General features: G+C 37.9%; 4 protein-coding genes across 6 annotated transcripts; 2 read left to right on the top strand and 2 right to left on the bottom strand.

Moving 5' to 3' along the window:
• Positions 1–7396: 7396 nt before the first annotated feature.
• Positions 7397–8860, top strand: LOC104590581 (protein LURP-one-related 12-like). Of its 3 annotated transcripts, none has more exons than XM_010249297.3 (3): positions 7397–7649; positions 7735–8008; positions 8273–8860. In XM_010249297.3, the coding sequence occupies exons 2-3, from the start codon at positions 7739–7741 to the stop codon at positions 8687–8689; spliced, it is 687 nt and encodes a 228-aa protein (XP_010247599.1). In that variant the 5' UTR covers positions 7397–7649; positions 7735–7738; the 3' UTR covers positions 8690–8860. The 3 variants fall into 3 exon arrangements, with proteins under 3 accessions (XP_010247599.1, XP_010247598.1, XP_010247597.1); XM_010249296.3 differs by having other exon boundaries at positions 7400–7635; XM_010249295.3 differs by having other exon boundaries at positions 7642–8008.
• Positions 8861–33570: 24710 nt separating this feature from the next.
• LOC104590582 (glycosyltransferase BC10-like) lies at positions 33571–35043 on the bottom strand. Its single transcript, XM_010249298.2, has one exon. It carries the CDS (start codon positions 34980–34982, stop codon positions 33834–33836), a length of 1149 nt encoding a protein of 382 aa, XP_010247600.1. The 5' UTR covers positions 34983–35043; the 3' UTR covers positions 33571–33833.
• A 15449-nt stretch (positions 35044–50492) lies between these two features.
• On the top strand, positions 50493–52875 carry LOC104590583 (uncharacterized). Its single transcript, XM_010249299.3, has 4 exons — positions 50493–51048; positions 51167–51281; positions 51371–51485; positions 51663–52875. The coding sequence occupies exons 1-4, from the start codon at positions 50948–50950 to the stop codon at positions 52649–52651; spliced, it is 1320 nt and encodes a 439-aa protein (XP_010247601.1). The 5' UTR covers positions 50493–50947; the 3' UTR covers positions 52652–52875.
• Positions 52876–54208: 1333 nt separating this feature from the next.
• LOC104590584 (umecyanin-like) lies at positions 54209–55593 on the bottom strand. The gene is made up of 2 exons (XM_010249300.3): positions 55133–55593; positions 54209–54904 (listed from the first exon to the last, which is right to left on the bottom strand). The coding sequence occupies exons 1-2, from the start codon at positions 55308–55310 to the stop codon at positions 54561–54563; spliced, it is 522 nt and encodes a 173-aa protein (XP_010247602.1). The 5' UTR covers positions 55311–55593; the 3' UTR covers positions 54209–54560.
• Between the last annotated feature and the right edge of the window lie 16496 nt (positions 55594–72089).

The following is a 72089-nucleotide window of genomic DNA, read 5'->3' as shown; positions in this document are numbered from 1 at the left end:
GTAATTACATGTTGACTAAAAATCAAAGTATGAATATGAATAGATAAAATGTCCAAGTGCCCAACTTAAGAACTATCTCAATAGCCTATACTATTGAGCCCTAACAGCCAAAATTAATCAGAGAGAGAGTGGTCCTTGAACCACACCAAGGGCAACGGCAGCGCTGCAGCGGCAACGATTGAGAAAAGGCAATTTAGTATCGTAGGTAACTCACGTCTCAATTTGACTTTTCAATCTCAGCCATATCCATATAGAAGAGTCAAAAAGATGCACTCCAGTTGAAATAATGTCTCTCAGGGTCGTGTTTGGTTGCAGTATAATTTTTGTTATATTATTATAATTGTATAGAAGTATAAATATAAAAAATGCAAATTCTTGTTTAATTTTATTTTAGAGTTTAATTTATTATGCTTCATGTCTTAATTTATTTTATTTGTACTACAATTAAACAAATAAGTTAAATTTTGAAACAAAAATAGGTCAATATTTACAATTAAATCATTTGCACTGCTATGGTTTTGCATCAGTGCAACACACCCCAAAGGATTTGATTCATTACATTAGTGCCACCACAAATTTTGTATCAGAATCGGCAGCTGTTTCGTCTTCACAAACAAGGGTCCAAAACTAGCCAGCTATATTAGAGCAATGGCAAATGGCAATGGGTTCAGATTTTGGTCTCACAAAATCTATCCTTACAGCTCAGTTTAAAAAGAGTACAAATACAAATATATACAGTACAAATACATACAAACTGAGCCTATACCATAAAATATTGTCATATTTATAGGGAGATATTTTCAATACACAGCTATAAAAGGTTGTGAGTACGGTGTGAATACAAATTTTATAAAAAATGAATCCAAACTTGAATCGAGTTCAGTTCAAATAACTTTTTTTTAGCGTTAGGAGTGATTGTGGGCTGGGACAATCCGGAAACCATATAATATAACTCACATATCGGAGCATTCCCCACCGGAGGCAATGTATCAACAATAATTCAAAGTTTTCATAATTCATGAATATAACTTGATAGAAAACAGTCCAATGGTGAAACAGGATTCATGTGACTCACCCATATAAATTATAATTTGGATGAAATTTGATGATAATGATGATCAGGAGGGAGATGAGAAACCGTGGAAAAGGGGCAAATAAACTTGGATAGGGCCTAACCGAAATCCGATTTAATCCTTATAAAATTATGTTCGCACCATTCTCACAGCCCCTTGCAGCATTATCTCTTCATGAAAAAGAAATATACAAATTTGAAGATATTCTCAATGTACAGCTATAAAAGTGTACAAAAAGTGTGAACAAGGTCTTATAAGCACTGAAACCGATTTCGACTCAACCATCCATAATATAAGTGGAGATCATGGATTTTAAAAACAAACTGGTGACTGAACCGGTCAGGGGTCTGGTTATTGGTTCGAACAGTTCGACCTGAACGGTCAGTCCGTTTTGACAAAAAATTAAAAATTTGAAAAACGATCAAAACCGTTCGAACAATTAACAAACCAGTTCAACAATTTACTGACCAAAATCAACGATTTTGTGGGAAAAAATGATTTTAGAGGAAAACGGAACCGGTCAGATTTTTCCAGTAACTGGTTCCCTTTTTCCGGTCCAACTGTCCGGTCTGGTCCGGTTTTAAAAACAGTGGTGGAGATGTTGGGGCATGGGGTATCATGGCTCCCCTAGTTCCCATTAAATATTTCATATATGCAAAATAAAACAACACATATACTTGCGTATATAATAATTAATAAATATTTGTGGGCCTGGTCAGAATGGGCTGGAAATTATCACCCCATCCCCTTCGCAGTGAATCCCCACATGTCTTCCATACTTACGTACAACCTACGGTAAGGGAACACTCCAACTTAGTTCTGATCCAGACCTTCTAAATAGGCCCAGAACTGGCCCTGTAATTAATCAGGTTTGACAGGTCAAAATTGATTAAAATGTAAGGCTAAATTTGAAAGGAGTACAAATGTAAATATGTAAAGTGCAAAACTTTATATTTTGTATTATTTTGTCTGTATTTATATTGTATATATTTGCATTTGTGTTCCTTTCAAACTGAGCCTTAAATAATCATAGCTGCCAGGCTTTTGGCTGTTATGAGATTATTACAGGCAAATAATAAAAATTTTATACAAAACATCATGATATAATAGGGTCTAAACAGGGGAGGAGCTCTTTTTTTTTTTTTTTTTTCTTTTAGACTCAGTTTGGTTGCAGTGCAATTTTATTTGTACTAGTGCAAATGAAAAGAATGTAAAATTTGGTTTAATTTTGTTTTGGGTTTTACTTCATTCTGCTTCAGATCTTATTTTACTTCATTTGCACTGCAATTAAACAAAAATATGGTAAATTTTGAAACATAAATAAATCATTAGTAGTCGATTGGAATCAAAATCCTCAGAATCCTTTGGAATCAATTGGAATCGCCCATTCCCAATGCTTGTTTGGTTCATATGGGATTTGAAATCAGATTTCAATCATTGTTGTTTGGTTCATTTGGAGTTGGAATCAGAACCAACAAAAAATTTTCAATTTTATATTAGTCTTGTAATATTTCAATATTTTATTGTTACTTTATTATTATTATCATTATTATTATTATTATTATTATTATTATATTAGTCTTTAATAATTAACATCTTAGTATTTATTATTAATTTAAGAATATTTTATTAATAATATTATGATTTTGTTATTACTTTACTAATATTCTATTACATCCATGGGCAAAGTCAACAGAGCCATTGATTCACTATCAATAAAAGAGCTACAGGAGATTTGTGTACAACACCTCTCTACCACTGTTGTGAAATACCCCACAACTACAAACCCCCTTTTAAAACTTAAACAAAGAATATCCTCAGCTCCACAATGTTACCACAAACCTGGAAAAACACTATGAAAGCCAAACTTGCTAGAATAACCCCTTTGTTAAAGAAAAGGTTGCAGAGATAACCACCACACCCATCATTCCTTCTTTCTACTGCTCTCTCTCTCTCTCTCTCTCTTGTTACAAACAATGACTCAAGAGAAAAAGAGAAAGGACTTGTATTCTCCTGTATCTTTGTTTACATCATTTTCCATGGCTTCCCTGAATTTCTAATTGATATTCAAACTCTTCTTTCTATTATTTAATATTAGAACTAACGTTCAATATCTGATTCACTTATTTGTTTTTTGTTCTTTTTTTTTCTAACATTTGTCATACATATGCAACTACAACGTACATAATGGTTGGTGCCTTGTTCTTGTAAAAACCTTGGATCTTTTGACGAAGATTAGCTCTCTCTTCAAATCCAGACTATTTATTCCTTCACCCTTGGTTGTCATTTTCTTTTCTACTTAATTTGAATGGCCTGAAAAACAATATTCTTTTTTTATTCGGATCATCTTTATTTTTATCGGTTTAACTTTTTATTCCAAATGCATTGCCCCCATTACATCTAGTTGGCAACTTTCCTCCTAAATGATTTTAAACGAAGCAAGTTCCTGATTTTTTGGTAACTTCCCTCTTATATCAGAATTTTTGGCAACTTTTTTGTAAGGGAAATTGTTTAAAACTCCCCATGAGTTTTCAGTACTTCTCTTTAACTCATCACAACTTTTCAAAATGTCTAAAACTCACCATGTCACTAACTTGACGTTAAACATACTAACGGGTGCTAATATATTACCATTTTAACCTTTGTAGAAAAATATAAAATATTTACAAAATAAATTAATGGGTGTTAATATATTACCATTTTAATATTTAGGCATGAAAAAAGGAAAAAGTTTAAAAAATATTTTCAAATATAAAATACATAAAAAACATAGAAATTACAAAAAATATAAAAAAATTTTAGAAATTGCAAACAAAATAAAAATTATTTTCAAATTATAGAAACTATAGAAATTGAAAAACAAAATCATAAAATAAAAATTGTAGAAATAACGCCAAAAGTTATAGAAAAACACAAAAATTACAAATAAATAACAAAAAATACAGGAAAATTTATAGATTGTAGAAAATAGAAAATGTAAAAAAACAGAAATTATAAAAAATATTGGAAATTATAACAAAACACTAAAAATGCAAAAAAGAAAAAAGAAAATTGAAAACTGAAGAAGACCATTTTTCCTCTAACTTGCCATTCAAGGGGAATTTGGTCATGAAAATTGTTATTTATACTGACATAGACACCTCTGTTAAGAAGCATTAACTGTGCACTAATGGAAGGTGAGTTTTGGAAAATAAAAACTTACTGACATGGTGAGTTTTAGACATTCTGAAAAGTTGTGGTGAGTTTAAGGGAAATGTTGAAAACTCATGATGAGTTTTAGACAATTTCCCTTTTTGTAATATTATAATGTGATTTTTTTGGAGGAAGATGATGTGATCCAATGGGAGTGGGAGAGGATGGACGTGCATAAGGTGGCAAGTTGATGGCATTTTGAGGAAATAGAGAGTGAATGAGTGATAAGTTAGGATTGGGGGAAACGATCATTGTTTAGGGGGAGAGATAGAGGGGATGCCTATAAATCTATAATCAAGGGGATTAATATGCTTTAAAAGAGGAAACTTTGTGGAGTGTTGAGAGATAAGGAATAAAGAATGCTTTTGGGAGTCATAATTTTTGGGCAAAAAAATAGGGGAGATTGCCAAAGTTAGGTGGCAACTCTTAATGCTTCTAGAGGGAGTCTTGCACCCCCTCTAGAATTGTTCCCTTGGGGTAATGGAGTACAAAGAGGCCATTTGACATGGCATATATATATATATATATATATATATATATATATATATATATATATATATTCAATTTTAAATATATTTATATATTTATTATTTAAACAAATGAATTCCCGAAAACACCTGTAAAGGGAACAAAAGATATGATATGAGGCATATCATATCAAAATTTTGATCCTTAGCCCCTAGAGCCAGAGTTGTTAATCAGTTCATGGGTCGGTTCAAATCAGTTCTGGTTCTTAGTTTTGTGTTCCAACTATAATTGAATTAGGATTGGTTTTTGCTGTTCTGAACAAATGAGGACCACCATTAATTATATAACTAATAATATATAAAAGTCTGGTTATTTTTAATATTTGTTATATTTTATGTCTAGATGAATAAATTTCATTGATTATATAATTGGTCATACTGCAATTATCCCATTTAACAATTGGCTTGGGATTGGTTCATCTTGTCCCAAATTTGACCAAGGTTTTAAAAATCGATTGAGAACCATAACCGTTTTGACCACCAGTTAATGGTTTGATCACTTGGGCCAGTGGGTCATTGACCAATTCAATGATTTTTTATTAGGGACCGAATTTGGGGTAAAGCAGAACTGATTGCCTAGACGGTTCCTGATCTGTATGGTCTGACCGTCTGGGTCAACAACAATTCAAAAACATTGAACTAGATCCAACCCATTGATAGCTCTACACAGGCTTTAGGCCTACTTAGTCCATCCACACTTTTAGGCTAAGTTTAGGAGTGCTTAAGAATAAATACTTATATGAATAAGTACTTATTTTGGGCTGGGACCACACTGACAAGCACTTATGTGTTCGTAAAATAAGCCGGAGATGAGAATAAGCACTTGTTTGAGATCCACAAATTTTGGGCTATTTTTAATTGCTTATTCAATAAATGTTTATTTCCTTTCTGGCCCATATTGACATGTCACATCATTTTGAAAATACCTTTATTACCCCTGTTTAGAATAACTGTTTTTTCATCAAACTCTCATAATTGCTTATTAGAATAAATACTTGTTTTTAAACACTTATTTTCAAATAAGAACTTTCAAACTTGGCCTTAGCCCTCATTTGGGAGTGCTTTCTGAGAAATAAATACTTATTAATATGTGCTTATCCTAATAAACACATAAGAATGTTTGGTGAAAAAACACTTCTTTAAAATGGAGTAATATAGGTATTTTGAAAATTACAACACTTTTTGGAAAATCACTTGAAAATATAAACAAAGTTCTGAACTTATTTAAAAACGGGCTTATTTCCTGAAAAAACACTTATTCAGTCTTATTTCACAGATGCATATATGTGCTTATTGGTGTGATCCGAGCTTAAAATAAGTTTTTTTTCTTGTGTCATTAAAAATAATCACTCCCAAACAGGGCATTAAAAGTCCGGAGACAGAGGAATCGTTTAACGAGTGCTTGGTCAGTACTTCTTGCCTTTTTTATAATTTTTTGGATTCACAAAGTTTAAGAGTGTAATATTAAATCGATAGAAGTTGGCGCATTGAGTGTAGTGTCAAGACAAATTCTTTTGTAACGATGCAAACAAACAATGTATTCATTCTGATGATGTATTGATGTGATCCAAATAAGGACACTACAAATGTACAGGAACATTAAATTCCTCTTACGCAGAACGGCCGTATTTGGACGTCATGGTGCGGCAACGAAAATGGAAATCCATCCACAGATTACTAGATTCTCTCCAACAGAAGGATTCGAAAATGACTATTCCCATTAAGGATTTCAAATCCATTCACATATGTGGTTAATTACTTAATTAATTTAAAATCCCGATAGATGGAATTTGCCCTTTCCAAAGGCTAAAATCCCCGAATCCCCCCATGGAAGCTCCTGTTAAATCCACTTGTTTTGTCCGTCAACTTGTACAAGGGATTCATGAATTTGGGCTCTTTAAACTTGCCACGTGGCTCACTTTCGGTGAGTCGAGTCCGTCAGAAAGGCAGTAGACGGGTACCATTTTGGATAGTGTCCGTCAAAGCACAAGCAAACCCAGTCTAACTGTACCCGTGCCATTTATCTTTAGTACTTCATAGAACATTTTTCTCCACCGTCCCAATGAAGATATTGGATATCGGATCGGGTGCCCGTAGTTTCAAACATCTATTCCTGCTGGTTTTCCACCAGTACACAGGTGAGCCCTAGGACCTAGGAGTAGGGCTGTTAATAGACTCCGAAGTCCGATATATGATTCGATACTAAATCCGATTACCCGGATTTGGATATTAGAAACTGTATCGGCTTAATAATTCACATCCGATACATCTGTACATAAATATTAAATAATTTAGAAGTAATTGGATCTTTAAAATAATTTTTTAATTGTTTACCATTTTGAGTACAATACGATGGATTGTCTTATCGGATTTTGAATTGGATTCGGATCCAAAGGTTTGATAAAGATGTAAATTGGATCCGATCCGATTACAACCCTGCTTAGGGCTTTAAAAGTGTAACAGATGGCAAATTAAAGGACCCAATACTGCTCAACGAGTCAAACAGCCCCAACCTCAATACATTTCGCAAAATAAAAATAAAAGGTAAGCTTCTAGTTCTAGAGTTGCTGCTGCAACTCGGCACAACTCGCCCAGAAGCTATGCTTAGATTACGAGTTACGACTCGACCCAATCAGGATTGAGTTCCCATTGGAACGAGTTGACCCCCGTTGCAAAGGAAGGGACAAATCGGACAATTCGGTCTATTCGATGGAGAGCCGAGCGAAAAGTAGACTCTCGGATATTTTCGGTGGAACCGTGTAGGAGAGGAGAGTGTGATGGAGAAGGTCTGCCGAAGAAGAAAGTCTAGCGCGGATCTCGAGTATTAATACCAGCCACATGCGGTAATTCCTCAGAGGTCGCACTCTCTAATCTCCATTCTCAGTCGTTCATTTCTTCTTCTTTCCGGTGATCAATATTTCATTTTGCTGGTAAATGGTCAGAGCTATGAAAGAAGCAAGCGTCGCTCCAGAGGGAGAGGTGGGCTTAAAGAAGATGAGAGGAATCGTCGTTCATGAGAGTTTTTGCTACGAAAAGGAAACCCAGCTTACGGTGCGCAAGACCTCTCTTTTCTTTGCCGGCGACGGGTTCTCCGTCTACGACTGCAAAGGTGAGGTTTTCTTCCGTGTCGAATCCTACGGTCCCGATGTCCGAGACAAAGATGAAGTTGTTCTCATGGACGCCTCCGGCAAGTGTCTCCTCACCGTTCGAAGAAAGGTCAGTCGAGTAATCTCTCTCTCTCTGTAAAACGAGTCAACTCGCCGGATTCTTATGAAACATAAACATTAGATGATTAGAATAACAAATACCTTGTCAATGGGTAGAAGAATCTCTTGGCATTATTGGGTAGCTTCTTGTTGATTGAAATCCAAATTTCCAATTTAGCAAATGAAATTCCTGTTATGTGACTCGGTGGTCTTTTGGACGACCCGAGTCCACATGAAAATTTCTATGAACTAAATATGTATTTTCCCTTATCAGAGGCCGAGTTTGCATCAAAGATGGGAGGGATTCTTGGGCGAGAGAAGCGAAGGAGACAAGCCCATCTTCAGCGTACGGAGATCATCGATCATCGGACGGTCGAGTGTAACCGTGGATGTATTCGGAAACCCAGGTGAGGAGTACCTGATCGACGGTTCGTTCCCGCAGCGGTGCTGTACGATCTACGATACATCGTTCAACTCGTCAAAGGAAGCAGTGGCCGAGATCAGAAGAAAAGTTGACGCGTCGACCAACATGGTGCTTGGGAGAGACGTTTTCTCGCTCTGTCTCAAGCCCGGATTCGATGCTGCATTCGCGATGGGCTTGGTCCTCGTTCTTGATCAGATCAACAGTGATCACGTCGTCGTGGATGATGGAGCCGAGGTTGATCAACCGGCGGAGGATGCATCTCCCTGATTATTCCGGATTTTTCAGATGTGTTTTATCCAACGGCTATAATCCGGTTCACGTGTACCCCTTCTCCCCTCCCCCTCTCAGACTCGGAAGATCAGAAAATATCGTTTTCTTTCTTTTTTTTTTAAATAATATTAATCTAATAAAATATTTGAAGGTTACATTTTTTGGTTATTTTCCGGAAAAGAGTAACCACTGGATTGGAACGTTAAAATTTCACCAAAAAAAAAGGAACGTTAAATCTGCAGATGATGAAATCTTGTTTTCTATTTGTCAGTGTGAACGAATTTACCACTGGATACTTGGATTGCCTCTCTCCACTATTCAAATTTCTGAGTGGTTCTATTGTCCTAATGGAGAGTTATGAGGCTGAAATGCTCCATCAAAGTAAAAGGCTGTCCTCAGTTCACGTTATGTTGTCAGTGATAAAGGCCCAAGCAATTCTAACTTATCCTTGTCCTCTTATTATTAGCTATTGTTTGGAAGTAAAGAATCTAGAAAATAGGTTATTATTTGATATTGTTTTGGAAGTAAAGATTCTAGAAATTAGAATATTATTAGCTATTGTTTGGAATTGAAGAATTAAGATGGTTTGATCATGCACATAGAATATTATTTACAGCATTCAAAAGAAAGTTATTGCTGGAAGTTGAAGGGGTTAGAAGAGGTAAGCAAGTCAAAAAATGTAAGTTGGAGGGATTAGAAGAGTTTGGCGTAGATAAAAAATGATGTAGATTTAATGAAAAATGATTAGTATGTATTTGATATAGCTTCTTTTTATTAAATAAATATTTGTACTTGATTTATCTTTAAAATTGAGAAAAGTATTTGATAAATCGTTTATGGACAATTAGGTGCCACTAGGCTTCACATTAATGGACTAGTGAATAAAACTCAACTGTTGGGAAAGGGTTAAAATGAAGATTCCTTTAACGGTTGATGTACATATAAATCAAAATCTACTTTTGTGAATATCGATGCATATGGATGAATGTAATGGAAAAAAATGTTGATTTGATGATGATATTGACCGCATTTTAATAAACACTTATCACAAAACACCCACAAAACAAAATTCACATTTAAGCATTTATAATTTAACAATGGAAATGATACTAATGGTGAACACCACTTTTTTGTTTTTTATGTTGAAAGACAAAATATAACAGCCACATGAACAAAAATGTGGCATGACAGTTGTTTTTGTTTTAAAAAACAAAACCATTCACATCGTTGAACACCCCCTTAAGATTTTTGTGGTACATCTGTTAACTTTATGGATCAGTTATGTGTTTGACTAGACACGTAGCCCTTCTGTGCATGCCTGGTTTTAGGGTTGCAAAATGGTATCCTATTTATTCAAATTTGAATTAGAATTTCAATCCTATTAAGGGTGATCCAGATTCGATCAATTTTAATTAGATTATATATGGATTCACCTCTACCCAATCTGATATAATCCGACTCAATTTGATATAAATACATGCACCCATGTATAATTAAGGCTAAATTAGTTCGAATGTTGTATTTTTACTAAATTGGCATAAGCTCAAGTATCCAAATCCGGTTCGAATTCTATAAATATGATCCAATTCAAATTTGAATATAAGGCTCAATTTCGAAGGAATACAAATATAAATATGAAAAGTGCAAAAGCCTAAACAAATCAAATTTGATTCTATTTATATCCAATTCTCGATCAATTTGCATCCGTACATGATTTTTATCATATTTAAAGTATTCTAACGAGATAACGTGAGCCCCAAGCTATACTAATCTCCACATTTTGGAAGACAAACTTCCCTTTAAGAACCGAGGAAATTGTTTTTTTTTTTAGTTTTCTTATAAGTTTTTTTAGGAAATTAAATTCCTTTTTGAATCAATCAATCAAGTGCGGGATGCGAGGAGAATTATAGAATTTCCTGCAAAACAAATGGAGCAATGGTGTTAAAGAAAACGATGTGTGTGGGCACACAGGACCCAAAAAAATTATTATGGGCCTGTCACTCAACCACTTTTCTCATGTTGAAGGGATCAGGTTCCACAATTGAAAAGGGGCCTTCGATGAGATAAAGAAGAAGCAAAGCTAGCTTCAAACATAACCCTAATCGGTTAATTGTCTCGTTAAAAATTATTATGGGCCTGTCACTCAACCACTTTTCTCATGTTGAAGGGATCAGGTTCCACAATTGAAAAGGGGCCTTCGATGAGATAAAGAAGAAGCAAAGCTAGCTTCAAACATAACCCTAATCGGTTAATTGTCTCGTTTTACTATATGTGTTTGGGTTGTTTTGAAATGAAAGCCCACTGGGTCACGGTTTTATCATTTAACCGGTCTGCTAGATCGTTTACATCAAAATCAGTGTTTTCAAAATTAGACGGTTGGACCAGAAAAATCATGAATCAGTCACTTGACAGGTTTCATTTCACCTCAAAACTATGTTTTAGCTAAAAAACGTTTATTTGGTCAGTGAACCGTTGAATCGCATGGTCAAATCATCAAACCGGGCAATGATGTTTGACCGTTTTTTATTTTTTTATTTTTTGTCAAAGTGGGCCATCCGTTTGATTTGAACGGTCAGACCAATTGACCTGAAAATCGGACCCCAGAATGATTCCTTGTCCGGTCCAGTTTTAAAATCCTTGCATAAAAAACCAGGACAAATGAAGGTTGTGTTTGGTATGATTGGTGTTTTCAACATGCAATGTTTTGAGTTGAAACAATGTTTATGCTTGAAACACAAACACCACTGTTTATACTTAGAATTTCGTTTGGTTAAAGAAGTGCGTTTTTCTTCATTCATGTCAGCACCACATGAGTGCTATGTCAGTGAGGGTGTTGAGACTTTTGAACTGTTTTAACTCAAAATATATAGTCTCCAACCAAACAGAAATTTGACCGTTAAATTCAAAATGCTTAGGTGGCGCTAGCTGATGTAGCTGTACCACCAAATAGCTGGGCAAATACCTGAGAATTGGAGTCTGAATAATTTCGTTTTGATTCTCAAATATTATCATTTCAAACAAAGTTGTTTTCATATTTCAATCAATTAAAAAATAGAAAGTGTTGAATCTCTGAAGTTTTTAAAAGACCCGTTTTCATATTTTAAGCAAACGAAAATGACTCCTACGAACACAAAATGTCGATATGTGGTTGTCATGCAATGGTGGTATTTAAGCACTCAACCAGTCAACATGAAACTCTATCTTTTGCTATAATAAGGTTTGATGATGCTGTTGTAACCAGTGACCACCAGAACAATTGTTCCTTCATGTTTCTGCAAGTTCAAAGGCAAAAGCAACTGAACCAGATTTCTTTAAAAGCAAAAAGCATGTGAACACATTGAGATTTTGCATGGGGAGATGTTCTTAATATGCGGCTAGATATTGTGTTATTAGTGTGTTTACATGCTCTTTGCTTTCAGTAGATTCTGTCTCAAAGCAACTTGGCTCTTAGTCAGTTTTATGGGGCACCGATCATAAAGGCGGTGACGAGGAGCATGGAAGCTTTTCTGGTTTTTTATTACTCTCAAACTCAATGGGTTTCCCTATTAGTTGATCCCCTACCCCTAGTCCACTGATATATATATATATATATATATATGATTTTTTTTTTTTTTTTACATTAAAGCAGGATTTGATTGCATATTCAAAGAACGAAAACAAATGGTCCCCCTAAAAAATGATATTCGATTGCAAAGCAATCATGTTCTATTTTTCTGGGTTTTTTCCTTTTTTTTTTTTTGTCTTTGATAAGAAAGCTCAGTTTGTTTGCAGTGCAAATTTTAATTGCACTAGTGTTAATTTGAATAAAAGGGTGCAAATGGGCTGCATGTAAATCCTGGTTTAGTTTTGCTAGCTGCAGATTTGATTGTATTTTGTTTGTCTATAAGAAGTTAAATGATCAATGTCCCCACTTTGTATGAAAGAGAATGGAGACTTGATTTTTTTTTGAGTGACCCGTTTGAATATCTTCTAAGCAAATGAATATTCATTAATAATGCCATCACAATTTTTAGATGCAAAATTTGCACTGCCAAACTGAAATAGATATGAATACAAAACTGAAATCAGTGCAAAATTTGTATCCAGTTAAGATTTGCACTGTAAACAAAGACAAGATAGTTGAGAAATAGGTGACTTTTTGCAAGTTATGAATCAAGAGGACCAACTTCCGTTTTGAAAATGTTTCAAGAAAATATTTTCCACAGCCATTTTACATGGAAACCAAATGACATAGAATGGAAAAGGGAAGCAACTTTTTAGGCTCAGTTTGAAATGAGTACAAATACAAATATGTAGAGTACTGCAAAACCTTGTTTTTATATTATTTTGTATGTATTTGCACTGTACATTTTTGTATTTGTACTCTTTCCAAATTGAGTGAGGCAGAGGGAAGGAAAAGTTTTAGACTTTTAGCTATAAAAGGGGTGGAAAAATCTATCTGGAAATTTTCAGTCCCTTTAAAAGTGAAATTCTTTCCATTCCCAATGTCATTATTTTTGCCTTATCAGTTTGGAAGGAGTACAAATACAAATAAGTAGAGTGCAAAACCAAAAGTTGTCAGATGAAATTTATCCAGTATGTTTAAATAAATGGAGCCAGGGGAGATCAGTATTTTAGAAATTTCCTAGGGCTCTGTTTAGACCGGGTACAAATTTTGTACCTATTCAATTTTGCATCCATTTGTTTGTAACTATGATTTGCACTTAAAATTCACACTTTTTGTCTTATTTGAACACAAACTAGCGGTGCAAGTTTGCATCCCAGAAACTGATGCAAAATTTGTGAAACCTTTTCCCTATGACCCTATCTCAACTCTTTGGTATAAAGTGGGAACCACAACGTCCTGCTTCCTACCTCACTCCCAAACAAATAACACCCTTCCTATCTTCATTGTTTTTCATATGAAATTAGAACCACTTCATTTTATTTCTCACAAACAAATAAGACAAAGAGAAGCAAAAATAAATCATAATTTACACTCAACCCATTTAAACTTGTTAACACCGGTACAAATGAAATTCGCCCTGCAAACAAACTGTATGTACCTAAGGTGATAATCTGTTCAAAATCTCTCTTGGGCAGAATTGGGAAGTTCTTCAATTCAGAAAGGTTTTGAAACTTCATCCAAACACACATTTTCTTTTCTTTTTTTAAGGCTGCATTCGGTTGCAATGCAATTTTATTTGCACTAACATAAATGGATAGGAGTGCAAATGAAAAGAATGCAAATTTTGGTTTAATTTTATTTTAGGTTTTATTTTATTCTACTACAGGTCTTATTTTACTTCATTTGTATTGCAGTCAAACAAAATAAAATAATATTTGAAATAAAAATAAATCAAAATTTTCATCCAAATCATTTGCACTACCAATATAGCCTAATTTTCTTTTGACACAAGATATGTTTCAGTAAATGGGGAATCGTAGCCAAAAGTGTTATGGCCATTATTGGTGAATATGAATATTCGGACAACGGCCACTAGATGTGAGTAGGGAGCACTACTTTTTCTGTGGAAGTGGGAGTATATTGAATTGGATTATATGAAGCAAATCAAAGCTGCTGATTTAATTTGTTGGTAGCGTAGGTCATCATTCTATTATGCAAAGCGAAGCTTGGAAAATTCACTTCTCCAGTGGGCTTTCCTTTTAATCATTTATAGCTCTTGATGATTTCAGGGATCAGGCTACCCTCCATTATTAGCTCCACTTTCTCTTTAACTAGAAAAAAAAAGTGGTGAGTATATTTATCCTTTAACTATTCTATCTTTATCATTTTTATTTAAATTAGATATTAGACAGGTTATCACGGTTTTCAAACTGTTGATGATTCAGACGGTCGAATCATTTGGCCTAGGAATCATCTAGGCAATCGGTTCCGTTTTATTTCAAACCTGGTCCTTAGTAAAAAAACTATTGAATTGGTCAATGACCTGTTGACCTAAGTGGTTGAACCGTTGATTCATTTAACAGTTTTGGCCATTTTAATTTTTACTTATTTTTTAATTTTTTTATTTGAATAAATTATTCATTCAAACTGGACGATTAAATTATCGACCCAAAAACCAGTGGTCAGAACTATTATGGTTCTGAGCCATTTTCTTAAACATTGCTGGCTACTGGGGAAAAGAAAGAAAGGTATATGGGTCAAGCCCAGCCCAAAGAGCTCAGCAGCTCATCACTTAGTATGGGCTGGGTAAAAGATAATAGTAAGGATGCATTTGTAGGGTAAAGATAATTTTCAAAGACTAATAATAGTACAAGGTAAAAGGCTTGTCAATTCAAGCCGTTCATTTCTGGCCTAAGGACCTCTAGATTAAAGGATTCTAGTAACGATTGAGTCTAGCATACTACCTGGTGGGTACTTGCCCCGATAGGGTCAGTTCTTTTTGCTTGAATGACGGATTTTGGGGTAGGAATAGGTTTTGGGATTCTAGAATCCATAGGTAGGGTAGGTATTAGGCTAAAATGGACTCTCCTCAACATGCATATTGTTGGAAAGCATGTAAAATTTATGTATTAGGTGTTGAATTTAATAATGTTGTGAATTTTATGTAAATGATTGATAGTTAATGTAGTCTTTTACATATATTAATCAAATAATTGAGAATTTTACTGTTTGTTCATATTATTTTATTTATTTAGTGTTTATATATAATAAAAAATAATAGTAAATTAGATGTAGATTCTAAACCCAACCCTTGAATGCGGGAAGGATCGATTGAGGAGAGTTTTGCATTTTCATGCATAGAGAGGGTTTGGATTCTCAAAATTCAACCTGTTACGAGTTTTGAGACGGATACAACTTAAAAAGTTTAAGGAGTTGGATAAGGTCTAGAATTTACAAAACCCTCCTCAAACCCACTCAATGCCATCCCGTTGCACTTCAGTTTCCAATTGAAGTAAAGTATAGGAACGGACCACATTCATTCAGAGAGAGAGAGAGAAATGGGCATATTGTGTAGGCCAGGATCTGCTGCATTTCCATTCAGTCTGTGAAATCGCGCATATAATGGGATACTTGTTACAGACTGAAGGGAAGTGAAGCAAAAAAGAATGGCAACCACTTTGTGTAAGTATTAAGAATTTGACCACCCCACCCCCTAAAAATGATAATAAATAAATAAAAATCAGGTTCTCACGTCTCTGTCCAGTGAGAAGACAGAAAAACATCTTATGGGACTGATATTAAGGCCCATTTGTTTAATACATTAAAACCTTGGCTCAACACTTCATCTTGCTTAAAAATAATTATCTCCATCTTGTTAAGATCAATGAGCCAATGGTGAGCTAAATGTTACTATGCTCATATTGATTAATACAAATTTTATGAGAATATATATATTTTTTTATTACAATGCTTTGAGTTATCAATACAACATTTGATACCGTTGCTGTTTTTTCAGTCAAATTTGATATATATATATTTTTTTTGTTTCTACTGTAAATGCTAAAAGGGAATCCAATGCCAATGTAATGTTTTTTAGTAGAGTTAGTTATCTGGTGTGATATGACAAGGCAATTTCTCAAAATTTGTATTGACCAACCTAAAGCATTGCAACTAAAAGTGGCAATGACGCCAAACACAACCTGAAAGAGTAGATGTGGCTAGGGGTTTCAATGGACCGGTTTTAGGTTGGATGCTGCCCAAATAAAAATCAATTTGGACATATTGGTGGACCAATAAGACATTAAATTGGACCAGTCCAGACTTAATGATTGAAAGTATTTTTTGGATTGGATTGGGCCTAATCCATTCGTAATGGATTTATATAAGATTTGATCGAATTAAACCAATATCTGGTCTATTAATAGAAGATAAGGGTACAGATGTCAATGGACTAGGTTGGAACCAATCTAAATTAAAGCCAATTTAAATAGATTGGATGATCCAAACATTAAATTAGACTGATTCAAAATAATCCATCCAAAATATTTATCAGATTAGACCTAATCCATCTGTAATGGATTCATATTGAACCAAATTTGATCTAATTGACACCCCTAGATATGGCTCGCAGAAGGGTTTCATCTTCTTAGCTTAATTGGAGCCATGGCTTAAAGTAATATACCCACTATGCATGAACAGGTATATCATATCAAGTGTTTTAATACATAATAAACTTTATTTTAGGTTTTTTTTTTTCAAATTTGCTTTAGGGATCGATTTTAGGCCTGCTTTCCCCTTAAGCTGCTCAAAATCCAAATCGATTCTTATTCGAAGTTTCAGTGACTTGAGTATATACCCAATATCGTATTGAAATTTTCAACCTTAAAGGAGGGGCCATTTTATTAATGGGGACTTTTTGGGCTTCATGTTTCAACCCGTGGATCAGGCTAGCCCAGATTTAGGTCTCTAAATGTCTGATATTTATATTCTACAGGCCGGGCTGCTCCCGACATGTGGCCCATCCACAATCTAAGCTTTTCACTTATCTTCCGGCCTTTGTTGAATGAAATCTTGATTTTTGACCCGAATTTTACGAACACTTAGTACGATGAGGAATGCAGAGTTGGGTACCTACTACAGTTCTAATTCAGGACTAGTCAGGGATCAGGAATATTAGGACAAACTAGTTAACTCGATAGATACGGCCCAATTTGATGCTTGAGGTTGAGTCCATTGCACGACGCCACGTAATCAGCCAGCTGCCATTAATCTCTGCTGAAACGTCTGAAATCCCGTCCAGTCCAAAATAAATTTGGATGGATTGAACGGACCAATAAGGTATATTGGATTGAATCAATCCAGTTTAAAATATTTATTAGTTTGATTGGATCAGGTCCGCCCGTAATAAAAATTTATGTTAGATTGGGTTTGACTAAGCCAATATATAGTTCATTGATATAAGATAAGAATATAGATATCAAATTAGGTTTGGATTGAAATCAATCTAAATTAAAATGATTTTGAACAGATTAGACGATTCAGACATTGAATTTGACAAGTCCAAAATGTCCATTAGATTGAATTGGACCTGGTTCATTTGTAATAGACTCGCATTGGACTGGATCGGATTGGATCAAATCCTGTCCTTTTGACACCCTTAGACCGTGCTATGTCTCCTCCAATCACAATCAGATTTGGAGAACCGTAAAAACAAGGACACGCCGTCATGGTCATGGATATGAACTGCTAGTGTGGGTCCCAACACTTTAACCCAAAAGTAATGGGAGATGGGCTAGTGGGCCCTTCGTTCTTTTATTTTTCCAGAAGCCCAAATTCGTTTTGTTAAATCGATCTGATTCCTGGTTTTTAAAAACGAACCGGTGACCGAATCGGAAAGGGGTCCGGTTACCGGTTTGAACGGTCCGTTCTGACAAAAAAAATATTAAAAAAATTAAAAAATTTGAAAAATATTCAAAATGGTTAAAATGATTAATCGGCCGATTTAGCGGTTTGCTGACCAAAATCAACAGTTTTGGAGAAAAATGGAACCGGTCAGGTGAGGTTCCCGGTTTTTCCAGTCCGACCATCTGGTCCGGTCCGATTTTGAAAACAGTGATCTGATTGATCAAACAGTATTAATTTGATATATCATTTAAAGAAAATACAACTTTACACGAAAAAAATTCACAAATTAAATTGGTGATGCTTTTTTTTCTATTGAAGCTCAGTTTGGGTAAAGTGCAAATATAGTACAAAACTTTGTACATGATATTTCTAAATATTGTATTTAGACTCTATATATTTATATTTGCACTCTTTCTAAATTGAGCTTATGGATGAGAGAAAGTTCAAAGTTCAAATCAATAATTTAACCACGAAATTTGTGTAGGTGGGTGTTAGGGTTCCAATTTTACGAATTTGCATTTGCATTCTACATATTCTGTCTATTAATAAAGAAGGTTTGAATGTTGCGTTTTTACTAAATTATGTATGTTTAAGTTTCATACAATTAATTTTCAATTTATTTTGTTCACGAAATACAAGATCAAATTCATTCTTAGTTTATTTTATAAATAATATGTAATATTTCACCATTTTTATTTTTACTCATTTATACTATTTAATATCCGATTATAATTCGAATTTAATTTAAATCCAATAAGATCCGATTCGAATTTGAGAGTATAAGCAAATCAAATTTGGATGTCACATAGCTTCTCAAACGGATGGCTGTTGGAGAAAGCTCAAATGTTTTTTTGAATGGCCTGGTAATTAAGAAAAAGCTAAAATATTTGTGTTAATGAAGCAGGTATTTTCATGAAACCTGAGGCACTTTGTTGTTTTGAAGATTCCACATACCAAATATGATTTTTACGTTGAGGCTGGTACGTTGATGTGGCGGCAGCATCCAGACCTCAAACAGTAACAAAACTATACCAAACACCCCTAGCTAGATAATAATTAGGGGTGAATTGAACCGAACGGGTCCTTTCGGTTTTTGAAAAGTTATTAGCCTCTCAAACTAAACTGCATGAATCAGTTAATCACGTTGATTGGTTAATTAGTTGTATACAAGTTTTTTAAAACCGGACCGGACAGGGAATCATTCTGGGTCTGGTTCCTAGGTCGAACGGTTTGACCGTTCGGTCTGAATGGATGGTCCATTCTGACAGAAAAATAAAAAAAAAAGCAAAAAAGGGCCAAAACTGTTATCCGGGTTGATAGTTCAAAAGCCCGGTTTAGTGGCTCGTTGACCAAATCAACGCTTTTTGACCAAAAAACGATTTTTGGATAAAACGGAACTGGTCAAGTGATCGATTTCTAGTTTTTCCGGTCCAAACTGTCCAGTCCGATCTGGTTTTGAAAATGATGGTTATATATATAGACATAAATAGACATATATATATATATATATATATATATATATATATATATATACCAAACTGAAAAATCAAAATTTTTATAAATAAAAATAGAAACCAAACTGTTGAGTGTGCATTATTGGTTCAGTTTGATTTTTCAGTTTTTCATGAACACCATATAGATAATGGGTTTGACTATGATACGAAAAAGATATGATATCTGAAAAACTTCTGACCAGTCAACTGGAATTTCCAATTGACAATACAACCTTCTCTCTCTCTCTCGTTTCAAGGGGCACACTCCTTTCAGTTTTTTTTATTTTTTTTTCTTCTTTTGTTCAAAACTTTACAGTGGTTTGGCCTTAGGCCTGATTTACCTCTTGAAAGTTGTCAAACTCTAAGGCTATGTTTGGTTTGAAGGAAAAGGTAGGGAAAGGAAGGGAAAAATAGGAAAACCTATACAAATTTTGTAAAAGTTTCTTTTCCTTCCCTTTCTTTTTCTACTTTTTCCTTCAAACCAAACACAGCCTAAAAGCCTTTTTATTAAATGTATTGGTATTCCAAAGATACAATATAATGCATCCAATGCGAAAAGTATGTATCGATACTTTGAACCTTAAATATTACCAAACACCCACACAACAACAAAAACATGATGCACATTTTGAAAAGCTGAAACATAGCCAATGATGTATTCAAAACTTCTACCCAATGGGTTATCCTTGATCCAACCCAACTTAACCCAATTTATTTGACGGTTGACCCAATTAATGGGTTCCTCAAACCATACTGGAATACAAATGGGTGGGTTGGACAACATTTATTTATTCAATCTTTTGCATAAAAAAAAGGCACTACATTTCAGAAAATGAGAAAGTTACATGCGCGCAGCAGTAGTGGAGTTGTAGTATATATTTAGCTGCCCTTTACAAGCTAGATAGCAAAAAGATGGGCTGTTGGATGTACAATGGGTCGAGCAGTTTCACATACCCATTAGTGGGCCCACTTATCTAGGAACTAGAGGAAAAATAAAAAGGTTGTAGTTGAATTTTTTAGGTGAAAGTATCTAATTGAGTCGGTTAGAGTCCTTGTAAATACATGTATTGTGCTCACGTTGGTCTGTGTTGGTAGTTAGGTAAAGAGTGATTGCATTGAGTAGGATAATGGAGAACATATTTTTATGAGTCAGTTATTATTGAAGAGGTAATTTTTCGATATTTTTTCAAAACTCATCATGAGTTTTCAGTATTTTTCTTAAACTCATCACAATTTTTTAAAATGTTTAAAATTCACCATGTCACTAACTTGATGTTAAACAGACTAACGGGTGTTAATGTATTATCATTTTAACCTTAACTATAAAATATATACAAAATAAATTAACGGGTGTTAATATATTATCATTTTAATATTTAGATATGAAAAAAAGGAAAAAATTCAAAAATTATTTTCAATTTATAGAAACTATAGAAATTGAAAAACAAAATCAGAAACTAAAAATTGTAGAAAAAGCACAAAAATTTATAGAAAAATACAGAAATTACAAATAAATAACAAAAAAATACAGGAAAATTTATAGATTATAGAAAATAGGAAATGTAAAAAAACAGAAATTATAACAAACTACTAAAAAAGCAAAAAAAAAACAAGAAAATTGAAAACTGAAAAAGACCATTTTTCCTCTAACTTGCCATTCAAGGGTAATTTGGTCATAAAATTTGTTTTTTATGCTGACATGGGCACCTTTGTTAAGAAGCATTAACGGCGCACTAACAGAAGGTGAGTTTTGGAAAAAAGAAACTTACTGACATGGTGAGTTTTAAACATTTTGAAAAGTTGTGGTGAGTTTAAGGAAAATGTTGAAAACTCATGGTGAGTTTTAGACAATTTCCCTTAATTAAATTATTATAAAAATTATTTTTTGTTAATTGAGAGTTATCTCTTTGGAGGTGTTCATCTCCCTCAAAGTACGGAGTTCTCGTTACATCCTATTTGGGACTGTAACATTGTATTTCAGCATGGGCACAACATGGTCTGCCCTCTACAACAAGAAGATTGGTGGTGCTGGTGTGTTGGAGGATGACCCTTGTCTTGCATGGCCTGTACCTGAATAAAACAAGCCTCAATGTGCAAGTAGTAAGGAGAAAGGTTCAAAGTATTAGAAAGACAATTTTAAGAGACATATTGGGAAATGCCTTGGATATGCATGCGTATCGGAGAAAAACTAAGATACGTATAGATGTGCTTGGAAACACTATAAATACTTTAATAAATCATAAAAATATATAAACAATACTAAATATAAGACCTCAATGAGGTGTATATACATTAAACCAATATGTCTTACTGGTTTTATGAAGAAATATATTGTAGTTAATTATAATTTCATTAAAAATCCTATGATTAACTATAATTTATAAATTATAATCCTTAAGTTTTCATGTTTTATGGGATGAGAAAAGCCCAGCTATCCTATCCAACCATAAAACATGCATTGGCATAACTTCTATGTGAAAATATAATTAATAATTATTTATTATTCATTTTCAAAAATTATAAAAAATAAGTAAACATTATATAATATATTAAAAATATTTATTAAAGAAGAAATTTCAATTGCTTTGTGGATATGATAGATTATCCATAGAATTATAATATATTCAATCATTGTGCTCAAATGACAAAATATAATTAATTAATTAATTTTTAATTCTAAAAATATAAAAATAAAAAATAATTATTAAAGATGAAATTTCAATTGGTCTGTGGATATGATAAATCATCCATAGAATTATAATATATTCAATTTTTTTAATCAAATGATAAAATATAATTAATTATTATTTATTTTTTTAATTATAAAAATACAAAAAATAAAAAAATACTGAAAAAAAAAATTTCAATTGCTCTATGGATATGATAGATAAATCCATAGATTTAAAATATATTTAGTCTTTATAGGTAGAGAAAAAATTACATTTTCAAATTTTTTGTTAATTTATATTTTTTCCAAATATCTTCATGAAATTTCAATAAATTTATTGATAACACAAAAAAAAATTGTGATTTTGAATGTAAGAAATGTAGATCAACATAAATTTAAACATTCAAGAAAAAAAGAAATCACGAGATATTATAAAAAATTGAAAAAAATTACCTATTTTTGCCATATTCTTTCAAAATTTTAAAAATCTTTAAAAAAATTAACGATTCACACTTGTTTCTTGCAAACTTTTGCAAATGTATCACTCTAGGAATGAAGTTTGGAGTTTTAGAGTTGTTTGGGGGTGAAATAAAGTTTATTTCGGGAAAAAGAAGATTGTTTCCCACTTTATTTTTTTAAGTTTTTGGCCGTATCTTTTTCATTGATATGCTACTAATACGCCTCGATAGACCCCCAATACGGGTCCGATACACATGAAAAAAGATGAAACGTCTGATTTCCATACGTATCCCGTATCTATTTTTCAAAGATACAATACGATATGCCCGATATAGGGCATGTCGTATCAAAATTTTAAACCTTGATAAGGAGTGATGGGTGCGTGTTGTTGGAGTCGAGGCAGAGAGTTCATTTTCTGGATAGAAAATACAGAAGGGCAGAGTCTACCACTGATCTCGGATCTGGCTTGAGATTCTCAAAGAGGAGTTTATTGTGTGTTTTTCAGATGAAATAGATGAACAAAACAAATTTACTGAGAGCTTGCGGCTTACTAAACTGGGCGCATATATAGTTTTGTACCACTTTGTAATAGTGATGTGTATTGGTTGGGGTTGTAGCAACCGTGGGTTTAATCCAATCTGCGCTACACACCATATAGCTCTTGCAAAAGAGCATTGAAAAAACAGGTGGAAGGCTGACTCCTTGTCGCGCGAGCTTGTAGAGACCAGAGCTGTTCCGAAACTTGTACCCATTTTAAACACTTGTCTTTGGTCAGTAGACCATTTCATAATACCTTCCACAAGAAAACTTGGAAACTGTAAGGTAGTTGAAATGAGGGGTGGAGCTAGAGCTTTCTAAGTGGGAGAAGAAGTAATATGCTGATTTAACAGTACAGACACCTGAAGCATTGTGCTTCTAGATTAGTAAATCTGTTTGTTGGTCGGGCTGGGGTGTAATAGATAGTATGTGACTGATGGTGGTCTCAACTCTCATCAAACAACTGATGCTGTTTATGGAGGTCCCAACTCCCAAGTGGTGTCTGGGTTGATCAGTAGGTCTGATACTTTGGCTCCAGCATGTGTACACTGTGCATAGTAGAGGACGTGTGAGGGATATGACCTGGCAGGGTTAGTATCCACAGGTCACTCAATTGTTGCTGAGGTCAGAGAACCATCCTTAATAGACTTAGAGAAGGTTTGTTTTGGGAGAAGAAGATAATTTATGGGCTTGCTTCTACCAATGAGAACCTCCACTTCTTTTCTTGGCTGCAAACAAAGTGGTACGAGAGAAGGGCCTTGTTAGTCAGTAATGAGTTGCCAAATTTGTTTACCAAACATGGCTCCACTTGATCCGAGGGGCTTCGGGTGGTAGAGTTTGTTCCAGGAGATGGTGTGTTTGGTTGGGTGGTTTGGGTTGCTCCACAAAAATGACTGAGCTAGTTTGTCCAGCTGATTGTCAACAACAGATGAAAATATAGAAGTCTTGAGCCCCAAGAGTGGCTTTGCCAGCTTGTGAGAGAAGTTTTAAGCCCCAAGAGTTCACCCTTTTGGCTACCCGGTCGATGATCTCTTTGTGTGAGGCTTGAAGGGGGTGTTGGTTCCAATTTGAATCCCTGAATATTTTGAGCCTGAAAGAGGCTTGTTCACCTTGAGGATCCGTGAGAGAAATTTTATATGCCCACGGGGAACATTGCCACTGAAAAATATGTTTGATTTCCCATAATTAATTTGCTGCTCTGACATGGCTTCAAAAGCCTTGAGGATATTGACAAGGGCTCTGACCTAATCAATTTCAGCTCTACAGAAAAGGATACAATCATCTGCGAAGAGCAGATGTGTAATGGGAGAACCATTCTAACAAAATTGGACACCTTTAATTTGCCCTGACACTGATGCTTGATGAAAAAACTATGATAACACTTTCATACTAATGATAAAGAGATATAGAGAGATGGAGTCTCCTTGCCTTAAACCTCTTTTTAAATGAAAGTATTCATGAGCTTCCTCTGCAATTTTGACTACAATGTAGCAGGTGAAATACATTGGTGAATCATGTTACACGATTTGGAGGGGAAACACATTTTGTCAAGAACATGATATAGATATGACTCACCCATTTTGTCAAAGTCTTTGGACATGTCAAGTTTAATAGCAATAGAGCTGATCTGATCTGTGAAATGTGCAAAAGAGATAAACATAGTGTTTTTTCTTTTGGGTGAAAAATGGGTTTTATGAACATGAACGATTTTGCTTCTTTAGGGCAAAAACTGTTTTGAAATACAAAATTTGAGCAGTAAAGAAACCTAATCAATATGAAGCTGTTGGCATAAGAAAAAGGGTAAATTACAGAGACCCCTTTGTACTTTATTTTGCGACAAAGACCCCCCTGTACTATGACCGTGAGATAAAGACTCTCTTCCGTTAAATCTACTATTACGATATTTTTTAATCCCCATACTACCCTTATAATAAACAATTGGGAGAAATATACTGTTGATCTTTCCCAACCTCAAGAGCAACAGCGGCTGTAATCCCCTCTACCTTCAAAAGACCCAACTGGGTAAAAGAGAAAAATAAATGAAATCTATTTTTTTGTTGATTGTCGGTTTCATTTCAGGGTGATGATCTATCTCTGTTTCAAATTCAAGATATGGATCTCGAAAACAACCGGAGCTTTGCTACTCAAGATATGATGATCTGGGTACCTCAAGTGCCACAAGCCTCAACTTTGAAAATGGGTACCTCCTTACTGCCCACCCAATGAAATCAGCTTTGAAAATGGATTTAAGGAGCTAAAGGAAGCAAGCAGTCAAAAGAGTGCTGCAAACAGATGGTGGAGAAACAACGGTGTTTTTACAGTCCCCCAAATTAGCCCGTCGTCCTGCAAGAGATCTACATCTTTTCGGTAGAAAAATCTATCAAATAAGATAGTTTAATATATCTCTGCGCCATCTTGATGATCTCCTGAGTCCTGTCACTCCACTTTCTTGTTTCTTTTTTCCCTCCCCCTTATGAAACTAAGTTAGATCCTCTATTTCACTATGTTCAGTGTGCTCTGTACCATGTGGCTTTGTTTCATTTCCTCTCTTTTCTTTGGATTTGGAATGGAACTCTGTAAATATCAATACGGAATAGTTTTTCATCCCTTTATTGATTAATTCCTTTCTGTTTTGTTCGTAAGTATGGATCATAAATACACACTTCTCCTAGAGAGAAAAAAAGGATGGGACTTCGCTCCGTACTTGATCTGGTGAGCAATATTGATACAGGGTTTGCAAGTACGTTTCTTCAGCTGTAGTTCCAGGAATAGAAGGCAATAAAGCGGAACTTTTTTTGAGCTTTGGGATGGATTTAGAGAGAGAGAGAGAGAGTTTCTTTCAACCAATTTTATCGTTGTACCAACTACCAACCATCATCGTAAGCAATTAAAATGGGAATTTTGTTTGAATTCTTCTTCTCTGGTTAGGGAGAGTGAAAGGGAGGAAGGCGGGCCACTATACACTCTGTCTCTTCATGTATCATCATTGATCATTCATTCAGTATTGCCGCATCGCCTTCTAATTTTCAACGCTTGTTTGGTCTAAAATACCTTTACAGAAACACACAAACCATTCCATGAAAATCCAAATTGCAGTAGTACTCCATCACTCACTCCCCAGAGACATGTTTTTTATGGTGCGCGATATGGTCATTCCTAGCTTGCGGTTGCCACTATACACTCTGTCTCTTCATGTATCATCATTGATCATTCATTCATTCATTCAGTATTGCCGCATCGCCTTCTAATTTTCAACGCTTGTTTGGTCTAAAATACCTTTATAGAAACACACAAACCATTCCATGAAAATCCAAATTGCAGTAGTACTCCATCACTCACTCCCCAGAGACATGTTTTTTATGGTGTGTGATATGGTCATTCCTAGCTAGCGGTTGCGTGGCTCTTAGGTGGTACCTGAGATGGAGAAGACGAGGAATTCTCGGGGGACTTGCTTGGTAGGAACACTTTGGCGCTTAAGTTAGAGCTCTATAAAAAATGCAAGAAGAGTAAAGGGGGGCTAAGAGTGCAGATAGCGTGGGTGTCAAGAGATTACCTACCCTTTGGGATTTGGACTACTTATAACAGAACTCTACAAAATCAGGCTCACCTGCCTTTGTCAGGGCAGGTATAACTGCCACTGTTGTCCTGCCGCAGCCGTTACAGCCAGGGCTGAGGTGGCACGTGCGGGGCCGTTGCTGTAGGGTACGTACTTGTCAGATGTAGGACATCTTCCAGAGGTGGCAGGCACGACACCGTCTGACAAAAGACGTGGTCACAGTCTCCAGGTTTGCTAGATACAGTTGTCAGGCAGGAGATCTTCCTGTGATAGGCCGAACTACTCTTTTGTGAGCTACCCTGTACCGAGATACCTTGCATGCGGCAGGCTCTGCCGAGTTACCTGTGGCGAGCTACACCAGCGACACTGACCCGAGGTGTCTCTACCTCGGGGCGTCTAGAGGCGGATCGTGGTGTTCCTCTTTGGGAATGGCTTAGAACCCACTGGGAGGAGCTCAGACATTAGGAAAAGTTAGGGGGCCCCGAGCTCGGAGGTAGCTCGGAGCACCTCAGCCTTGGGAAGATGGTGCAAGCCAGATGACTCTCGGCGAGTAGCCTAACCCGCCGAGTTGCCAGATTAAACTCAGTGAGCCCTTCCCATCGAGTTGCGGCTACGCTTGCTGTGCCGTCACGCTGAGTCATTGTTTAAGCAAGGTCACACCCACGTGTCCCCGTGCTACGAGGTCAGGCCAAATCACCCTCCATCAGTTTTCATGCTGCATCCCCCTCTAATGTTCAATTTGCATTCTTCCATCTTGCCTAGCTATTTGGTTGGTTCTGTAACGAGTTGTGGCTATGGCTGAAGGAAAGTGGGAAGAAAAAAGGGGAGGAGAGAAAGGGGAAGGGGAAGAAGAGAGATCATGAGAGAGAGAAAAATGTGAAGGAATCTGAAGTAAAGAGGATTACAGCAGTTGCTGTTTTGTATATGGTGAGGTTGGGGAAGATGAACAGTACTTTTCTCTCAATTGTTTATTACAAGGGTAGTATAAATATTAAAAAATATTACAACTTTAACAGAAGCCTAACGGAAGGGGGTCTTTATCTCACTGTTACAGTACTGGGGGGTCTTTGTCCCAAAACAAAATAGAAGAGGGTGTTTGTCACAGACCCTATAGTAAAAGGGGCTGAGCTTTCTCCCTTTCCCCAACCAAGAATTCTCATGCCCTCTTCATTTTGGCCTTTCTTGCTCTCTCATGAAGCCACGCCATCCGTGTCTTCTTCCTCTCACATAGCAACATCTCAGCATGCCTGACTAGCTTCACCGTTTACCATTCTTAATCTTGATAACAGTCCTTAGAAAGCAAGAAAAGAGGGCCACAATTCAAATAACAAGGGTGGAGCACCTCCTCCATTCAAGCTCGCCTCCTAGGGACATTTTCCGATAGATTTATTTAACACAACTGAAACCCGTCGTTTGTTTTGAAGTTAACGTGTTTTCTGGAACAGGGAATCATCCTACTCCTAGACTCTTTGTTCTTTAAAAATCATTGGCCATTTGTGACCAAATGGGTTGGTTTTGCTATAAACAATAACCTTCGACATTGTTCCGGTGAGGGACTTGATTTTTTGCAGTCAAAACCACCCTTTCTTCTCCAAAACAGGGGAACACCTTACTCCCATCACTTTAATAAACACCGACCATTGGCGACCAAATGAGTTTATTTAATGGTCTCTTGCGTCGTTCAGGTGATCTACATGTTTTTGTGCAGTCAAAATCTGCCAGAGTCGGTTTTTACATACACAATGCCGCCAGAAACAGAGATTGTAGATGGGTTAGGTTTTATACAAATATTGGCTGCCAAAGTTGAGTTTTACAAAAATCATGGTCACTGGCGTAGTTCCAGGAACCGGTCATTGTTTTTCAGCAGGAAAATCCTAGAAAAAGGTACCCCGTTTCGCTACTAAGGTTGCTGCGTCGAGCGGCTACTATAGCGAAAATGGGTTAAGAAGACAATGAATCCGGGTCGGATTCTAGAAATTCTGATTCGGATCGGGCCCTCTTTCTATATGTTATTTTGTTTTTTTTGGGTTTTCAATTCCTTTTTGATTTCTTACTGAAATAATTATTTGTTACTATAATTAATAATTGGTGTAATAATAATTTCAACAATTATTCAAAATAAAAAATAAACTTATTTCAATTTTAGAAAGATTATTAATTTTCATATTTGAAAACAAAAGATAAATTAGTATAGTTTCGAAAATATTATTATTATAATTGCATAAAATTGATTGTTGCATATTCAGAAAAATATTGATTAATTTATATTGGAAAATATAGGATAAATGATTTTTTGCTAATTTATTGATTAGTTTTTGTTGGAAAATAAAAGATATATTAAATTTTTATAAAATTATTACATTTTCAGAAAAGTATTGCAATAATTATTGAAAATAATTGTAGCTATACAAAATTACCAGAACTTACAACTAACTCTCAATTTACATGGAAAATAACAAAATTACATGAAATTACCAGAAATTTTCAATTCATCGAGAAAATAACAGATGTTACTAGACATTAACAGAAATTGTCATAAATTAGCAAAAATTATTTTCCATTTTTAGTAGTTGTTGATTTGTTTTTTTTCCTTGAATTATTTATTTGTAAATTATCAGTAACTATTGAAAATTACTAGAAATTATTAATAAGTTGATAATATTATCAGTAATTACTTGATTTAAATATTAACCTTATTTATTAATTAACAATATTAATTATCCATTTTTATTGATGATATTAATTGACTATAGTAATTAATTACAGTATGACTAAATACCATTTCGGTATGAAGGTAATTTATTAATAAATACCATTAATAATAAGTTACCATTATTTTTTAATTACTACTTTAAAAGTACCACAGTTCCTATACATTTTTTATAAATACTATTATTAAATATTGTTAATAAATCCTATTAATATATTTAATAAATACAACTCATTAGCTCCAATGAAAAAATTACAATGGAGGTTAAGGGTAGTTTCATAATTTTAGGATTTTTAAGGGTATTTTGGTAATTTTGGTAAGCTTAGGGGGGTATTTTGGTCAATTCAGGTATGAGGAGGTTAAAGTTATGATTATAATCTAATGGTGGGTATTTTGGATCAAAAAACCGAAGGGTAGAGATGGATCTCATTTACCTTAACCGCAAGGAGGGGGATGCCGAAGGCAGGGCTAGTGACTGGAGTGAAGTCGTAACAAGGTAGCCGTACTGGAAGGTGCGGCTGGATCACCTCCTTTTCAGGGAGAGCTAATGCTTGTTGGGTATTTTGGTTTGACACTGCTTCACACCCTAAAAGAAGCGAGCTACGTCTGAGCTAAGCTTGGAGATGGAAGTCTTCTTTCGTTTCTCGACGGTGAAGTAAGACCAAGCCGCGGGCCAATGAAATTACTTGAAATGAAATCTTTTTATACAAAGGGGCAAATGAGGGTATTTTTGGCTGAAATTTTATAGGGTGGGGTTTTTAGACATTTTGAATTGATTGCTTATGTCGGATTGGCCCAAATAGGCCCAAATTAGGTAGATCTAGAGGGGTAGTGATTCAGTCAATCTAGAACTTTGAAACGGAATCATGGTAAAATGAGGGAATTTGTGATTGAAATTTGGCAGGCTGGTGCGTTTGAGCATTTTGGGTGGATTGGTATGGTTAGATTGGCCCAATTACACCCAGATCGAGCAGATTCAGGAAGAACTTGATTCAATCAATCTAGATCTTTGAAACAAAATCTTCATATGATGGAGGGGCAAAGAAAAGTATTTTGGGCTAAATTTTTGTCAATAGGACTTTTAGGGTGTCTAGGATCTTATAACAACATCTAATTGGTTTCAGATGGCCAAAATCAAGAAAATTTGGGTTAAAACTTTAAGGGTAGATGTTTTGGTGTGTCAGGTTCAATCGTATAGTTTGATTGGTTTAGAGGTGTTAGGATTAGAGAGATCTAGGTTGGGGGTGCTTTAGGCTCGAGAAGGTTTGAAAGGGATTCTTGGTTTGATGAAAGCATAAACAGAGGAATCTTACATTGAAATTTTAAGTTAGGTATTTTAGGAGGTCCCAGGTCTAATGGTGGTGTTCGGGGGGTTTTAGGTTCTTCAAAGGGATCTGAATAGTTTGATCGGGTGTTCGAGATAAATTAAGTTTTTTGGCAATGAACTGAACAAAAATCGGATGTTGATAGATGGGTTTCTAAAGGTATTGGTTTCTTAGATCATTTGGTGGGGTTTGATCGATTTATAAATGGTATGATCAAGGGCATACAATAAATGGATATCTTGACTAATGAGATAGCTTACATTGAAATCTTAGTCTGATTAAGAATCAACTGTGATGGAATTTTGTGATAAGATGTTTATAAGTATAATGGGATCTTTATAATCCCATTAACTCTAATTTATAATTCAGTTAAAAAATCTTATGCACCGCACAGATACCGATTAGTATATAATAAAGGAAAAAAGGGAGGTCACAAATGCCTTGTGTGGGTCCAAATTTACAATATGTATTCACTCAAAAGAATTCCTTGGGCTCACTAAGAAAAGAGACTTTAGGTGGGGCCCAATGTATTTAGCCCATTAGCCCAAGGAGACATGGGTGGGCCTAATTGATGCAATGGTCTCATAAAATGAAAGGAAAATTTCTTGAAATCAAATCTATCATCGGTTGAGAAATGGCCTAAATCTTAAAAGGCAACTGACATATTTGAAGGCTTAATTGATCAACCAAATGAAAAGTCATGGTTGGCCAATGAATTACATGATGCATGGGCCCAGCCCCTTTGCCAAGTGGTGCTTAGGGAGATAAATCCAATATATGCACTCAATTACATTTAAAGGGGAATCAAGAATGGATCATCAAGCTGTCAATCTGGTGGGTCCATATTAATTACAATTTATAATAAGCATAGCTGGTTAAATTTCAATTTGAATTCAAACCAGCGGATTTATCTAAGGGTAGGCATTATGAATAGAATAGATATAGGAAGAAGAGCAAGGTTCTCCGTCCTTCGGCTCCCTTTAATAGCTCCCAAATTTTGCTTTGGCTCTTCAACCATTAAAGCTTCGGAATTACTACAACTCCTTGACAAATTGATTAAGGGATTTCGGCTTTAAGTTCCTGCAATCAAAATACTTGCCAACCTACAATCAAAACGGCTTTTTACTGCAACAACAATAATAAAAAGTAAAAAAAAAGAAAAATCTTTTTGTCAAATTCTTGCAGCGATAAAGATTTCCATGAAGTTGTTGATTTATCGTGAAGAAAATTTTGCTTCTTCTTGCTTACTTCTTATAATTGCAAGTTACTATTATGGCTCCAGATTTTGTTCAAGACACAAGAATCAGAGGGTTTTCTTTGCAAAAAAAAAAAAAGAGATTGTATCCCACTTACATTTCTGCCAAAAAAAAAAAAAACAAAGTTTCTTTGAATTTATCTTCATTTTTTGTGTTCCAAATTTATGCATGAAATTTGTGTCGACATATGCATTAGGGCCCCATTTGATTGATAGGAATAGAGGTTTGGAATCAGAATCGGAATGGGCTATTTTGATTGCAACTTTTTGGTTGGGCCGGAATTCTATTCCCATTCCCGGTGCATGGCATTCTTCTATTTGAGAGAATGACTATTCCTTCCCCTCTTTTGGTAATGAAATCCCATTCCTACTGATTCAAAGTCCTATTCCCATTTATGATTGAACCAAACATGCAGATTATGGGAATAGATCGTTCTTATCCCGATTCGTTTTGTGAACTAAGCAGACCTTAGATTGAACAAAACCATATTAAATGAAGTAGCATAAAATAGATGTCTCCCTTCAGTCAACATTTGACTAGAAAAGATTTCCTAGCAGAAAAGGAAAAGAAAATTTGAAATTCAAATAAAAGGGAAGTAAAAGCAAATGAGACAATTAGGGGTGGATTCAAACCGAGCTGAGTCAAGCCGAATACTTAGCTATTCGAGATTGGCTTGCAAGAATAGTATCAGGCTCGAGCTCGGCTCGGCTCGGCTCGAGCTCGACTATAAGCCAAGTTTTTTTTGAAAATTAAAAATTATATGTATAAAATTATTTTTTATTTTTTAGACAAAAATTAAGAATTATAAAAATTATTTAATAATATATATACAAAAAATAATTATAAAAATATATAATATTATAATATTATATATACAAAAAATAAATATAAAAATTATTTACTATTATAATAAAAATGATTTATTTAATAATAGGCTCGCAAACCTCACAAGCCGAGTTTCATTGGGATCGAGCTCGACTCGATTAACAAACAAGCCTATATATTGGGTTAAAACTTGACTCAAAATTCAGTTTAAACTGAACCGAGCCAAACTCGAATAGCTCATACAAAACTCAACTCGTAGCAACTCCTAGTACGAGATAATGAAAAACGGTGACTCGGTGACTCGGTGAGGGGAAATGAGCTGCTCTCCTGCCTCCCGTTGGAATAGCGCTGGGCTAAAATGGTGAAATCACGGCCTTTGACGCACTGCTGTGGCCCATTTTTAATCTCTTCATCCAATTCAAAGTGGGAAGTAAAGGAGCTGACTTTGGTGGACTTGGGCAATGGCCCAAGTTTCCTTGGGTCCAAGCAATGCTAATGCTAGGTTGGGATAGAATATTCAGTTCTATTATTCCAAATTTTCAACCCGAGGTCATTGGAATTTGAAAAAACAACATGTTGGGTTCCCAGACTCCCAGTTCCCACAGCCACAAGATCATTCATCGCATGGCTGAATTAATTACTTGTTCTAATTTCTAAGTTCGATACTTTTAATGTTTGCTTTGAAGTTTGGAATTCTTCAGCTTAAAGGGATCGTCGGTAGACTTGAAGACAGAGAGTCAGAGACCTCGTGCAAACAATTCTTTAAGAAAATATAACAGCGTAGAAGTTGGATCAGAAGAAGAAGAAGAGTAGAAAGAAAGAAATGAGAACTAAGAATCAGAAGGACCCCAACACTCAATAGTGAACTACGTTTAGTTTATACATTCTTGGCTTATTTCTGGACACAATTTACAGTCAGAGCTCATCCCAACTGCTTGATATGGACCGTTCATTTGGAGAGTTGAAAATCTACTCCATAGTCCATATAGACTGGGGAGACTTTTTAATTATACGACATCTTCATTCCCGGAATATGACGTCACTTGCTAGACTCATTAGCATCTCCAGTGATTCCGGCGGAAATTTCCGTGCAAACAGGAACGTATGGTTGCGAACAGTTTCTGAACTATTCCAGTCTCCACCATTACCATATCTTAATCTATCACGCCTGAGAGAAATTATGAGTTCTGATCCCACTTCCGATGCTCCGTATGTATGGGGATGCCCGCCTTGGCTCCATCTCCAGTTCACGTTCGTGAGGGTCGCCGGAACGCACCCAAGAGAGTCCTCCATGCTCAGCAGCGTCGAGAAGTAATGCTCCTCTGGGTAGCAAATCTGGGGACTTATGCAGGGAAGTTTGAACTTGGCCCAGAGCCGCTCGTCCTGCACCACCAACCTTGCGTGTCGACGCGTCAGGATGAAGAACTGAGACCCGACGCGGAAGCTCTCGAAGGGTACTTCGGGCATCATCACATCAGCTCCGCGCGCCATGTACCGATCATAGATGCCGGGCTCGTCTTTGAGAATCTCAATGAAGCTCTGGTTTGATTGCAGGAGGGCATTATAGGTGAAGGCGAAGGAGTGGAGAGGGATGCAGGTGGAGGAGAGGAGAGCAAACATGGCGTTTGTGGAGTCGTGGAGGAGTGCATGGGCGAGGAGGCGGCGAGCTGAGGAGATGAGAGTTGGAGAGCCACGTTGGGTGGGTTTGGAATAGATGACTCGGCCGGAGAAGACACCACGAAAGGGCGGGTCATAAGCATAAGAGGGATCGGCGTGGATGTAAATATTGAAGAGGGCCTCTGGTTTCTGCTTGCGGGGTTGTTGCTTTGTTTGGTTTTGGTGGAAGTAGTGTTCCCAAAGTGGGGCTAAGGGGAGAGGGGTTGTGGTCAGGAACATGAAGGCTATCTTCTTTCGTGCACTAGTGGGCTCTGGGTTTGGGTTTACTTGGGAAGCTACTCGAAAGAGCTCGTCATCTCCTTCCGGTGGTGGCGGAGGTGGTGGTGGTGGTGGCGGTGAAGGCGGATACATGATGATTTTGCCATTGTAGTTTGTGAGAAGGAACAAGTTTAATAGGTTGGTGTGCCGTGCGGTGGTGGTGGCGAAGAAGAGAATGAGAGGGAAGCACAAAACGATGGCATAGCAGAGAGAAGAGGGAGTCGGAGATATCATCCTTCAAGAGATTTGAACCAGAGAGAGAGAGAGAGGAGATGTGAAGGGCGTGGTTCTATACTTCTACATCATCTACGATGACTTTTCAAATTATGGTAAGATGGTTCGTACGAAACGTGTGAGGACAAAAGCAAAACAGGCATATCATGGAGCGGTGCAGATCCGATATTGGATTAGAACCGTATTTATCGGGTGAGACGGGATTTCTCATTTCCGGACTGCCTTCAGGAAATCCCGGCTCTTGTATTGGGTTGGGCTCCATTTAAAATCGAACCCAAAAATCCGAGCTTGAATTCGAAATTTGGGCCATTTCGCAGTAATCAAATCATATCTGGATATTACTTTCATACTGTTTTAAAGCAAATTTGGATATCACAGTGACAGTCATACCATTTTAAGTTCATAATATTTGAATTTGAATTTTTATTTTTTTTAATATCCAACGGATATCAAATCAAACTCAAATTGGAACCCTGCTTGATTTGATTCGAGTTCCTTTTAATTACACTCTTAGATCGAAGTGTCTTACAAGATACAAATCTTGATTTGCAGGCATGAATAATTGGATACATGCGTATTCAAGCATTAGATACTATCATGGTTCAATTCAAGGTATCAGTAGTACACTTTAAAAAAAAAAAGAAAAAATTTCAAGGTATCAATACCCTTGCTTATGGAGAGTTTTTATTGAGCTGAAACTCTTTTTTTAATCCTTTTGGTGTTATATTTTAACAGTGGTATTATTACGAGTTTTGGGTTTTCTCCTCACAAAATCGGTCTTGACACCCACGTCACAGCGATGACATCTCTGCATGTTTTTCAAACCGTATGGTGTCATTGATCGTTCAGTCCAGAAATCATGCAGTAACTAGTTCTATTTCACCCCTTACCTGATGTTTTGCCAAAAATCATTAGTAGGTGGTCGAATCATCGATCTGTTCGACCAAAATAATAGTTTTTGGCCTTTTTTATTTTAATCATTTTTTAAATTGCAACAGGTTGTTTATTCGAATTGCTGACCCAAAAACCAATGGCCAAAGGGGTTTCGATTCTGGGTCAGTTTTTAGAATATTGTATCTACATATTTGAATATTTTTATTCATGGAGAGATATTTCCAATGCATGTTAATTTACATGGTTGTGAGGTGGGTTTGAGGACAACTTTATGAGTAATAAATCCAATTTTCTATTATTGCATCTAGGGGTGTCAATTGGACTGGATTTGGTCCAATTCGATCCAGTCCAATATAAGTCCATTACAAATGGACCAGGTCCAATCCAATCCAATGAATATTTTGGACCATTTTGGACTGATCCAATCAATGTTTGGACTATTCAATTTGTTCAAATTTGTTTTGATTTAGATTGGTTCCAACCCAAATCTGGTCCATTAACACCTATATTCTTATCTTTTATCAATGGACCAGATATTAGCTCAATCCAATCCAATACAAATTCATTACAGATAGACTAGATCCAATCCAATCCAATAAATACTTTGGACCATTATTAAGTCTAGACTGGTCCAATTCATTATGCCTTGTTGGTCCGTGCAATCCGTCTAAATTGATTTTGGTTTGGACGGATCCAACTCAAAACCGGTCCATTGGCACCCCTAATTGCATCGCATTTTAACTCAAGCCAATTGTGAATAATTGCATATGTTCACATATTACAAAGATACCCCCACTTTGATACCTATTCTTTCTTTCATCATAAAGAATATTTATTTTTCTTATGACATACATATAACATTATCATATTATCACATCCAAATTTGTAAATTCAAAAGTTAAAAGTATAGCTATCAATTATAATCGGGTCTAGTCCCAATTACAAGTCCTAGGGTCCGGTTCAATACTGGTTCTGCACATTTACTAATGTGGAAGCATCAGTCTTATTCAATTTACCATGGTTACCCCTTGATTAAACAACACATTTCCACACTTGATAGCAAGAGTTCACTCTTGTGCATGGCTAAAACCAAGAATCATGGCCCTTAGATGTATTTTAGTGGCTCCACCAAGATATCATTTTATCTAATTTAAGGTGGGGCCATACCAATACATCAAAGGCTTTGATTTTATTGTTTCATTGTCTAGCAAATGTGGTTTGTGATAGTAATAGCCGAAAATAAGCAAATGGAAACTTCAATTTCAGAGAGAGTAAAATAAGCTGAAACGCAAAAGAGATTTCTGGACAGTTGCGCATAACCAAATCTTACAAATTCGAATGTTGCTTTGATTTCATTATGTTTTCAAGCTTTCATTTTGAAGATATCAACTTTTCTAAGAAACATATTAGTTAGTTGCTGCATGACTTTTTTTTTTTTTTGAAAAACAATACATTAAACCAAAATTATCCACCATGAAAGGTGCAGCAAAACAGTAGAGATCCATATCCAAAGAGTACAGAAAGAACATCCCTCTCTCTCACACCTGCAATTGCACATGCCACTCAACAGTTTCGAGATAATAATATTAAATGTGATATTTACTTTCACGTAAACTTGTAATATAAATTTTTAACCAAAATCAATATATTAACTAATAAATATGACATTTAATATATTGTATTATTATCTAATAAATATGATGGTACATAATGTACTATTTTCTTGAAGGGCGAAAACACCCAAGAGAATCAACAATCATAATAAATTTGGTGCACTTGCGCTCCATCATGTAACAAAAGATTTGATTGTTTGAATATGAAAATAATAATAATAATAATATTATTATTATTATTATTATTATTAATTTTATTATTATTATTATTATTGAATAGTACTTCTAAAAAGTATTTTCGAGGAGCAGTTTTTACAAAAAATAGTTTTAATAAACAACATAACATAATAAAGTGGTTCTAACTTTTGTCTTTAATTATATTTATGAAAACAGGTGGAAAATATCAAAAAATCCATATCCATGTTCAGATAATATACTCTAAAGTAACATAAAAGTGCAAATGTTTGTAAAATTGCATTTTACTTGGACATGTACATAACACCCAATGTAATCACAGCAACAAACATAACATATGCGGAAGCCCAATACACATAGGTTAATTGAAGAATCAGGTGAAGCCATGAAATGATGGAGTTTATAATTTGCTTCCTCATATGTTTTATATGAGCAAACACTGCACTCTGTACTGGTGGACCTGCAAGTTGCATCCAGTCCAAGTATTGTATATACATGAGTGATGACCAATGAACACTACAAAAAATTTTCCCACCAGCCATTAATGACTTGTAATGAGATAATACATGAGTGACTAGATAAACATAAAGTAACCAAAACACAAAGTACTTACATATGTTAAAGTTAAATACATCTGCATTCAATGCATATTATTTATCAAAATCAGAGAAAAACGAAAATCATAACCACCAACATAGATTATGTTGAACTAAGCCTTCTCAATGGTGGCTGAGTATGGTTAGCATATATTGCATTTGCAAGTTGTTGCCTAAGCAACAACATCTCTTATTGCTGATCTACACTACCAACAACAATCTCATCAACATCTCCATTTGTCTTTGACGGAGGTTGGATTTTGAACTCTTCATCATTCTCAAACTTGTTAAATAAGGTGTTCGTGTCGTAGTTGCCCCTAATTAAGTTGTGTATTGCCATGCAAGCCACAACTATTAACCATTGTGTTCTCAGTGAATAGTACGACATACACTTTAGGATAGGGAATCAAACCTTCAACACACTAAAACTCTACTTGGTAACACTTCTCAATGAGGCAAGAGCATTGTTGAAGTATTCTTTTTTTTGTTTGTTTTAGGTCGTCCTCCCCTTCGAAAATCAAGCAAACGGTACCGTGTATTACGATATGGTGTTATGTAGCTAGTTATGTTGGGGTTTGTAAAATCAACAATATAATACTTACATGAGAATGAGGATATTATTTTTTTGCACCAATTCAGATAATATACAAAAATTGCAATGTATGATGCACTCATACACTATGGTGGATGCGGAAAATTATATTTTGAATTATGTACAGCTTCTGAAAATATGCGGTAGTCGTGTGCAATTCTCCCATCTAGTAAGGGCAAATGTAAACCGCATGTTGAAATCACATGCGACTGTTACATTTTGTGTGCAAGGCCTTTTCTATGCTAGTACGATCAAGGTTCAAAGTATCGGAAATGCCAAGTGTATTGGAAAGTCAATTTTAAGAAACATATCGGGATATGCCTTGGATATACATGCCTATCGGAGAAAAACTAAGGTACACATAGATACGCTTGAAAACACTATAAATACTTTATTATCTTGAGTTATGTAAAACTTACTTTGAGAGGAAATATTATTTTTATATTTTAATTGTTGTTTTTCATTTTACTTATGTGGCACCTAATCTGTGGGGGAGCTAGGAATTTTCTCTTGAGGGGTCAAAATTAAATAAGAAAATGAAATAGAGAGTAGAGAAAGTAGGGTTGGGAGAGAAATGGGGTAGAAAGTTTTGGGTATATCACAGTTATTTAAAATAAATAAATATATATATATATATATATATATATATATATATATATATTTTTTTTTTAATTTTGGGAGTTAGAAGAGCAGTAGAGAGTGATATCCTTACCATTTGGTAGAACTTTCCAGTTTTATTTTTTATTTTTTGGGACCCACTTTATTATGTTTCTAACTCTACCCTCCACTTACTAGCTAACTATATAAATCATGGTTTTAAGAAGAAGCTTGGGGGGCAAGGACCCCACCAATATACTTGGCTCCGCCCCAGCACCTTGTGACACTTATGTGGAATAAAACACAATAAACAATTATTATATGGCACATCATGCCTAAACCATGCTTTTCCCTGATTTCCATTGCATAAATTTAACGGACACGCAACACCACGATACCAAACATCGCCTGAATTAGAGTGGGTTGTCAAGTGGAAGATTTGTGTTGGAGCTAGGAATTTTTTTTTTTTTTGTTTGGTCAGGGTGAGGACATTGAAATTTTCTCAACAAGAAATCATAAGGCTGTGTTTGGTTGCAGTGCAGATTTATTTGTATTAGTACAAATGCCTGAGAATGTAAATGTAAAAAATACAAATTCTTGTTTAATTTTGTTTTGGATTTATTTTATTCTGCTTCATGTCTTAATTTACTTCATTTGTAGTGCAATCACACAAAAAAAAAAGCTAAAATTTAAAACAAAAATAAATCAGAATTTACACTCAAATAATTTGCACTGCCATAATTTTGCATCAATGCAAATTTATTTACATTGCAATCAAGCACAGCCTAAACTTCTAATCTCAGGGCTTTCTTAGGATTTGGACATGGGCATATCATATGGCCCCCTCACCTCCCCAACCCCGGCTGCCCTTTCGCACAAAATAGGGAAACAATGTTATTTGAATCTGGTGGACAGCCAAATAATGGGCCGGGTCAGGTCCTGTTCAGGATATTGCAAAACTAGTTCCAAACCAGAACATACTGACCCCAAACCAACCCGGACTATCGGGTCTGGTCCAATAAAACCGGATTATATTTGACAGCTATACTTTTAATCCTGTAATGGGTCTAACTGGCCCATTGACAGCCCTACACCAACTAAGCATATAACCCGTGTGCACAGAACGTTAGAATAGCTGTGGAGGGTTTTCATTGGCGAGAATTTAACTGTATAAAGCTATTCAGAATAATAAAGTGTTATACTATCAGTAAAAAGAAAACTTCATAAACAAATCTTATGTGTAATTAGGGTACAACGTGGGTCGGGATGGGCCGTGCCTTTGTCAAGTTCTGAATGAGCCTAAACCCAAACCCAAGCTTGCCATGATTTCAATAGTTGAGATAGTCACTTAATACTTCCTCCATTTGGAAGGTACTGGTCAAACCCCCAGAACCATAGGTTCTTCGTGGTATGGCCACTGGGCCGTATGTATAAGAAAAAAGAATCCAAAACCCAAGAATGATGGATTGAACATTTGTTAACTTTTGAATGGGCCTAAATCCAAACCCAAGCCTACCCATGACTCAATAGTTGAGATGGTCGGATGATACCTCCTCCATTTGGGAGGTATGGGTTAAACCCGCAGAACGACAGACTCTCTATGGTATGGCCACTGGGCCGTGTGTACCAGAAATAAGAATCCAAACCCCAAGCCTGATGTAGTTGAAATTCTTGAACTTGGATTGGGATGGATTAAACATTTATTAAGGCTCAGTTTAGGAGTAGAAATACAAATTTGTAGAGTGTAAAACCTTTGTATTTTGTATTATTTTGTGTATTCGCACCGCACATATTTGTATTTGTACTCCTAAACTGAGCCTAAGTTTTGAATGAACCTGAACCCAAACCCAAGCCTGCCCATGACCCAGTAGTTGAGATGGTCGTATGACACCTCCTCGGCATGGGTTAAACCCGTAAAGCCAGTCTGTCCATGGTATGGCCATTAGGCCATGTGTACCAGAAAAAAGAATCCAAAACCCAAGCTTGATGTAGTTGAAAATCTTGAACTTGGGTCCGGATGGATAGAACATTTGTTAAGTTTTAAATGGGCCTGAATCCAAACCCAAGCATGCTGATGACCCAGTAGTCGAGATGGTTGTATAGCATGGTCTCCGTCTATTTGGGAGGCATAGGATCAAACCCGTGGAACCATAGGCTCTTCATGGTATTGGCCGATGGGCCTCATGTGTAACAAAAAAAAAAATGTAACCCGACTTGCATCGCAACATGTAGTTGGAAATTCTTGAACTTAGGCAACCCGACTTGTATCGCAACAATGGCTTATTAGGTGAAATAACATTATAAATGGAAATTAATGATCCGTTTGGTTCATAGTTAGAATTGAAATCGGGATGGTCTATGCCCATAGTTTGTTTGGTTCAAACAGGAATTGATATAAGAATTGAAATCAGTTGGACAGGAATGAGAATGGGATTCTGATTCCATTCAACCAAACAGTTTGGATCAGAATGGTTCATTCCAATTCCGATTCCAAACCCTTTTCATGTGAAACAAATAAAAGTGGTGGTTAGGTTTATAAGCAGTATGAAATCCAGGGAATACTCTCTGCTATTTTAGAAGATTTTGAAATCCACAGGGATTTAGTCAATTTAGAACCTGCTGATTTAGGGAATCACTTTGCATATTTAACTTTTGAATTCTGATTTCTGATTCACAATTTGAAAACGAGGAGGTTGGTGGGAAGAAAAGTTCAATGGCAGAACAGTTCAACAAAGCCTGTTATGACAATCATGGCTTGCTAGAGGGGCCTTTGCAGAATCTTAGAAAAGGATATGGTGTTCAGAGGAAAAATCTAAGCAATCTTTCAATAGTGGCAATCTGGATTTATCACAGAATGCAATTCAACCAGAAAGCAAAAGTCATGAGCAGAACAGAAAGCTTAAGAAGCAGCAACAAGGATTTTCAGCCAAGACCAACCAGCCAATTCAATATGCTATTGACATTGGACCAGTCCAAACTGGATGGGTCACTAAGATGGTGACAGAGCCAACTAGTCCGGACTGGGTGGCTAGTTTGTTAGACCGCTGGCAAAGTCAATCAGCCTGGTCGGCCGGTTCAGCCGCGGGTTGAAAGCACACCTATACTCTTTTTCCTCTTATTCTTTATCTCCCTTATCTTTTAACTTATGTCTAACTATAATCATCTGATCATCTCATTAAATCTCAATGGAACTACAATTAGACAATATGTATGATTCTGGAAAGGTATGACGAGGAAAGAACTTTGACCAATCACATCCCCCAGAGCATCCAAATGAGAAATCATTTTTCCAATTTTTCATTTGGTTATGTAAGCTATTGAGAATAGATTGGTTTTAACTATTAAGCCATCTTTATAAAACTAAAATCGTTAAGAATGTTAATGGATTGGGTGGATTGTTATTAAGGGTGTTAAAGGTATTTGAAAATTCGATTTTGAATGTGAGATTCAACATAATCAAATCAAATTCAGATAATTCGAATATTTAATTGGTCAAATTCGGATATCTTATTCATATCGAATAGTTAATCGGATTTGAATTCGGATATGACCTGATTCGATTCGATAAATATCCGAATTCAACCGATTATTTAATTCTTATAAATAATATATAAAATATTTAAATGTTTTATATAATATATATAATAATTAAATTATATAAATAATTTATATATTTATATACTTTATATAAATAAAATATTTATTAATTACCTAAATTAATTAATTGGTCGAATTCAAACCAGATCGAATATTCAAATATTTAATCAAATTTGAATATTAATTTTCAATATCCATTAGATATCAAATCAAATTCGGATATTGAATTTTCTAATCACATACGAATGCAGATATTATCTGATTCGATTCGATTTTCACCCCTAATTTCATTTGAATTCGAATGCGAATAATGGGTTGATTGGTTCGATGAATGAGTTGAAATTCAACCAAAACCCAACCTCGCCCAAAACGTGCCTAATTACCACCCTAAGAATGTATAGCTTGACAAACTAGGATGCAACTTGGGTCGGGATGGGTTGAGCATTTGTTAAGTTTTGAATAGGCTTAAACCCAAACCCAAGCCAGCTTGTTGAATGAAATAACATTGTACTTTTGTAAATAGCATTGAAATAAAAACTAAAAAGGAACATGCAAGATATCATGTGAAACAAATAAAAATGGTAGTTAGGTTTATATGCAGTGTGAAATCCGGGGAATACTTTTTGCCATATTTTCTGCTATTTTAGTCATTTTAAAACTTGCTGATTTAGGAAATCACTTTGCGTATTTAACTTTTGAATTCTGAGTTCTGATTTACTATTTGAAAACCAGAAGGTGGGTGGGAAGAAAAGTTCAAACATGGGCTTAATTGATAGATAATGGGATAATATTTTAATATAGAATGGTTCAACAAAGACTGTAACCCCATTGCCAATCATGGCTTGCTAGAGGGCCTTCGCAGAATCTAAGAAAAAGGGTTTTGGGTGCAGACTGCAGAGGACAAATGTAAGCAAGCATTCTTTCAATGGTGACAATGGGAATTGGTCACAAAATGCTATCCAAAACAGAAAGCAAGAGTAAAAAGCAGAGCAGAAATCTTCAGAAGCGGCAACAAGGATTTTAAGCCAAGACCAACATTACGAACCCTACGTACAAAAGAAAAAGTGGGCACATATTTAGTGGTCAGGAATTAGCTTTCAGTGGGCCTTCATGAAAGTAAATGAAATCACCTATATATATGCATATATGTCTTCTTTTGATAGACAAGATATAACCTAAAAAGTTGAGCAATTGAAGAACCATATTTACTTCTTGAGGGAATCATATAGCCCCTAAGTTTATTGAGACAAGGATTTGATTTGATTGTGGGGGTTCCTTAATTTACTGAACTGGATCAAAGGTAGAACAGTAGGAATGAAGTAGATATCCTCAAAGCCAATGAAACACTCCCTAAAGTCTCACTAGGAACTGATATACAGTTGAATAGCATTCCACACAACTAGGACTAAAATCATATAAACAACATCAATGAAATCACTTGAAAATGACAAAAGATCCCAACCCAATTAAGATTGGATCCTAATAGTGTCTTGGGTCTGTCTAATGGATCATTCGAAGAGGCCAAAGCCTTGGATGCCGGCACCAGGTTAAACTGATTGTTTGGATGTTGACACCAGTGATGCTCAGGAGATGTTTATCAAAAGGTAGCAACGATTCTTATTTCTACAAGTTTTAACTGATGGAAGACTGGCTATATCTGTGGATACGACCTAACCTAGTAAAGGTGAGGGTTGTTGCTTCAACAGTGACTTTTTTTAACCGGCTCTTATTTTGGTGTTAAAAGGAGAAACGATGCCAATGAAAGCTAGGCCATGGCTGTTGGTTGGGTAGGTTCCAATCAGAATTTAAAGGCTCAAAGCGACACCCGTGAACAGCTTGAGGCCAATTGAAAGAAGGAAAAAAGAAATCAGGACACAGTGATTGAATAGCACGTAGACTGTTGGCGGGAATAGGGGTCTGGAATTAAAATTGGAATGGGCTATTTCGATTCGAACTTTTTGATTGAGTGGAATTGGAATTCCATTTCTATCCCTGGTGGAATGACATTTTTCCATTTGAGTGAATGAATGGTCATTGAATAAAATCCTATTCCTGCTGATTCCAATTTTCATTCTCATTCTTATCTGAATCAAACAGACTATAAGAATAGACCATTCTGATTCTTATTCTGAAAGATTCCGGTTCCGATTCCAATTCCGACCGATGGATTCTCAATTCTTATGGTTCTTATTGTATATGCAATTAACTTCTGGGAATTTGTTTGTCTCTTCTGCAGTGTAATGCATATTTATGCCATAAAAAAAATAGTAAGATTTCTGGGGTACCAATTCATCTACATATGGATCTGCGCTTGTATCTAGCTAGTAGTCTCATTTGCAGAAACAGAAGAAGATTGTGAATGTCTGTCTCATGTCTTTTCTACATGTTGGGTAATTGTTACTGCATCAAAATCAAGTCCTTGCTCATGGCAGTCAATAAGGGGTCGTACTGTATAAGTGGTGATTGGTGAGTGTGTCCCACCATTTGTACCCATCCAACCAAAATGGTTGCAGCATTATTGAGTGCCTAGACATGACCATACGGGGTAGTGGCTTTATTCAGAGTTTCTCAATTATTAAGACATCTCTGCTGCCTATATGATGACAGAAATTGCCCATGTTTTTGCATCAGTCTTCTTATGTACATGATGATCAAACCTCTTGGGTTGGAATGGTCATTTCAGCCCCTGGAAAGGTATAACAAGAAGTCTAAGTTATTAAATTTTTATTATTGGTGTCTTGTTATATTAAAAAACTATCCACATTACTCTCATTTGTACCCCAAATCAAGATCAAAATATCAATTCAAGAGAGTCGATTTAAGACCCATCTACCCCTTGAAACACTCAAGTTATAGAGGCATATTGGAGGGTTACAGATGATATGCTCTAATACATTGCGATATTTTAATCCTTGCCCTAAATGCCTGTTCCTAAAAATAGAACAAGCAAGACTAGTGGTGTGACCCAGATTAGCAAGCCAACCAGCCACAAAGGTAGCTTCTCTTAAACACATGCATATAAGACATAGTCACATAGTAAGATTAATGTTATGGCAGGTAGGATTGGATCATGTGGATGAGCCTCATCAAATAGCACTCTTCAATGAGTTGTTTGGTAAAGATAAATATTTTGTACGATTTTGTCTTAAAAAATGAGACAAAAATCTGCTTTAAACGTTTTGTATGATTTTTTTACACTTCAATGCCATTAGGCGCCATATAAGCCAAACAGTGAAGGAATCAGTCTTGAAAATGAAAAATGTTAAAATTGATGTTTTTTTTATAAATAGTTCATACGATTTTTGAGAGGCTCAACCAAATAACGTTTTAGGCGTTTTTTTGTTAAACACATCTACAATGCTGATCTGGTACAATTTCTTCAAAAAACTACATCGATACCAAACACTATCTAAGCTAGAATCCCCTTGAATGATAATGCTGCTTCGAATAAACCTTGATGTAATGTGATGTACTTCAAGAGTTGCCCGAGATTCTACCATGTTAATAGAATACTGACCACAAAGAGAAGGTGACCAACATGATCCGTTGCCACCACTCCAACCTCACCCAGCCCAACCATCGATTTTCCTTGATGCATCAAAATTGATCTTCACTTCACACCTACAAGAGCTCCATGACTCTGTTTGGTGATTGGAGCTCGCTGTCTGAAATAAAGGGCAAGTATTCTACAAAACTCACTATTTCAAATTTTCAGATATGTGAAAATAACATCCAAAGGCTGTTAACAAATGGTTGTTCGTTATTCATAGTCGAACAGGATCTATTCTATAGGCTTGTACCTCTGTATCCTAGAACATATCAGTTTTGATCATGAAAAGTCTTGGTATGGATAATGTTGCACAAAAGCCAAGACACAATTTTGAATGGCACAAATAGTAAAGTAAAATAGAAATAACGAGAAATAAGAAAAGAGACCCCAATAACTTGACATAACATATTCGGGTTAGTCTATAAGCTGAAAATGGGTGGGGTCCGTATCACGGGGTTCTGCCCCGATAGATAATTTATCTCGGGATGGGTGTTAAAGTTAATAAGGGGCCATTTGATAACAGCTGAAATTGATGAACTGAGCTGAATGGTTACAAAAAAATATTGATGAACTGAATGATTATTTCTTTGTGTTTTTAGTTATTTATCAAAACAACAGCTGAAATTGATGAACTGAACTGAATGGTTACAAAAAAAAAAATTGATGAACTGAATGATTATTTCTTTGTGTTTTTAGTTATTTATCAAAACATCAAGTAACAAGCTTCTCAGTTCAGCCACTTCACCTGTTACCAAACAGCTCCTAAACTTGGTGAATATATAGATATGTAGGTTATAGTTTTGAGTGGCATTTGAACCACATACATGGTAATCATTGCTTGGTATGAGGGTAAAATATAGGACTGACAAGCATGAAAAGATGGGTCCAAAGTCTTGATCCAAAAGCCACTTCACAGTAAGAAGCCAAATGTTATGCACTCCTTACTCCTTTCAAGATCCCGGATATCCGGGACCAGTATTTATTGGGTAATGGCCTTTATTTGAACCCTTGCTGTCATTATATGAAATGACCTTACTCCAATATTTTATTAACAATTAGGAATGAATCTATCTTACATGGCTTCATACAAATCACTGATACCACAGGAATCAACTTTCAAGAGCACAATTTGTATGTATCTATATAAAAAAATAGTACTACAATAGACTTTGATTTGGTCTATATCTACAATGCAAGGAACCTTGTAGATTTACAGTTGAACTGAGAACATTTTAGCTTCTTATATCTATAATGTCGTGAACTTTGGTGTAATGGTAAAATCTCAAGCCTGATACACATAAGAACAAAGGTTTGAGTCTAAGAGCTGGGACCAACACTGGGTAATGGCCTTATAGGAACCCTTTGGCTTTAAGATTTGAATAGATTTGTTAGTGATAATCAATCCTTACCATTTGATGCAAAAACCCCATTTGTTGATTTGCTTGTGCTTTGCCATTTTCATGCCAAAATGTATTCATGTTCACAAATAAAAGGAACCCATTTTTAACCTAATTTTAGTTTCTTTCTTCACATAATTCATTAATATCTCATATTTTAGTTAAATGAACATCAGAGGTAATAGGGTGTAAAGCAAAAGATGCATTCTCAACAGGAAGAATTATATTTGCAACTATTTGTTATCTCCCAAGTTGGCTCCATGACTCCTCCGAGTTGATTCCACTCCAGGCATGGGGAGCCGAGTCATTATGATTCCTTTGGATCAAGCGATAGATTACAGTGTCTCCTTTGACTCATAATCTAATCACAGTCATTTGTGCCCATTCAATTTTCATTGGTTCCTATTTGTGGCTTGTCAAACATCTTAAAATGCAAAAAGTTGGTATTTTGGCCAATCTGAACCATCCATCAGACAGGGGATCATCCATATTAGCCACTTGTTCACTTTCCCTATCCATATTATCCATACACCATACCTTTCTAGTACAAACCAACCAAGAGAATTTAAAATGTTATGCCACATAAATATAATTTACAGAATTAATTCTAACTTGAATCAACCCCATGACTCCTGAGTTGACTCTGCTCCTGATGTTACAAGCCCGAGTCAAAAACAAAAACCCAAATTGATGAGCTATGGTTCAATGAATTTCATTCATTCATATGGTTGATTCTATATTAAGTATTAAATAAGTTATATATAACTTTTATAAAAAAAGCCTATATTTTTAAGGAACCTAGTCTTGATACGTCTTTCTCACAATTTCACTCTATAAATATACCTTATTTCTAAAATATTTTGAAATAATTAGAGGGCTAGAGATCTATTAAACTGTTTGTAGGATTTTGTTGTCTAGTCTACCTAGAAAGTCATTTTCGGATGTGCTTTCAAAGTCAAAATTCTATCACATTATGTCCACAAAAAATTCATTAAAGATCATAATCTCATATTGCCACTCCATGTGTGGCCCCCCTCATTCCCCAGTTAATCAAGATATGGCCATATGGGTTTTCTTTGATATGAAGAATAAAAGCAGGAGACATCTATTCAACAGATTTGAATGACCCAGGAATCTTTCATGCCATAGCTTAGCTAGTGGCCTAAAAGGGCTTCATTTGTTCTCTAGGCCATCTTCTCTCACTAAGAGTCTATTGGATTTATTCTTGGTTTGATGTAAGTTGTTCAGGACGGTTTTGGTTTCTTCCCCAGATCTTCAGAACTCACCAGCTTCCATGTAGCAGCAATGACATGGTCAATTCTGTAGTAAGCTGGTCCAAGTCGGATTTGTCCACATTATCTCTGTTCCCCATTATGAAGTACAGTGAGAGAGAGCAGTAGAGGGCATAGCGGTTTAGAGCTTGAATACATTATACATGGGCTGAGGGCTGTGCCCAACTTCGCCCCAGTAGAGTCTCATGTGTATGATTCCTTTCCTGTGCAGTCTGCAAGGAAATCTGTCCCATACAAAAGTTAGGACAATAAGACAGGGTGGCTTGCGTCTGGGGCTACAGGGCTTGACGTATAGTTTCAGTTTGGGGCTCACAAATTTGTCAGGTGTCACTATCAGGACCCACCACTAGATGGGGGTTCCACTGCTTATCTATCAAGTGATCAGCTTACTTTTTAAGTTTTTAACCAACTGACTTATCTATGATCTGGGGGTATTGATTTTTTAAGGGGTAGTAAACTTGTTGCAGAACTTATTCCAAAAGAACCCATCTTTGTACTCAAAATGTTTTCCGGCTGATTTGTGGTCAAACTAACTATTGTTCATGATGGGGCCCATCAGGGATTGGTTCAGAAGCAATAGAAATTAGACAGCTGGACTGTTATGGGGCCAGGACCATAAGCATTTTGATGTCTCCTGCAGCACCGGACCAGGGGGAGCTTTGGCCAGCACCAAAAACTTGACAACACACACTGAGTTGTGCTATTGAATATGAAGCTTGTTGGATTCAAGGAAGAATGTTGCAAAAAGCTTGACAGCACTCAAACCAGCTGTGCAATTGTGTACTGAACTGTTAAAGATTCAAGGAACATTGATGTTGAATAAGTTGTAAGTAGAGGATAAAAAGGTTAGAAAAGCTCGACTGCAGGGAGAGCCCATGCCTTGAAATATGGAATTCTCTTCCGCCCCTGATAAAAACAAACCCTCCCCAAAGGCCAAGGCCCCCACTTGGGTTGGGTAGGGCTTGCAGCCTTATCTAGTACCACTGTGGTAAGTCAGAAGAGATTGGAATCCAATGGCTGAGCTCTCGACTGCATGGGTCCTGGTGTGGGGTGGTGCTTCTGGGCAGACTGAGTCCCACAGGAAAAGTCTCATAATAGAGGTTGGGGTTGGTTAGGTGCCACCGACAGTGACAAGATGATCAGAGCCTCAGCCCCTCCTCATAGAGAGAAATTTTTATGAATGGTCAGGGAGGGGCCGGGGTGAGATGGAGAGGGGGGGAGAAAGGGAGATGTAATACCGGTTGGGGGGCAGGCATGTGGATGTGTGGGGGACACACCTAGTCACCCACCCCATTGGTAAGGTAAACCCTTTAAATTATTGAGTGAAGGACAGAAAAAGAAAGAAGAGAAAAGCAAAGCTCAGCCTAACCCCTCTTGCCTCCCCCACCCAATCCCCCTCCCCTCTCCCCATTCTCTTTCCTTCTCTCTCTCTCTATCTCTTTAATCTGGTTTCTGGTCTTCTCAAAGGAAAAGGGTGGTGGTCTTCTTACAAGTGGGGGGTTGCAGAGGAGAGGAGAAGAAGCCCGGCAAGAGTAGAAGCAACAAAAACTGAACAAGTCTATCGTAGAAATTTGTTTTAGTGTGAGGCAGGATTAGTTCCTTGTATCCTTATTGTGTAGTTGGATTTCAGTTGTTAGTGAAGATGCCAAGGCCCGGCCCTCGGCCCTATGAGTGTGTCAGGAGAGCTTGGCACAGCGACAGGCACCAACCCATGAGGGGATCTCTCATTCAAGAGATTTTCAGGTCTGTTTCTTGTTTCTCCTCCTCAACCCCACCTCGAAAGGAAGCCCCCCTTTTTGTGTCTAGCTTGTTTGGTTGTATTTGTTGGTATTTTCTTAAGTTCTGCCATGTGTTTGTTTAGGGTCGTCAATGAGATTCACAGCGCTGAAACTAGGAAGAACAAGGAATGGCAGGAAAAGCTCCCTGTTGTTGTGTTGAAAGCAGAGGAAATCATGTACTCCAAAGCTAATTCTGAGGTTCTAACATTATTCTTAGCTGGGTTTCCCTTGTGGGTTCTCCGTCTTCTCGTTTGCTCATCTATTCTTGCGTGTTTTGCTTTACTCAGGCGGAGTACATGGATCTCAAGACGCTTTGGGAGCGGGTAAACGATGCCATTAACACGATTATTCGCATAGATGAGAGCACTGAAACAGGAGAGCTTCTTCAGCCTTGTATCGAAGGTGCACTCCTTTTTTCTTTCTCTTTTGTCGTTTCCTTCTGCTTCTTTGATCCAACTCCATAATTCTGTAGTTGTGTTGTTGTCATTTTAGGCTTTCTATGTTTTGCAAGAAGAGGTTGTTTGAAAAGGGTATACAATGTGTAATTCGTCTCTCTGGTTTTCTCCCTATTTTGTTCAGCCGCCCTTCTCCTTGGTTGCATTCCAAGAAGAGCATCGAGAAGCCAACGGCACAGTAACCCGAGGTGCTATCTCACCCCCAGCGCGCAGCAGCCTGCCTCTGTCCCTCCGAGAATCCCTGACAGCACAACCCATAGAGGTCTGCCCCCTTTACTGCCACTTCAGTCCGGCAATCAAACCACCAGCCCACAGTTGATTCCGTATTATTCGAGCTTCACGAGGCCAACAACCATGAACCCAACTCGTCTGGGTTCGGAATGTGGCATTCCTGTCACTCGAGGCAATAACCCCACTACACCTCGCGAGTTCCCTTTTCCACCACAGAGTTTCCTCCCATCTGGTAGTAACCAATCCTTTCCTGTTGAAGCTTACCCCCAATCAAACATGAGTTGCGTTTATCCCCTGTATTATGGCACACCCGTTCAGATTAAGGAGCCTCGGTTAAGCTCCCAAACTCCCCAAGACTCAAACTGTAACAGGGTTGTTGGTAAACCTTCTTTCGGGAGAACCCCAGAGGCTGCCGAGGTGGGTGTGCTGGAGAACTTCTTACCCAGTGATGCAGCTGTAAATGCCTCAAACAGAACATCTCAACCAGACTTAAGGGATGCATCTGGCAAACCTCCTGAGATTGAGTGTGACTTGTCCTTGCGCTTGGGTCCGCTCTCAACTGCAGGCATTGTCCCAGAAAATCACTGGGTTCATGAGGTTGAGGACGTTGGGTCGAGTAGCTCTCAAGAGGGCAGCAAGTTCAGTGATTTGTCTCCACACAACGATAAAGAGTTCTGTTTCTTCCCCCGGGACAATGTCGACGATCCTTTGGAGTCCTCTTCCAGTAAATGGAGTTCTGAGGGGGAAGGTCCAGGCCTCGATGCAACCTTCAGAAAGCGCAAAGCACCCGATGGAAGCCCTGCTGAGGAAGGCCAATTTTACTGGCAACCAAAGCTTCCATCAGATCAATTCCTTGCCAGATTCAAGAAGCCTGGTTTGTAGGAAATGGGAATCCTTTTGTAGTACATAAATTTTGGAATCTTGAGATGGCTCAAGTTTTATATATGTATGTCTCCACATAGCCTTCTTTGCAACAATTTTGTATGTTCAACTAGTTTTTTCATGTTTTGATGTTGAGCTTTGAGCTGCATGCTTTTGCCTGAATGCGAAGTGAAGTGTAAACAGATTTGTTTCTAATGCAACACTGGATAAAACAAAGCTCTAAACCATTGGTTTCAACTGTGGCTTTAGCTGAAAAAGGCTCACGCCAACACCAGAGAAAGGAATATTTGAACGAGAACTGTGGATGGAAATGGTTCCATCGGTAATGATTAAATATCTGAAGTCGCTAACAGTAGGGTAGAAGAATAATAATTGAATAAGAACAGTGAATGGAAGTGGTTCGATTGATAATGATTGAACGTCTGGAGCAATGCTTTACTGTCTAATGGGTTTGTCCGGCTAAGAGTGAAAGATGGAAATTTTGTGGAGCTGATTGTAGTGAACCTGACAGGCTATCGTGGCAAATGCCAAGGCTGTGTTTGGATTGTGGGTGGAAGTGGAAAAGGCTCGGATTCCACGATTTCTCATTTGGTGGATAATGGGAATTACCAGTCTCCTTGGTCATTCCCTTTTTAGGGGTTTGATTTGTTGGGTACACCCCATTTTCATCAGTCAAAAATTAAGTTTGAAAGGACAAAACAGCCCTTTTTTTGTATTTTTGATATCACCAATAGTCTAATACTGTATTTTTCCTCTTTTCAACAAGGATTGCCCACACCATTCCCTATTCTGGTTCAGGCCAACATTTTTAGGTTTAGTTTCACTTCAAGGGTCCTCTTGGAATCTAATTCCAATTGAGGGGAAATCGTTCTGTATTCCCCATATTCTGCTGTTAGTTTACTCTCCCCCTCAGCAGTCCAAGCACAGCCTCAGAGCTCAGGAAGAAAGGGAAGTGATATTGATGGAGCATGGCTCACATTTATTATCAACCCATCTATGTGAGAAGTGATGCACTTGGTGGTCTTTTGTCATTTGTCAAATTTCCATTTTCAAAATTGAGAGGATTGCTAGAAGAATAAACCAGCTGTTTCTGTCCCCATCATGGCTGTTTTTATTGGGCACTTGCAGCTGTTCATTCTAGTCTTTTCTGCGGCCAGGTTTAGACCATCCTCTTTGACTTGAATAATCGTACATTAGTGAATTGAGAGGTTATGTAGGTGCTGCCAATTTGCTGGTTTATATCAGATCACTGGTTTTTATCTTTTGGGAGAAAGTCCAAACAGGGCAATACTTATCGGGTTAAAAAAGGACTAAACAGAGCTAGTAACACTCCAGACTCCTGAGTCCTGCCCCTTACACCATCAAACAAAATTCTCAGAATACAACTATTAGTATTTAGCTTGGCAGTTGGCACACCAATTTGGATTAAGGAGTTCTGTCATGTCACCTTTTAATCCAACTATTCTCTCCTGAGCTTCTGCTAATGGCAAATTATAATGCCATATTAATAGATTCCGGTCTTTTAATTCAACTCTGTAACTTATCCAAAATTGTAAATTTTACTGAAAATAGCAGAACTCAAGCTTTTTATTTTATCTATTATGGGTTTGAAATTGAGATCTTTCAAGCCCTGTAATTCACTTTCTTCTGATCCTCATGCTCCAGAAGATTACATTTTTATACCATGAGTCCATGAGCTCATTCTCCAGGGAGGGAAAAATAAATAAATAAATAAGCTCATTATCTGAGAAACAACTGTTCTAATAGATGTAAAAATGAACCACATACAACCTATATGTAGAACATGGTATGGGGCTTAGTAGTAGAAGACAACTGTGGTACTGAAAACAAAAACACAAGGAAGAACAGAGAAGATCTGCTCCGCAGTATGGGCATACCGCATATGCATCTAGTGTAAGAAAGCGATGACAATGGACAATAGTACGGCAGAGAAGCCGCCTACGGAAAGAGATGAAGCAGAGCTTGGTGGGGGCGGTGAAGAGGTTGCAGTAGGTGTAGTGGAGTTGGTGGTGCCATTGGTGGTAGTAGAAGCGGCACTGACGGTGATGGCTAGCTTCATGCCCGCTTGGCAGTGGTTGCTAATAGTGCAGATGAAGTAGTGGTCGCCTGAAGCATTAAGAAGAATCTCCGCCGGACTGGTTGAAATGATGGAACCGATGGGTGTCTTAGTGCAGGAGTCATAATTAGCTTTTGTCACTTGGGCCACGTCATGCGAGCCGGAGAAATCGAACTCTGGAGAACATAAAAAACATAAATTAGGAAAACGATTAATCGCAGATGAATTTGTTGTCGGAGAAAGCCCATCTGCTTTAAATTTAAGTTCAGGCTGGATTTGATGGAAAACAGATGATTTCCTTGGAAAACATAGGTGGGTTCAAAAATTGATTGCGCATGTGTTCTTGCCCAGCACCAGCACGCAGAGTGAAATCACAGAAAGATTGGATTTTGAAGAATCCTTACCCAGAGTGTCGCCAACGGCGAAATTCTGGCTGGAAGCCCAGGTGGTGTAGAAACTGTTGGAAGACGGAAGTGTCCAACCGGTGCTGCCTCCGACGGTGTGTGTTGTCTGTGCAGCTGCACTCTGAAACAGAGCTACAACAAGCATGCACCCCAGCAAACCCATCATCCTACGAGCCATGTTTCTGTGTTCACCAGGTCGTCCCTGTCTCTCTCTGAACAACGACGATTTCAACTTGTTTGTGAGTTGTGACAGAGTGGGTGAGAAAACGGCGAAGCGAGCTTGGAGTTCTTATAAAAGCGGGGAGAACTGGGGAAGTGACAAGTGCATTCATTATTCATTCCCCTGTAGAATTTTGGGTGAAAAAGCAATGCATATTCGGTTCAGACGTAAGCGGGGAGAATGGTCAAGCGACTCAAGCCGTCAAGAAATTAGCGAACCTTAACTACCCCGCCCACCACCACCGCCGGCCGGGGCGACTTCTGGACTTCAGAGAGACGCGTCATGGTGGGTCCCTTGCAAATGAAGTCACAAGGTCTGACCAGTTCCTTCCGTTCACCTGGCCCCTCGGTAGTCGGGCCCCAGCCATCCAACCAGGACCCACCGCGTGCATGTCTCCCGACACACAAAACGATATTTGTCCTGTGACTATCCTTTCGGCCTGATCTTATTGAATCATAAATAGATTAGACTTTTTCTTTTTTGGGTGGAGACTGGACAGAAGTAGATGAGATAAGAGATCCACCAATGTCTGATCTTAACGTGCTCCCACAGATGAAAGAATTGAAAATTCAAACATGCTGGTGTAATATGGCCATGGCTTGCACCATCTTTTCTGGTTGAATGATCACTCTGTGCAATGGGCCAACTATCACCATCGTCAAGGCTGGTGAATGGGTCTATCTTGTTGGAGGAAGACACCCACTTGCTTGGTCTCACCATTGCCCCAGATAAAACTACAGAAATTAGTAATATGGTGTGTGGAGATGAGTTCGAATCAGCCCCCACAACGTACCAAAGTACATCCCCGCCGTGTATCGGTAACATCTCCCGCTCCTACATCATTTCTGTATTATGATCAGGAGATGATTTCAATATACGATGGGGATGTATGTGCTCTGGAACGTTGTGGGGGGCTGATTTGATCTCTGTGGAGATGGGATTAAAATCAGAATATTTTAGAGTATAATTACTATGTATTCTAAATATGTGCTACACTTTGAATCAAAATTTTAATCAATTGAGTTTATGATATCACATGTTTTGTTTACTTTTCATTGGTTTGTTTTATACAGGTGTCCATACATTAAAAACTTTTCACGACATTAAAGATGTCACTTTTATCACTAGTCCATTCACAATTGAACTATGTTGCAAAAATTTCCATGGAATACACCATAGATTTTGCCAATAATTTAATGTGTCTAATCCTCTAAATGAAACTACAAATAGCTTTTTAGTGATGAAATACGATGATGTGCGGTCAAGATATTTCTAGTTGGAAGATGATCCGAATTCTAATCGAGCGACGAGCTGGACCGATATGCAAAATAGTGGATCAGAGAACTCGGAGTAGCTAATCCGGTAAGGTCGCTCTGATGTTTAAGTTAGTACTTATGCTAGGAATGCGAGCTGAATATTTGAGTGCTTGAATGCTAGTGAATAAAGCAATCACGCATACCTTTGCCTTGAGGTTTCATGTCCTTATATAATGGAGTAGTCGTGGGCCTTACGAAAGAGCTCCGGGATCTCCGGACTGTGCAGATAAGGTTTGTTCCGTTTTTGAAAGAAAGCAACATGTTGATAAGGTTTATCATTTACTTTCGATTCAGGCGGAGCTAGGACGAGTCTCATTGTGATCCCGAGAAATTTGGGGTCCGTTGGGGAGGCCTTTGGAGCAGGTTATGTGGCGTTTTGGCTCATTAGCTCCGAACTGGCACTTCGATTCTTTAGTCCCGAACTAGAATGGGTATCGAGGTGTCTCTACGCCGAGGTGGTTTTTTAGGATGAGGTGGCAGATACTCAAGCTCCGAATGTTGTGAAATGGGTTCGTTCGGCTGAGTTGTCACCCCTCAAGCAGATCGCGTCTACGTGTCCCCTTCTTACTAGGTCATGCCAAATCACCCTTCATCAATTGCCCCCTACTCCTCGTGCTAGGGGTCCCAACCCGGTGCAGGGAGTTCATGACGAGTTCAGGTGGATTTGGCACGAAGTCTAGACAATTTGGAGGGCGCCCGTTGGTCGGGCCTGTTCAACCATCTGGCTCAACCATGAAATGACCCAGGTCGCGTCTCGGGCACGCGCGGACGTCACACTGTTTATAAACTCCGCGGACGCCAAAGGGCGCACTCAACCGATTTTGTCCTTGGGTAGCGTGCAACCGATTTTCATGGGAGTTGTCGGATCGTACATGTCTCAACCGTTGATTGCCGAATGTGGTGGACAATAAATAGAGGGCCGAAGGGCCCATTACCTTTGCCATAAATCGTGTAACTGAGCTCTCCTGAGATCGCTTCGGAGTCCTTCAACTCGCCATTCTTTCCTTTTGTGTCCGAGGTCATTATTGTCTTTTTGGTGAGTTCGCCTTCTTTCACTAGTTGTTTCCTTTTCCTTTTCCTGTCGAATATGTCTAGTGCTAGCATAGATAGGTTACTTAGCGATACTAATGAGCCCGAGGGTGCCGAGGTGCGGTCCTCGGTTCTCGCCAGTGGGGCCAGCTCTTTGCTAGAGAGCTTCTCTTTACACCTTTTAGGAGAAACGTCTTTACCTGACGTTGGGCCATCTCGGCTTGAGGAACCTGAACCTCAGGTAGAGCGACCGACCTCCGGAGAGGGTGTCCCATCTTCTTCTCGAGGTCGGGATCCAGACAACTTCGGCCCTTCCACGATGACCTCGGACAGATTATTGTCCATGGTAGCCCGTTATTGTCTTCCCGACACCCTTGTCTTCAGTATTCCTTTGGGTCAATACCCTTTGGTTCACGGTCATCATGAGCTCACGATTTTTGAAGAGCAGCTCGTAGTTGGGTTGTGCTTCCCGCTCCACCCTTTCATCGTAGAAATCATTAAGTTCTTCAACATCACCATTGACCAGCTACACCCGAACTCCATTTGTACCATTACTAGCACGATCTCACTTTTCCATGAGTATAACCGACCTCTTACCCTAGACATCTTTAGTTCGATTTGCTCCATCAAGAAGAACTCTTCTTGCCTGCGCGGGGACACCCGACAGAGCTATTATATCTCTCCTCGCCCTGGTTCAAGGTTCTGTTCGGTAACCCGAACAAAGTATCGGCCTGAAAGAGGAGGTATTTCTTTGTTTGGAATCTTGAAGGGTGGCCATTCCCGACTCACTGGCGAGTGGCCATTATGGACCCCAGGGTGAGGCTGGGTGTTGAGACTATGGTGGTCATCAACTCTTGGAGGGACCTCGGCCTTGAAATGAAAGATTTCCTGGCTAAGGAAAAGCTTGTACGAGTTGAGCTGAGTCCTCCTGGTAGGCCTCCACCTCGGCACACACATCACTTTCCTTTTTTCTTTTTGCACTTACTTCAGTTCGTGGCTAACTCTTTTTCTTTTCTCTTGCAGAAGCTATGACCGGTGTTGGCACTGCTAACCTTCTGAGGAGTGTTCAGAAGGGAAAGAAGAGAAAGGCCTCGAAGAGGTCTCATCGAGAAGAGGCCGGCTCTTCGGTTCCTGCTGATCCCGAGGTCGCAGCGCTAGAGCAAACCTCCGACGAGCTCCCGGGGGAGGAAGTTCACCCCCAGCCTCCGGTTGTTGATCTAGACGAGGACCATGATGAGGGGACCCCCACCTCGCGAGCCCGAGGGTACATCGGTGCCCGATCCTCAGCCCCTCAACGAAGGAGAGCATAATGACTCGTGTGGCTCGAGCTTCTTAAGAGCAAGGATGTCGTGTTTCTTGTAGAGGTCGCGGAGTGGGCTAACATGCCAACGAGTCAGCTCGGAGAGAGAGAGGCTTGATATTGTATGGTCGTAAGTAACCTACCCCTTTGTTTACCTTCTTATTCTTCTGTTAATGGTACTTACGCTTGCTTTCTATTTATTAGGTGAACTCTGCTATCTACTCACTTGTCTACCAGTCTGAGATCCGCTTGAAGCAAGATCGGGAGGCCGAAAAAAACACTCGAAATCATTACTGCGAGCTGGATTTAGCTCGAGTTGAAGTTCTTAGAGCCAAGAAGGAAGCTCGGAGCCAGGAGGAGCTGATCCTTGTACTAACAGAGGAGAAGAAGAAGTTCAAAGGGGAGAAGGAAGCTCTCCTCCAGGAGAACGAGAGCGTCGAGGCGATGATCAAGGAGCGCACTGAGATCTTCAACGCGCCATCTAAGAGGCGCGAATTCAAGAGAGAGATCGCGTTGTCAAGGAGTTCAAAGAGTCCCCTGAGTTTCACGACCTCCAGGTCGAGTATGGCTTTGGCTCGTACTAGTCGCGTTTCAAGCTCTGCAAGTGGCTGATGCAGCAAAAGTTTCCCGAGCTCGACTTCAGATTTATCTCCATGTCCACCGTCACTCCTGAGATGGCGAAGGAGGCTGACGAGGAGCTTGACTCCTTCGAGGGGGAAAGTGATGATGAAATTCTCGAGGCGAGACCGTCAGGGGAGGCAGGCCGAGACGACGTGGAGGAGGACCACATGGAGACCGACCTACCTCCGAGCTCGGTTGTAGTAGTTGTTTTTTTTTTTTGTATTCGGAACTTTTGTTAATGAAACACAATACTTCGAAAAGTCTCATGTGTGTGAGTACAGCAAAATCTTTTTTGAGTAAAAAAAATTTCTAGTGTTGGTTATCCTGAAGTGCCGAGCTTGAAAGGAATGGTAGGATCCATCTATGGACGCCAAAACTGTTGCGGAATGGGTGGGCGAATTTCAAAAATTTCCTACCTTCCTTCCAACTGGGAATCGTATTCCCAGATTTTAGAATCAAATTCAAGGATCCTACTTGAACCAAACCAGACCAGATTTGAACCAAAAGAGAAGGGAGTGATTATACCTGATCCAGAGAAGTAATATCTCCCAAAGTTGGTGTTCACGCCCAAAGAAGACACCAAGATCAGCTCCCACTGAAGATGACACAGTGATGATGGAGCCGAACCAGCAGTGTTTGTCCCATGAACCAGGTTCTTCTGAAGAATTCGATGGAAGACTGTGAGCACCACACGTACAATCAAGACCTTTCTTGATTTTCTCAAACTGAGAACTCGAACTGGCAGAAAAGGTGGCGGCTGCTGCTGGAGGAGAATGCTAGAGAAGACGATGGCGAACTGCTATTTTCCTCTCTAGGGTTTCTGAGATCCTATCTCAAAAATGCAGAGTGTTCTCTTGGAAAACCTAGGGTTCAAATTCAAGTAATTTGAAATGATTAAGAAAACCTCCTAATCATATCAGGAGTTGCCTTTATCCAAATCTGTATTTGGATTAGGACTCTTCTTAATCTTATCTACAGATTAGATAAGCTTTTAGGCTTATCCTAATCTCAGATCCGCCCCCTTAAGTGACTGATCAAATCAGCCCAGATCGAAATGGGATTTAGGCCCATTAAGTAATAAGTGTTCAATAGTCTTCCAAACTGTTGCCCAGTTGGGCTTCTTTGTATGGCGTGGGACCCAAGCATTGATCTACACTCCAGCCACATGGGTTCGGCCCAGCCTCTGTTACAAAGCCTAGCCGAATTCACTTGGAAGCCTAGTGAACCCCCTGAGCCCATCACATGGACCCTATGGGCCCAACACTTACACTAAGTGGTCCCTGGGCCAAGCCATCTTATAAAAACCCAGGGACTGTGGGCAGATGCAAGATTAGCCCATCAAGTATTATCCTAAATGGCTTTACACTTAACCTCTCAGCTCATAATGATCAAGCACTGCCCGACAAGAGAGGACCTCTCCCTCGGCTGCAAGGAACGGTGTTGCACTCTCTACTCACATGGATCCTGGGAATTAAAACCATTTGCAAACATTTTGAAACCATATGTAAGTATATATCGTATATATAAATTTTTCAAAACAAAATTCCAATGATTGAAATCAACTGCCGGCAGTTTGGTTTCCATCAGAGAGAGTGCATCCCCGACCATTACCTTTGTCCGACAAAGGAGCTGATCCCATCACTATGATCACCCACTCAGATGAATTCTTAGACTGTCCCAACATACCCAGATTTTGACCCCCGCTAAGGATCTCACTGATTGGCATATCAAAGACAGCCCAATCCGACACTTAGTGCAGTACCATAATCGAGTCTAGGGGTCAGGTGTAACTTTCCTGTTTTGCCCATCAATCTCCAAGGTCCAGGGCAATACTGAAAATCTAGTCCAGTTCAAGGGTTCAAGTAATCCTACACTGCGTGTGCCTTGGGTCTCACCCTGGCGGTTGAGACAAGCCACCCCAATAGTTGGTAGCACACCAGTGTCAGCCTTGGCAGGATAAATCTCCCTAGACTTATCCAACGGCTGTGAACATTTAAAATCAACACAAGTCTCATTAAGTGTCTAGTTTTAGGGTCTTACACAGAAGCATACCACACAACATGAATCAAACATGTACTTTATTTATTTACATTAAACATCGGAAGTACATCAAAACTGATTGAAGCTAAGGGCATACAAAAACTGTCCAACAGAGCTAACGAGCTGGACTCCAAGTAGGAATAACCTTGTATCGTTGTACGCCGGGGTGGACAGACACTGTAGGGTACATACCTGACTTGTCTATGCACGAGCTACTCGCTTGCCTAAGTGTTGGTTATCCCTTAGTGCCAATCTAACGAGCTAGACTCCAGGTGGGATTAACCTTGCGTTGTTGTACGCCGAGGTGGATAGACACTGTAGGGTTTGCTCCCGATCTGTCTATGCCTTATAGGCTACTAGGACTTGTCTGTCTATGCCGAAGAGGCGACTAGGACTTATCGTAGTGCCAAGGTCTTTTGTTAGTTCGGCGCCATAGCCCTTAGGCTCCCAAGAGTGACTCACAGTCCTCTCTCCAGTTGGTCGTCTTTTTCGACCAGTTCGATTTCTCAAAGACTTAGAAAAATTTTGCCTTGAAGTCATAGGTTCATAAGTAATACCTTCTTAGGTTATGGATATTTCATGCTCGAGGTACCTGCTTCCCTTCCAAAGTCTCGAGCTCATATGTGCCTTCCCCGAATACCCATTTTACACGGTACGGACCTTCTCAATTCGGCCTGAGCTTACCTACGCCAGACTCAAGTACCATAACTTTTCGAAGAACTAGGTTGCCGACACGGAATTGTCGTTTTTTGACCCGGGTGTTATAGTACCGAGCTACTCTTTGTTGATAGGCTGCAGTCCGAATGTAGGCCAGGTGTCATACCTCCTCTACCAGGTCCAGGTTGGTACGAAGCTCGTCATCGTTCACTTCTTCATCGTAAGCCTTCAATCGTAATGTGGGTACTTCAATTTCCGTCGGGATCACCGCTTTTATGCCATACGTGAGGTTGAAAGGGGTTTCACCTGTCACGGTCTTAATAGTAGTTCGGTAGGCACAAAGGACATTGGGCAGCTCATCCACCCACAATCCCTTGGCTCGAGCTAAGCGAGCTTTCAATCCGTGAAGTATAGTCCTATTAGTTACTTCTGCTTGCCCGTTTGCCTGGGGGTGTGCCACCGAGGTGAAGTTTTGTTGAATCCCCATCTCGACACACTAGTTTTGAAACTTAACATCTTCGAACTGTTTCCCATTGTCGGATATCAGCACTCGGGGTAGTCCGAAGCGACATACTATGATTTTCTAGAAGAAATTCTATATGTTGCGGGCTGTGATCGTTACCAAGGGTTCGGCTTCCACCCACTTTGTAAAATAATCTACTGCTACAACCAAGAACCTCCTCTGCCCTGTTGCTGGCGGGAAAGGACCAAGGATGTCGATTCCCCACTGCACAAAGGGCCATGGGCTGGTGAGGTATTTCAAATCAGCAGCAGGTTGGTGGTGGATGTTGGCATGCCTCTGGCACTTGTCACACTTTTTGACGAGCTTGAGTGCATCTGCCTTCATCGTGGGCCAATAATAGCCTTGCCGCAACACTTTCTGTGCGAGGGCTCTGCCCCCCAAGTGTTCGCCGCACAAGCCTTCATGGGTATCGCGAAGTACATGTGGTAGGGTCCCGTATAGCAGATAACTTGCGAGTGGGTCGATCCAGCTCGGTTCCGCTTGTGACATGGGTGAGACCTCTTCTGCCCCCCCTCCCCCCGAGAATGTTGGGCTGAGGTAAGTCCTCTATGTTCACAATTCGCATGGTGTTGCCTAGAAATTTACCCGAAGTGACTCCGAAGACGCATTTATTCAGATTCAACTTCATGTCATATCTTCGTAAAATTTGAAAAACATATTTTAGATCATTCAACAAAGAATTTGAAAAATGGGTCTTTACGACCATGTTATCAACATAACATTCTACTTTATTTCTGATTAACGGCTCAAAAATCTTATTTACAAGGTGTTGGAATGTTGCTCCAGTGTTTTTCAATCCGAAGGGCATGACCTGCGAACTGGTCTTTCCTCTAGCAACTGTTGCGGTGGTTGCTCATTTTGCCTACTGACCTCGGGGCCATTCCTCCTCTGGTCCCCATGTCGATTTACTTGTCGGTCTGCTTTTCCCCTCTCTTCTCGCAATATGAAGTTCTTCAGGTACCCACGGCGGATAAGTTCCTCGATCTCGTCACAGAGATTCCTGCAATTCTCCATGTTGTGTCCATGATCTTAGTGGAAATGGCAGTAGACACTCGGGTTTCTTGTTGCCGGGTCTCCCCTTAACATGGGAGGCCATTTGACGAAGGAGGAATCCTTAATAGCCATTAAGATCTCTCCTCGCTTAGCATTCAAAGGCGTATAGCTCATTCTCTCCACAGGTGGGGTCCTAGAGCGCCGACCTAACTTGCGAGTGTGCGAGGGGGACTGGCTTCTTGACTTGCTTCTTCCCTTGCTCGGGGACTTGCTTTTCTTTCTTTTCTGCCCACCATTGCTTGTTCCTTCATTCTCTCTCTTCCTCTTTTCCAACGGTAGATTGTCGATCTTTTGGTTGATCTCCTCCTTGGTACCGATGAACTGATCTGCCAACTTGAGGAATTCGGTGATATCTTTCAGTTTGTTAGCTACCACGTGCCACTTGAACTCTTTATGGGTGATTCCTTTCTTTGCCACAGTGAGCCGCACCACTGGATCGAGGTCTGGCATCTGCAAGCAAGTATCGTTGAAGCGCTTTATATAGCTTCGGATTGATTCTCCTTCCCTCTGAATCACGTTCAGAAGGCTTTCTTGCGATTTTGGGCACTTCTTACTGGTAATGAAGTGCGCTATAAACAGGTCGGCAAATTAGGACCAGCTTTCGATGGAGCCCGGTGCAAGGTTCCGATACCAAGTTCGGACTACCCCCCTAAACGTAGTGGAGAAGGCCACACACATGTAGGACCCATCAGCCCCAGCTAGGTGCATCTAAGACTGGAAAGAATCCACATGATCATTGGGGTCGAATGACCCGTCATACTTATCTAACGGGGGCACCTTGAAATCTTTCAGCATTGGAGTTGCCAAGAGCTCGAGAGATAGTGGGGATGACCGGCAAAGTAGTGGAGGCGCGGTCTTCGTAGCCACCAAGCTCACTTCTTCCTTTTCTTTGGCTTGTTCTGCTTGCTGGTCTGGCTTCGCCGGCAGACTGTTTTTGATCGAGGGGCGGCGTGTCTTGCGACGTCGTCGCTGCTGCTTCTTCACCGGCTCGACGTTGGTACTGCTGACTTCAGTCTTGCTTGGTATTTCAGCATTATTGCGAGGTGGATCCTGGTTCCTTCTTGCTAGATTCTCTTGGTTATGGGGTTCGCACTGGCTATCGCGAGGGACGGAGGGGTCTTGCCTCAAGTTCACACCCCGAACTCCGAGCTGGTTATTATCTCCTCGCGAGTCGTCACTTTTCCTGCTAGGAGTGTCGAGGCGGATTGGCCCTGTTGAGCTGACTATCCCCGGACCTTCTCCTAAAGTTTCCCTGTGAGACTGGAAGAGTGTGCTGGCCGTTTCTCCTCCCACGAGGCAAAACTTGACCCCTGGGAGCCCTGTGTGCCGAGGTTGGCGTTCTGGCTGGTTACAGGCCGATTCGGGTTCTGGCCCTAACACAGCCCTGTGTGCCGAGGTGGAATCGGATGTTGCTGTAGTGGTGGGAACTGGTGCTGATACTGCTGGTATAGATAGTACTGTTGAAATTGTTGGACCTGCTGCATCTGGATTTTTATTGCTCGGACGCACTGGACGAGGTCATGGAATTGGGGGTGCCCGATTCCAGGAGGGACCACAGATGGCTTGGAGAAGGTCGCGCCCACTGGGGAAGCGGGACGCTCACTTGCGTAGCACCCTACGGCACAAACAGTAACGGAACTCCGGCCACGGTAAGAGGAATAGTGAACTGGCCAATGCATATCGTAGGGCCTTGGGAGAAGGTTGATTGCTGATCTTGTCCCCCGATAACGTTCATCTCGATACTTTTTCTAGCGTTGCTGGAAGAGTCCATTGGGATAAATAAAATTGCAACTAAAGTTGGGATGACCTTTCGATTGTTTCCCACAGACGGCACCAATTGATGGTGCGCGATCTAGATACTCCTAGCTGGAAAATGATCCGAACTCCAATTGGGCGGCGAGCTAGACCGATCTGCAAAATAGTGGATCAGAGAACCCGGGGTAGCTAACCTGGCAAGGTCTTTCTGATGCTTAAGTCAGTACTTATGCTATGAATGCGAGTTGGATATTTGAGTGCTTGAATGCTAGTGAGTAGAGTAATCACGCGTACTTTTGCCTTGAGGTTTCATGTCCTTATATAATGAAGTAGTCGTGGGCCTTACGAAAAGAGCCCTGGGATCTCCGGGCTGTGTAGTTATGGTTTGTTCCGTTTTTGAAGGAGAGCAATATGTTGATAAGGTTTATCGTTTACTTCCGATTCAGGCAGAGCTAGGACGAGTCCGTTGGGGAGGCCTTTGGAGCAGGTTATGTGGCGTTTCGGCTCATTAGATCCGAACTAACACTTTGATTCTTTAGTTCTGAACTGGGATGTGTATCAAGGTGTCTCTACGCCGAGGTGGTAGGATACTCGAGTTTTGAATGTTGCGAAATGGGTTCGTTTAGCTGAATTGTCACCCCTCGAGCAGATCGCGTCTATGTGTCCCCTTCTTACTAGGTCGTGCCAAATCATCCTTCATCAAAATACATGCATATTTATTATTATTATTATTATTATTATTATTTTATTTATTATTATTATTATTATTATTATTATTATTTTAGTGATGAAAACAGAATCTATCTGTCCATGTTCCAATCCAAATCCAATTTGTTTTCGAAAGCCAATCAATTGTTTAATGTGGATCCACTAGAAAACATTTTGATTCTATCTGAATATGACATTTTAAAATAAATATGCATGTATCTACATAAATCTGTCTGGTAAGGGTTATTTTTGACTCATTTTATTCATGATGTATATGCCAAAATTATTTCGAGTTCATATTACTAATAATATATAATATTATGGGATTTTTTATTTTAATTTATTAGTGATCTGTAATATCCAACCTGAATTTGATGGATAGCATTCAATACAAATCTGAATACCAATGGATGAAATTTGAATATAGATATATCTTATTTATATCTGTTCCATTTTAACCCATTAATCAATGAAGAGAGAGAGAGAGCTTTGTTAGAATGGACTAATTAATGACTGTTTAACAAACTACTTGTCCAACTCTAATTAATGTCTAATCCATTAGAATGTTGTTAATGGATGAATGACGTTAACCAACTGCTTAATTAAGTCATTCTCTGAATGTCTAATCCATTTGAGAGTCTTGTTAATGGATTAATGACCGTTAACCAACTGCTTAATTAGTGTCTAACTGTTCAACTCGGCTTCAGTCAGTGCAAGGCCCGTTCAAACAGCCTTTTGGGGGCTTGCATTGGGAATATCTCCCCATGAAATAAGATGCATAGGTAAGGAGATATTCCCAGTGCAAAAGGCTGTTCGAACAGGACATGCACTGACTGAAGCCAATCTTGTAACTGTTTCTAATGCCTAATCAATTCTTTTAAGTGTTATGGATATTTCTAACCTTTTCAGGTAATGCTGTGGTTAGAAGATAATAGCTCTTTGAAATTACAAGAAGCTGCTGTATTTGGTTGAAAAGAAAATGAATGAAAGGAAAAGAAAATCCAAAAAGGAGTGACTGTTTTCCTTCAATGGCAATCAAAAGAGGAAATAATATTAATTGATGATGAGACAAAACAAGAAATAAATTTTCCCTTCGACCTCTTTTATTTTTCTCTCCGACAACAAAGGGAAGAGAAAGTAGAGGTAAAGAGTGGAAAGTGAAACCAAGCAAATCTTTTCCTATTCAATCCCAAGAGAAATCTTTCTATTCTTTTACCTTGTTTTCTTCTTTGCAACCGATCGCAATGTACATGTCCTGTCCATTACATCATTTTCTTCTGAGAGGCTACATGATAATGAAATGTATAGAATCTGATAGCATACCCACTCTAATATGGGAGGTCTGTCAAAATCAGATTGAGGTTTTCTACTTTTCTTCTTTTTCTTTTTTTTTTTTCTTTCTCTTTTTTCTTTTTCTTTGGCTTTCTTGGGTGGCGGGTGGTGGGTGATGGGGAGGTTGGTGGATTTGGCTACTTCTTACACCCTTCAGACATTTTCTAAAATTCCTTAACAATTTACCTACAATTTTCTTTCTCATTTTTCTTTTGCATTTGCGATTTAAACGCAAATATGTATTTTGCATAAATATTCTCTTTCTGGTTCATGAATGCAAAAGTGTAACTCGTTTTTTGTATTCTTTCTGTTTGTTTGAAATAGGTGCAAAACATGGGCCCCATCATTAAATGTCTTAAATTTTTTTATCAAACACACTACTTATAAGAAGAGCACAAATTTGTATGTAAAAAATGGGTACAATAATGTGCTCTTCTCACTATACAAAGATATTGGAAAAAACATTTTTGACATCTTAATCATTACTTTTTTGTATGACAACCAAATGCTCTCAAACGCAAATTGGGATATAAATGCAGCCTAAGGCTTAGTTTGGAAAGAATACAAATACAAAAATATACAATGCAAATCGAGGTACAAATGCTCTCTAAGTATTTGTATTTATACTCCTTCCAAAATGTAAATGCAGCATTATGATATTTGGACTAAGACATGGTGGAGCGGATTCCAAAGGGGACTAGTTATTTGAATTTTGTGGGATTGAGCCGGGAGTACTTGGAATAAAATTCCACTTATTCTCTAACCAAACACAGCACATTATTGGAAAAATTTCATCACCTTGCAGCGAGTTTTATGCCATGTCTCATGTAACAAACCCATCTATCTAATAAAACTATAGTCTATTGATCAACATAACCTACACAATAAAGCATAATAGATATGAATATTAAATTAAAAAACATGAATGCTTAATTCAGAAAACGAAGTATAAATGTTCATTGAGGAAAATCTAACCATTCCTTTTCATTTACTTATACCTAGCATTTGCAATTGCATTTCCAAACAATGTTATTTTTTTTTGGGTATTAGTATTATAATTATAGTTTACACTTATAGAGGGATTAAGGGGGTAGGGACAGATAGGGTGCATGAATGGTCCATTAACTTTACAATTAGGAGTGGATTTGAGTCGAGTTGAGCCGAATAATATAAGGTTCGAGTTAGAACTTTGAGCTCGATTTTGAGAAAAATATTTTATAAAAATAAAAAATTATATATAAAAATATTTTTTATTTGAAATTAAAAAAAAAAGAATTATAATATTTTTATTATATATATATATATATATATATTTGAGCTAGTTCGCGAGCCTCACGAGCCGAATTCTATTAGGTTCGAGTTCAGCTCGTTTCTTAATCGAACTTGTGAATTAAGCTCAAATCGAACTCGAATAGCTCATGAAGAGCTCAACTCGTTGCCAACCCTACTTACAACAGAGAGCCGGTCGATATATAGATTTTACTTGTGCCTCATATATGGAGATATGTGGAGGGACACCTACTGATCATCTCAACTACTAGAGTGACCTTCGGTTCATGGTTTAAAAAAGGGGTGGTATGGTTTCAAAACAATGCTAATATTATTTTTTAAATGACAATTCTTTTGGAATCCTGCAGTGCAAAAGAGGTCGTTCTTTTCATAGTTCATTTTTTTAACCATGATATGTGAGTATGGTTCATGTGTATATATGTGTATATGTACTTTCACTATTTACTTTTGGTCGTGTAGTCATCATCGGATAGAGTATAACTAGAGCCATATTGATGTCAGCCTGGATGGTCTGCTTGCCACGTTGTGTAAAAACGGATAGATAATCAATCGCGAGTAAATATGGCATTGGGATCTGGTATGTTCATTTGTCATTGGGATCTGCTCTTCACACGGACCTTATAGCTACATCTCACCATGTATTGGTAGTATCTCCCTATGAATAATAAATATAAGTATGGAAGATGTTTATAATTGACAAAACTATAAAAGATTGTATTAAAAAAGCCATTTTACTAGTTCCAAAACTGATAATAGCATGAATTCTGATTAGCTAAACGTTTCCCACACTAGTAATAAATTCTGGGCTCCACCGTAAAAGATACGAACCCCATATATTTAATACTGATATAGAATCTTTTCATTGATTAGTCTGTTGAATAACTAAAACATTCAGCTAAACTTTACTCAATCACCTAAACAATGGATGATAAGTGATTAGATAATGAGAAAGGGTAAAACAATAAAAAATAAGTTTTAGGTTTGAAAGTAAAGCCACGGTTCAGTTACTATAAATGGGCGTGCACATCAAGAAATCAGTGACAGAGAACGGTTGATGGTATCCTTTGAACATGGAGCAAGGGAAGAAGCTCAAGCCAGTGCAGTACTTAATTTGTCTCACATGAGAAAGGAAATGGATTAATGGAGGTGGTTGGCTTTGGGTTTCAGATACCAACTGGAGATTTGAGCGTAAAACACCAAACCAGATGAAAAAGATTTCTCAAAACACCAGTACAAACACTTGAAATGCTATGCGATGAAAGTAACCAAAACTTTGTCTTTGTGCCAAATATGAAATGACGAATTGTCTGCATCAGAAGTAAGAGCCTTGGAGGAAGAGCAATAATATCTTCTTGTCCGAGTTTTCGTCAATGTCATGATGACATGATTCCAAGAAAAGAAAGGTACATCAGTTAATAAAATTTTGGGAAAAATACATTATAGAATTCTGAATTCCATTCCACATCTATAATAATTTAAATTCTAAACACCAATACTTTCAGGCCCAAACTCAGCTTCCTGAATTCATTGGTCTTTTAATAATGTTGTTGTCTTCTTGGTAAAATGAATTTTCTTTAATGCTATGTAGCTTGGAAACTTGGAATTACCGTTAAAAGTAGTTGTTTAGGCGGTTAGGCCTAATTTATTCCTATATGTAATTTTATTTGTATTGGTGCAAAGTATTAAATTGCAAATGAAGTGAATGCAAATTTTGTATATTTTGTTTCCAAATTTACTTTGTTTTGTTTGTTTTGATGGTAGAGTGGTCATAGGCCCTCGTTTAATCATCAACATGTTGGAATATCCAATAGCCATGTGACAAGTCACATGTTGATGGAAGATGATTATTTTATGGTTATCTCTATGCAACACTTTCACACACAATCATTCATTTTAAATAATTACCTATTTATTTATTTTCTATAAAAACAAATTTATTTGATTGTTTATTTAAAAATATTTTTATGCATGGAAATACCAATATTGTTGGATTATTTGAATCCATATTCCAACTCTTATTGGGTCAATGGATATCCATTTGACCCAATGTAGACTGGATGACCAAGTAGTTAGATCATTGGTCAACATGAGACACTTGTCTCAAATCTGATGGAGCATGAATTTTATTGTTGGAGAACACTTATCTCAATTGGTTATTCTAGTTACTGTTTGTTCCTAATAACAGTGAACTTAACGTTGGAGAAGCAACTATATAAGGGATCACTCCCAAGTGCTTCTCACACGACATAAGTTCTTTATTAAGAAGGGAAAATATCCTCTCAGCTTCGTCTCTAATTAAATTAAGCAGTTATCTCTTAGACTTTCTTTGAGAGGTTGGTGCCCCGGATCCTATACTGCGCAGCTGCTATTATTCTCTCTTTGCATGCAGGTTTGATACATAAAGATCTCAGCCGTTCGCCTCTGCATGTACTTGGAGCATCATGTTTACGGTATAAATGACAGTAAAATAAAACTTAAAACAAGTATAAGGGAAATCCAAAGCAAAAGTGAACCAGAGTGTTGTACAAAGCCCAGGAATTACAGATTCAATGGTACAATAAATCGAAACAAGACAAGATGAGAGAAGCAAGAAAAGTGAAAAAAAAATAGAGCATACATAGATAAATATGGTTCAGCCTTTGGCGTGAGATTGGCTTCAGTTAGTGCAAGACCCGTTCGAACAACCTTTACATCCTTGCGTTGGGAATATTTCTGTATTTATGTGATTTATTTCATGGGGGGATATTCCCAATGCAAGGCTAGGCCTTGCACTGACTAAATCTGATTACAGAAGAGTAGAAATCCATTACAGAAAATGACAATGAAGGATACAAATTTGAACCTCTCCCTCACATAACACCCTAAATCCCAATACACCCAAAGCACCCTCTCTCATGTTCTGTTTGAGAGCAAATGCAAACATACAAATATAAGAAAATAACCCTAAGGCTGTGTTTGGAAACGATGCAAATATGTAGAATGTAAAACGGTTCATATAAATTGTAAAATTGAGTTAGTTTTGCATTGACAAATTTATCTTACCAAACAGACTTTTAGCTGTAATGGATACAAACACGAATTTCAATAAAGCATATGTTTTTTTTTTATCAAAA

This window comes from Nelumbo nucifera, chromosome 2, assembly GCF_055504915.1.
Source record: "Nelumbo nucifera cultivar China Antique chromosome 2, China Antique-T2T, whole genome shotgun sequence".
NCBI lineage: Eukaryota > Viridiplantae > Streptophyta > Magnoliopsida > Proteales > Nelumbonaceae > Nelumbo > Nelumbo nucifera.
The sequence above is the reverse complement of the archived record's forward strand: the minus strand, read 5'-3'. Positions and strand labels throughout refer to the sequence as shown.

Bases quoted from the DNA above. Each gene is read 5' to 3' on its own strand.
- LOC104590581 (XM_010249295.3), top strand. From the start codon at position 7,727: ATGGTCAGAGCTATGAAAGAAGCAAGCGTCGCTCCAGAGGGAGAGGTG. The intron at 8,009-8,272 runs GTCAGTCGAGTA...TTCCCTTATCAG, and splicing joins TCCTCACCGTTCGAAGAAAG to AGGCCGAGTTTGCATCAAAG.
- LOC104590582 (XM_010249298.2), bottom strand. From the start codon at position 34,982: ATGATATCTCCGACTCCCTCTTCTCTCTGCTATGCCATCGTTTTGTGC.
- LOC104590583 (XM_010249299.3), top strand. From the start codon at position 50,948: ATGCCAAGGCCCGGCCCTCGGCCCTATGAGTGTGTCAGGAGAGCTTGG. The intron at 51,049-51,166 runs GTCTGTTTCTTG...GTGTTTGTTTAG, and splicing joins CTCATTCAAGAGATTTTCAG to GGTCGTCAATGAGATTCACA. The intron at 51,486-51,662 runs GTGCACTCCTTT...TATTTTGTTCAG, and splicing joins TCTTCAGCCTTGTATCGAAG to CCGCCCTTCTCCTTGGTTGC.
- LOC104590584 (XM_010249300.3), bottom strand. From the start codon at position 55,310: ATGGCTCGTAGGATGATGGGTTTGCTGGGGTGCATGCTTGTTGTAGCT. The intron at 54,905-55,132 runs GTAAGGATTCTT...TATGTTCTCCAG, and splicing joins CGCCGTTGGCGACACTCTGG to AGTTCGATTTCTCCGGCTCG.